Consider the following 72089-nt stretch of genomic DNA (forward strand, 5'->3'; position numbering starts at 1 on the left):
ATGGACGTATATGGGATTATGTAATCCAGGAGATAAGGCATATTGACCGCCTACCCCCAGCCACAGACAATCGCTCACTAGACGACCTGTCAATCAAAGTGCAGTCCCTGGTGGGGATGCTGGGAGCTCAACGGGAGAAGGGCATGCATGAGCTGTACGCCAACTCTAACGTTGAGAGGATTTTGGAGAAGCTGCCACCCGCAAGACAGGAGCGCTTTCGGCGGCAGAGGGACTACCGAGATCCCGACGGCCCCGAGCCATCCCTCCTTGATCTGGCCGACTTCCTGGCGAGAGAGGTCAGCAGCTTACGACTGGACACCTTCGGGCGGAGCACGCCAAGCTCCAGAGAGGGACCCAGGAGAATAAGTGATGGAAGAAGATCGGTGACTGTCATGCACCAATCAGAGTCAGTACCGAGCAGTAAGAGTCACAGCACCCCCTCGAGAAAGGAGAAGTGGAAGATAGCGTGTCCCTACTGTGAGAAAGAACACTGGCTGTCACAATGTGACTCATTCACAAAGATGAATGCAGAAGAAGTGAGCCAATGGATAAAGTCCAACCGGCGCTGTTATCGATGTGCGCGGCCCCACATGGCAGCCGAATGCCGCCTAAAGAAAAGGTGCAGCCGGTGCGATGGAGCCCATCTAGATATACTACACGATAGTAACGGAAGACGGCCTATACCTGCACCACGGAGCGGCACCAAGGCAAGTGTCATGTACATTGACCCCGCCAGCAGCAACGGAGCTCAAGTGCTCTTAAAGGTAGTCCGTGTGACATTGAGCTACCAGGATAAAGTCATGGACACTTACGCCGTCCTTGATGACGGGTCAGAGAAGACCCTTCTGCTCGCCTCCGCTGCGACTCAGCTGGGACTGCGGGGGAGCAAGAACGAAATGACGATTCGGACAATAAGAAGAGATTTAAAGACGATAAAGGGCGAGAATGTCTCCTTCACTATCGCAGCCAACGGGCAGCCAGAGCGACGGTACAAGATCACAAATGCTTTCACCAGCCAAGAAATAGGACTATCGCAGTACACCTACCCCGTCACCAAGTTGATGGATAAATATGTGCACCTGCGCCAATTACCTATCCCGCTCATAGACGGCGCTACCCCGACCCTGTTGATAGGCTCCGACCATGCAGAACTCATAGTCCCGATTGACCGGGTCCATACAGGCCCCCGAGGCTGTCCTGCAGCAGTCGAGACCCGCCTAGGATGGACATTACAAGGCCCCCTCGCTAAATCTCTCAACCGAACAGCAGCCACTAGCTGCTTCCACTCCAGAGCGACAGAAGAAGACACCACTCTCCTGCAGCATGTCGAGAGGCTATGGACCCTAGAGACAATGCCCTTTAAGAACGAAAAGAAAGACATTCGCTCTAAAGAAGACATTTACGCCATCAACCTACTCGAGCAGGGGACAAAGAGAGTCACAGTCGGCGGAGTGATAAGATACGCAACTCCACTCCTGAGGCGAGAGGGAATGCCCACCTTTCACGCAAAGAAAGACGCCACGGAGCGCTATCTACTGAACACAGAGCGGCGCCTAGCCAAAGACCCCGTTCAAGAGAGTGTGTACCGAGCTGAGATTGAGAAGCTAATCACAGCGGGACACGTAACAAAGATTGACATTAAAGAGGCCGATCAGACGACCGAATCATGGTACGTGCCGCATCACAAGGTCCATCACAATGGCAAGGATCGCATTGTGTTTAACTGCAGCTACCAGATCGGATCCCAAAATCTGAATGAAGAGCTCTTGCCCGGCCCCACACTCGGCCCCTCCCTACTAGGCGTGCTACTGCGCTTCCGCCAGGACAAGGTGGCTATAAGCGGGAATATCAAAGGGATGTTCTTGCAGGTGAGACTAGTAGAGGAGGACAAGCCTCTGCTACGGTTCCTATGGAGAGAGAAGATCGGAGATGAGAACCCATCTATCTACCAGTGGGAAGTACTCCCCTTCGGAACCACATGCAGCCCGTGCTGTGCTACATTTGCACTACAGAAACACGTCACAGAGGACCCAGCAGCAGATGAAGAGGTCCAACACAGTGTGAAGAACAGTTTCTACGTGGACAACTGTTTACAAAGCGTCTCGACTCAAGAAGAAGCCGAGGCTCTCCTAATCAAGTTACGCGCCTCCCTAATCAAAGGCGGCTTTGATCTCAGGCAGTGGGCCAGCAGTGACCCGCAAGTATTGCGCAGCCTCTCCTCCGCGGACAAGGCTGCCAGCAGCGAGACCTGGATGGCGACAATCCCAGGAGAAGCCCAAGAAATGACACTAGGATTAGTCTGGCGCTTCAAAACAGACTCGCTCCACTATAGACACAAACCCTTGGCTCCAGAGCAAGGAAGGTCGGCGGCGATACCGACCACCAGACGGAGTGTGTACAGAACACTCGCCAGACAATATGACCCGTTGGGATGTATTCTACCTTACACCACCAGGGCAAAGATGATTGTACGAGCACTATGGGACAAGGACCAGGGCTGGGACGACCCAATACCTTGCCTCAACATGGAGAGAGTGGGAGACGGAACTCCGCTCACTCCCAGGTGTCAATATACGCCGCAGCTACTTCCCATCCACAGTGAGGCCAGAGACATGCGAGATTGAGCTACACGTCTTCAGCGACGCCTCCGAAGTAGCCTACGGATCGGTGGCCTATTTGCTTGCCCAAGAGATGGGAGGAAAGATACACACTGCTTTCATACTGGCCCGCTCAAGAATATACCCACGTAAGCAACAATCTATCCCACGTCTAGAGCTCTGCGCAGCCCTCGCAAGAGCGCATCTAGCCACGTTAATCCAACGTGAACTCACCATTCCGGTGCATAGAACAATCTTGTGGTCAGATTCCACGACAGTACTCACATGGATTAAGTCTGATTCATGCAGATACAAAGTCTTCGTGGGAGTCAGAGTCACCGAGATTCAAGAATTAACAGAAGAAGCAAGCTGGAGGTATGTGGACACCAAACACAACCCAGCCGACGTCATCACCCGGGGAATGTCCCTGGATGACCTAACCCGTCGCAACATCTACAGTGACGGACCAGCATTCCTCAAGCTCCCGGAAGGAGATTGGCCTACGCCCACCCCGAGGGAAGCAAGTAACGAGGAGGCTGAGAACAAGAAGCCTATGTTCTGTGGACTGAGCACTGTCGCCTCCACAGACCCCAACATAGATGATTGCATTACCCTAGAGAGTGCGCAACAAAGAACATTCCTGCGGCACCACCCAGAGATTCAGTCCACCACTGACATGTCAGCAGCTGACTACGAAGAAGCAGAACTTCTTCTACTACAGCGAGCCCAGAGAGACTCGTTCCCCGATGAGCTAGACTGTCTACAGGGAGGAAACCCCGTCCCATCAGACAGCAGACTGATTCACCTGGCACCAGAGAGTGACGCACATAATCTCATCAGAGTGGGTGGTCGCCTGCGGAGAGCCCCCGATCTACCAGATGACATTAAGCACCCGATCGTCCTGAACAGCCGACACAAGACCACCAGAGCGATACATATCGAGCTCCTTCCGACCATGAGCACAGACTCATTCCTTATGGCCTTCCGGAGATTCACATCACGGAAAGGAAAACCGTCTACATTGTTGTCTGATCACGGGACCAACTTCAAAGGCGGAGAAAGGGAGCTGAGAGAGAGCTTCCAAGCTATGGGCCCAGAACTTAAGACCCACCTCGCTCCAGCCCAGATTGACTTCCAGTTTAACCCCCCGAACGCACCCCACTTCGGTGGAACCTGGGAACGAGAAGTACGTTCTATAAAGACAGCCCTGTATGCCGTACTCGGAGCCCAGACTGTGGCAGAGGAAGTCCTAATGACAGTCCTCACGGAGATCGAGGGAGTATTGAACTCAAAGCCCCTCGGTTACGTCTCCAGTGATGTAGAAGATGTCGACCCAGTCACCCCCAACACACTCCTAATGGGGCGGCTGGACCCCGCGCTACCCCAGACAATGTACAGGCCTGAAGAAGCGAACGGCCGAAGAATGTGGAGGTACAGCCAAGTACTAGCTGACAAGTTTTGGAGCAGCTTCCTACTTCACTACCTACCGTCTCTACAGACCCGCCAGAAGTGGGTAAAAGAGAGAGACAATTTGACAGAAGGAACAGTCGTCATGATAATTGACCAGTCACTACCCAGAGCTATGTGGCCGGCTGGCCGCGTAAGCAAAGTGATCACCGGTGCCGATGGCAAGGTCCGAGCAGCTGAAGTACTCGTCCAAGGGCGCACCTACACACGTCCCGTGGCGAGGCTCATAGAACTGCCCCGACTCCCAGATACTATCGATGATGACCATGACCCTATGACTTTGTGAGTTGACTGACCCTTACAGCGGACCTTGAGTGGTAGACAGTGCGGTTAATCTGTCTCTGCTTAGCTAATTAGGTGGGACTAATTAGGGGGCGGCTGTTGTGAAGGATCAGATTAAACCGAATATGTATATTTATTTATATATATTTAATTGTATTTGTATATCGTTTGATATCCCCTGTATATTCCTTGTACAATATGCATTGAATATCCCCGTTTCTACTAAACAGCCCATAATAGTTTCATTCTACCATTGGACGAGAACCTGGCGCCAGGTTGCCATACCCCTAGGTCCAAGTTCAATCGTGCCGCCTAACATGTCGAGGCAACCCCCGGTTCCGCGCAGTAATATGCCGGGCGAAATACGAATGGTACTATTTGTTCATAGCGCATATATATATGGCGCTCGTAAAGTAGAACTTTCTTTTAGTCCAGTTCTTTACCCTCCAACAGAGTGACAGACGCAAAAGCCTCCCCACGACGCACGTGCGGTGTAGTAAGGCCTACTTGGCCCAGAATAGGCATTGAGATATCGTGTAGATTAATAGTTGAATGGTCATAGTTTGGCACCATACCGTCGAGTTGGACGTATTCTATTAAGCTAATAATAGTCTATTTATGTATGGTGCATCGTTCGGTTAGAGTTCTACAGTTATCAGTACCCCCATCGTTCCTGACGTTATCTGGACGCTTAACCAGGCTGGTCAGACCCCTAGTGGTGATTGCATCCGAGGAGCTCCGGACCAAGAGCGACTAGACCTGTATATTGGATTACTCTACCCAGACGACGGCGAGCCTTCCACGGCTTGGATTATGCTTTGTGTGCTTTGATTATTCCATGGATAAAGGCCAACACTGCCGAGTGTTGGAATTACCCCCCGGAGAGGACTCCAGGTGAGACGGCGCTCTACACGTGAGGTCGCCTCACGTCTCTCCGTTGTGGACCGGCAGATACCGTTCCACAGAGGGTCCAGCTGTATTCGTCTGCGGCCCGAGGTTCTGTGGGCACCGTGTCCAAGACTTTGGATTCTCCCAAGACACCGTCGGCCAGATGGGATACCGCCAGCGGCTTCTCTAACCCCCCCTCCTACTGTCTTACAACCAGCGGGACCCCCCCCCCCCCTTAGTGTATCCAGCTATAATCATTTAAGTACCATCGCTATCGTTTCCTAAATATTCCAGGTTGTATACTTACTCCCTGCGCAACCAGAGATTGGACATTCAATGTTGATTTACCTACGAATACTCATTTGCCATAAAAGTGCATATTCCATATTTCAAATCATAAATGTAATTAAGTGATCGTTGTATACACCCTTTGCTGTATTAAACTTTCAATTTGGTACATTTGTGTTGGTTCGTTTCATCAGGTGGGAAAGTGTTCATCATACTTATATCTTGTACTGGGTGGCCAGAAGTTAAAGTACATGAGGTAGTGGTATTAAATATCATATCTAACAATACAGTCAGGGAATTGTACCCCTCAGTTACAGTCAGTGTGTAGTGTTGGTGAGTGTGTAGTGTTGGTGAGTGTGTAGTGTTGGTCAGTGTGTAGTGTTGGTGAGTGTGTAGTGTTGGTCAGTGTGTAGTGTTGGTCAGTGTGTAGTGTTGGTCAGTGTGTAGTGTTGGTGAGTGTGTAGTGTTGGTGAGTGTGTAGTGTTGGTCAGTGTGTAGTGTTGGTGAGTGTGTAGTGTTGGTCAGTGTGTAGTGTTGGTCAGTGTGTAGTGTTGGTGAGTGTGTAGTGTTGGTCAGTGTGTAGTGTTGGTGAGTGTGTAGTGTTGGTGAGTGTGTAGTGTTGGTCAGTGTGTAATGTTGGTGAGTGTGTAGTGTTGGTCAGTGTGTAGTGTTGGTGAGTGTGTAGTGTTGGTCAGTGTGTAATGTTGGTCAGTGTGTAATGTTGGTCAGTGTGTAGTGTTGGTCAGTGTGTAATGTTGGTCAGTGTGTAGTGTTGGTGAGTGTGTAGTGTTGGTCAGTGTGTAGTGTTGGTGAGTGTGTAGTGTTGGTCAGTGTGTAGTGTTGGTGAGTGTGTAGTGGTGGTCAGTGTGTAGTGTTGGTCAGTGTGTAGTGTTGGTCAGTGTGTAGTGTTGGTGAGTGTGTAGGGTTGGTCAGTGTGTAGTGTTGGTCAGTGTGTAGTGTTGGTCAGTGTGTAGTGTTGGTCAGTGTGTAGTGTTGGTCAGTGTGTAGTGTTGGTGAGTGTTCAGCTGGTCAGTGTGTAGTGTTGGTGAGTGTGTAGTGTTGGTCAGTGTGTAGTGTTGGTCAGTGTGTAGTGTTGGTGAGTGTGTAGTGTTGGTGAGTGTGTAGTGGTGGTCAGTGTGTAGTGTTGGACAGTGTGTAGTGTTGGTCAGTGTGTAGTGTTGGTCAGTGTGTAGTGTTGGTCAGTGTGTAGTGTTGGTCAGTGTGTAGTGTTGGTGAGTGTTCAGCTGGTCAGTGTGTAGTGTTGGTCAGTGTGTAGTGTTGGTCAGTGTGTAGTGTTGGTCAGTGTGTAGTGTTGGTCAGTGTGTAGTATTGGTCAGTGTGTAGTGTTGGTGAGTGTGAAGTGTTGGTCAGTGTGTAGTGTTGGTGAGTGTGTAGTGTTGGTCAGTGTGTAGTGTTGGTCAGTGTGTAGTGTTGGTCAGTGTGTAGTGTTGGTGAGTGTGTAGTGTTGGTGAGTGTGTAGTGTTGGTCAGTGTGTAGTGTTGGTGAGTGTGTAGTGTTGGTCAGTGTGTAGTGTTGGTCAGTGTGTAGTGTTGGTGAGTGTGTAGTGTTGGTCAGTGTGTAGTGTTGGTGAGTGTGTAGTGTTGGTCAGTGTGTAGTGTTGGTGAGTGTGTAGTGTTGGTGAGTGTGTAGTGTTGGTCAGTGTGTAGTGTTGGTGAGTGTGTAGTGTTGGTCAGTGTGTAGTGTTGGTGAGTGTGTAGTGTTGGTGAGTGTGTAGTGTTGGTCAGTGTGTAGTGTTGGTGAGTGTGTAGTGTTGGTCAGTGTGTAGTGTTGGTCAGTGTGTAGTGTTGGTCAGTGTGTAGTGTTGGTGAGTGTGTAGTGTTGGTCAGTGTGTAGTGTTGGTCAGTGTGTAGTGTTGGTGAGTGTGTAGTGTTGGTCAGTGTGTAGTGTTGGTCAGTGTGTAGTGTTGGTCAGTGTGTAGTGTTGGTGAGTGTGTAGTGTTGGTGAGTGTGTAGTGTTGGTCAGTGTGTAGTGTTGGTCAGTGTGTAGTTTTGGTGAGTGTGTAGTGTTGGTCAGTGTGTAGTGTTGGTCAGTGTGTAGTGTTGGTCAGTGTGTAGTGTTGGTGAGTGTGTAGTGTTGGTCAGTGTGTAGTGTTGGTCAGTGTGTAGTGTTGGTCAGTGTGTAGTGTTGGTGAGTGTGTAGTGTTGGTCAGTGTGTAGTGTTGGTCAGTGTGTAGTGTTGGTGAGTGTGTAGTGTTGGTCAGTGTGTAGTGTTGGTGAGTGTGTAGTGTTGGTCAGTGTGTAGTGTTGGTCAGTGTGTAGTGTTGGTGAGTGTGTAGTGTTGGTCAGTGTGTAGTGTTGGTCAGTGTGTAGTGTTGGTGAGTGTGTAGTGTTGGTCAGTGTGTAGTGTTGGTGAGTGTGTAGTGTTGGTCAGTGTGTAGTGTTGGTGAGTGTGTAGTGTTGGTGAGTGTGTAGTGTTGGTCAGTGTGTAGTGTTGGTCAGTGTGTAGTGTTGGTCAGTGTGTAGTGTTGGTGAGTGTGTAGTGTTGGTCAGTGTGTAGTGTTGGTCAGTGTGTAGTGTTGGTCAGTGTGTAGTGTTGGTCAGTGTGTAGTGTTGGTGAGTGTTCAGCTGGTCAGTGTGTAGTGTTGGTCAGTGTGTAGTGTTGGTCAGTGTGTAGTGTTGGTGAGTGTGTAGTGTTGGTCAGTGTGTAGTGTTGGTGAGTGTGTAGTGTTGGTCAGTGTGTAGTGTTGGTGAGTGTGTAGTGTTGGTCAGTGTGTAGTGTTGGTCAGTGTGTAGTGTTGGTGAGTGTGTAGTGTTGGTCAGTGTGTAGTGTTGGTCAGTGTGTAGTGTTGGTGAGTGTGTAGTGTTGGTGAGTGTGTAGTGTTGGTCAGTGTGTAGTGTTGGTCAGTGTGTAGTGTTGGTCAGTGTGTAGTGTTGGTCAGTGTGTAGTGTTGGTGAGTGTGTAGTGTTGGTCAGTGTGTAGTGTTGGTGAGTGTGTAGTGTTGGTCAGTGTGTAGTGTTGGTGAGTGTGTAGTGTTGGTCAGTGTGTAGTGTTGGTCAGTGTGTAGTGTTGGTCAGTGTGTAGTGTTGGTCAGTGTGTAGTATTGGTCAGTGTGTAGTGTTGGTCAGTGTGTAGTGTGTAGTGTTGGTCAGTGTGTAGTGTTGGTCAGTGTGTAGTGTTGGTCAGTGTGTAGTGTTGGTGAGTGTGTAGTGTTGGTCAGTGTGTAGTGTTGGTGAGTGTGTAGTGTTGGTCAGTGTGTAGTGTTGGTGAGTGTGTAGTGTTGGTGAGTGTGTAGTGTTGGTCAGTGTGTAGTGTTGGTCAGTGTGTAGTGTTGGTCAGTGTGTAGTGTTGGTCAGTGTGTAGTGTTGGTCAGTGTGTAGTGTTGGTCAGTGTGTAGTGTTGGTGAGTGTGTAGTGTTGGTCAGTGTGTAGTGTTGGTGAGTGTGTAGTGTTGGTCAGTGTGTAGTGTTGGTGAGTGTGTAGTGTTGGTGAGTGTGTAGTGTTGGTCAGTGTGTAGTGTTGGTCAGTGTTCAGCTGGTCAGTGTGTAGTGTTGGTGAGTGTGTAGTGTTGGTGAGTGTTCAGCTGGTCAGTGTGTAGTGTTGGTGAGTGTGTAGTGTTGGTCAGTGTGTAGTGTTGGTCAGTGTGTAGTGTTGGTGAGTGTGTAGTGTTGGTGAGTGTTCAGCTGGTCAGTGTGTAGTGTTGGTCAGTGTGTAGTGTTGGTGAGTGTGTAGTGTTGGTGAGTGTGTAGTGTTGGTCAGTGTGTAGTGTTGGTCAGTGTGTAGTGTTGGTGAGTGTGTAGTGTTGGTCAGTGTGTAGTGTTGGTCAGTGTGTAGTGTTGGTGAGTGTGTAGTGTTGGTCAGTGTGTAGTGTTGGTCAGTGTGTAGTGTTGGTCAGTGTGTAGTGTTGGTCAGTGTGTAGTGTTGGTCAGTGTGTAGTGTTGGTCAGTGTGTAGTGTTGGTCAGTGTGTAGTGTTGGTCAGTGTGTAGTGTTGGTGAGTGTGTAGTGTTGGTGAGTGTGTAGTGTTGGTCAGTGTGTAGTGTTGGTCAGTGTGTAGTGTTGGTGAGTGTGTAGTGTTGGTGAGTGTGTAGTGTTGGTCAGTGTGTAGTGTTGGTCAGTGTGTAGTGTTGGTGAGTGTTCAGCTGGTCAGTGTGTAGTGTTGGTCAGTGTGTAGTGTTGGTGAGTGTGTAGTGTTGGTCAGTGTGTAGTATTGGTGAGTGTGTAGTGTTGGTGAGTGTGTAGTGTTGGTCAGTGTTCAGCTGGTCAGTGTGTAGTGTTGGTCAGTGTGTAGTGTTGGTCAGTGTTCAGCTGGTCAGTGTGTAGTGTTGGTCAGTGTGTAGTGTTGGTCAGTGTGTAGTGTTGGTGAGTGTGTAGTGTTGGTGAGTGTTCAGCTGGTCAGTGTGTAGTGTTGGTCAGTGTGTAGTGTTGGTGAGTGTGTAGTGTTGGTCAGTGTGTAGTGTTGGTCAGTGTGTAGTGTTGGTGAGTGTGTAGTGTTGGTCAGTGTGTAGTGTTGGTGAGTGTTCAGCTGGTCAGTGTGTAGTGTTGGTCAGTGTGTAGTGTTGGTGAGTGTGTAGTGTTGGTCAGTGTGTAGTGTTGGTCAGTGTGTAGTGTTGGTCAGTGTGTAGTGTTGGTGAGTGTTCAGGCTGTGTGCCTGTTGTCACCTATTTCATTAACCCTTTCACTGCCACACTACAGAAGATTAAAACCCTTTACTATCACACTACCGACGGTAGTTTTATTTGTCACGCCACACACACACACACACACACACACAAGTGTGTGTGTGTGTGTGTGTGTGTGTGTGTGTGTGTGTGTGCCGTGACAAATAAAACTCTTGACTGAGCTCCCCCATCAATACACTCCCTCCCACTCAAAAGCTTTAAAGGGATAGTTCAGATATTTGCAACCATAGCCCTACTACAGTATAGTAATGATCTGCATCACATCACAATTTACAACTCAAAGCCACGCCCCTTGTTTGGGGGACAGGTGCAGTTTCCTCCCATAAGAAACCATTTTAAAATCAATATATAGTAAAAAAAACTTAACATTTTGTAAGTTGATGGATGCACTTTGAATTAGAGGAACAATTGCTTAGAATTAGGGATGGCCGATATTATCGGCCGACCGATATTATCGGCCGATATCGGCAGTAAAATGTGATATCGGAAAATATCGGTATGGGTAAAAAGATAAAAAAAAACAATAACAATATTGCATCCAGTGAAATTATTAGTTACCTGAAATTATTCCGTTTTTTTGGGGAGGAAACCCTGCAAGTATCGGTTGATATCGGTATCAGAAATTAAGAGTTGGACAATATCGGAATATCGGTATCGGTAAAAAAGCCAATATCGAGCAACCCTACTTAGAATAGCTTAACTTTGGAGAAAAATCTACCCCCTTTGCCAGTAAGCTAGCATGACATGGCTGGTACATTGGGATTCCTCAAGATCTTTAGTTTCATAACATATATAGACGTTTCTAATGGCAACAATAACATTCTAAAATTACCACGTTTATTTTCCTGTTGCAATGCAATCTATCTATCTAGGTCGTCCTCGGACGGGCCCTCCATCGGTGCTTCCAGTCATCCCGATCCTCCATGCATCTGGCTAGCTCGCCGGTGCTTTCTGTTCCCGCATCTCTCCTGAGTACGTCCACGTAGGTTAATGTGGGACGTCCTTGTGATCGATGCCCGTGTGTTGGTTCCCACAGCACAAGTTTGCTGGTTCGCATCTCATGGTGTCTCTGGCAGTGACCTGCCAGCCTCATTCTCCTGACTGCCACTTTATCGCACACCTTTAGCACCCACCCATACAAGTTTGCATTAGTGACATGCTCATCCCTGTTGATGTTAAGCACCACACGCATCATTCTGGTGTAGCACCCATCCAAGGACTTCTGCAGGGTGGGCTTCAAGGTCCAGCATTCACTGCCATACAAAAGGACAATGCAATGCAATAGTTGACAGGAAATACATTTGGGTCCAAACTGTCCCCTAGTAACAGAACTCAGAACAGGCTTAGCCTGCTAGAGCCCTTTAAAGATGGCTAATCAAACAGCCGTTTGGGGTGGTCTAATCCTGGTCCGCCTTCAAGTGAATCCTGGAGCGGTTGTTTGAGGAAAGCAGGAAAAGACCCAAGACATCACCCGCCAACACTCCCAACAGCGCCGCAATCCTGGTCCACTCCCTTGTCACTCCCGCTTGGATTATTGCAACTCCCTTCTCTCAGGTCTCCCCCACAAACTCCTCCATAAGCTCCAACTGGTCCAGAATGCTGCTGCCCGTATAATAACCAGAACCCCTGTCATCAGTCACATCACCCCCGTCCTATGCCAACTACACTGGCTTCCCATTAAACACTGCATATATTACAATATCCTCCTCCATACATTCAAGGCCATCCACAACCTCGCCCCTCCATACCTGTCCGACCTCCTCCACATCAATATTCCCACCCGGTCCCTCAGGTCTGCCTCCTCCATCAACCTGACCATCCCCCCAGCCCGTCTGTCCACCATGAGGTCAAGAGCCTTCAGCTGCTCTGCCCCCCACCTCTGGAACTCCCTCCCCCCCGACATCAGGAACATTGACTCCATCATCCCATTTAAAACCCACCTCAAAACCCACCTGTTTAGGCAGGCGTATGTCTGATTTTATTTTTTAAATAGATCGTGATTGTTAATGAACTGTTTTTAAATTGTTGTACGGCGACCTTGAGTGTCTTGAAAGGCGCCTTATAAATAAAATGCATTATTATTATTATTATTATTATCACACATGTAATGAAGCTGATTGAAGGTTTTGTTGGCATTTCCAAATGTGTGATCATAACGTTATTATTGGGCAGCAGTGGCCTAAAGGTTAGAGAAGGAGGTATAGCGGTCGTCTAATGATCGGAAGGTTCCTGGTTCGATTCCAGCTCCTCCCGAGCAGCGTGTCGATGTGTCCTTGAGTGAATGAATGAATGAACGAAAACTTTATTTAACAGATTGCAGAATGGGTACAATACGCTCGGTTTGGTGTAGACAGTGGCGCTGCTGGCTCTCCGGCTAGTGACGTCACTGGCGCGCCGGCTGTTGTGGAGGGGGGGGGGGCAACCGCGAGGGGGGGGGGACGCTCTCTCGTTGTCGGAACACAGTGTGAGAAGAGCATTTATGCAGGTGAACACCAGGAAGGCTGCTGGCCCAGATGGCATAACAGGACGTATACTCAAGACCTGTGCCAACCAGCTGGCCCCTGTGTTCACCGCCATATTTAATCAATCACTGGCGGAGTCAGTGGTCCCTGCCTGCTTCAAGATGTCTACCATCATCCCTGTGCCGAAGAAACCCTCCCCAGCATGTCCAAATGACTACAGACCGGTGGCACTCACCTCTGTGGTCATGAAATGTTTCGAGAGGCTGGTCAAGGACCACATTTGTGCCTCCCTCCCCAGTGATATGGACCCTATGCAATTTGCATACAGGACAAACAGGTCCACCGACGACGCGGTCTCCCAGGTACTGCACAGCACCCTCTCGCACCTTGACCGTCAGAAGGGGGGCTATGTGAGACTGTTGTTCATTGACTACAGCTCAGCGTTCAACACCATAGTCCCCACCAGACTGGTGGACAAGCTGATCGAGCTAGGTCTGAGCTCCGCCCTGAGCGCCTGGGTACTGGACTTTCTGAGCGAAAGACCCCAGGCGGTCAGGGTGGGGGGTCAGACCTCCAACACCATCACCCTGAGCATCGGGTCCCCCCAGGGCTGTGTTCTGAGCCCCCTGCTGTACTCACTCTACACACACGACTGTGTGGCCAAGTTCAGCTCCAACTCCATAGTGAAGTTCGCAGATGACACGGTGGTGGTGGGGCTGATCTCGGACAACGACGAGAAGGCCTACCGGGAGGAGGTTGAGGTACTGGAACGCTGGTGCCAGGACAACAGCCTGCTCCTGAACATTGGCAAAACCAAGGAGCTGATCGTGGATTATAGGAGAGGACAGCAGGAGACACACACACCACTGATGATAAACGGGGCTACCGTGGACAGGGTGAGCAGCTTCAAGTACCTGGGGGTCCACATCTCAGAGGACCTGACATGGTCAACACACATAGAAACAGTAGTAAAGAAGGCGAAACAGCGTCTCTACCACCTGAGACAGTTAAGGAAGTTCAGAGTATCGGGGAAGATACTCCAGTCCTTCTACTCAGGAGCTGTAGAGAGCATCCTGACCGGAAACATCACTGCCTGGTATGGAAACAGCACGGCACAGGACAAGAAGGCCCTACAGAGAGTGGTGCGCTCAGCCGAGCGTACCACGGGTATTGCACTACCCCCCCTGCAGGTTCTATACAACAAGAGGTGCAAATCCAGAGCCTGCAGGATAATGAAAGACCCTCACCACCCCAATAACAGCCTGTTTCAGCTGCTGAGGTCAGGCAGACGCCTGCGAACCCCAGCTACTAGGACAGAGCGGCTTAGGCTCAGCTTCTTCCCCCAGGCCATCAGAGCCATGAACAATGAACATTGAGTGCTCAGAACATTGAACTGTCCACACACAAGCACACATGAACACACACACGACACGCACACTGTGCACGCTCACACACGAGCAGCCACTTAACACTTTAACATGAGCGGGCACACACTCATGTCGCACACACGCACACTTATGGCCAAAGGAAAGGACACTTTAAATTAGAATAACAGGAACAGTGTATTGCACTACCAAAGCTAACTAGCATGTCCCACATGCTCTGTAAATAACTATGTACAGATACCGAGATGTCACTCCATGTTACCTGCTACCTGTTACTGCACAATGTTGTTTTCTTCTTTTGATTCTATTATATGTACCACTGTATTGCACATCGTTGCGGGCAAGACCACCTGCATTTCATTGTATACCTGTATGCCGTGACAATTAAAACTCTTGACTTGACTTGACTTGATACAGTACGGCTCAATACATACAATTGTTAAGGGGATGCAGACCTGAGAAAGACGTTTGTCTTGTTTCCATCAGGGTCCCCCATGAGCGAGACACTTAACCCCTAATTGCTCCAGATGAGCAGGTTGGCACCTTGCATGGTTGCCTCCGCCGTCGGTGTGTGAATGTGTAAAACTGTAATTGAATGGGTGAATGTGAGGAACAGAATTGTAAAGCGATTTGGATAAAAGCTGTTATATAAATGCACTATTTATCATTTGGAGAAGGAAGGTCACCGGTTCGATCCCCCAGACTGAATAACTGAATAATAAAGTGAATGAATAACTCTCAATACCAACCACTGAATTACCCTTGAGCAAGGCACTTAACCCCCAAATGCTCAAGTGGAGTTGCTCAGTGGCCAACAGTGTCAGACTGTGGTTGTACTGGGCAGCTCCTAGTGGTCAACAGTGTCGACTGTGGTTGTACTGGGCAGCTCCTAGTGGTCAACAGTGTCAGACTGTGGTTGTACTGGGCAGCTCCTAGTGGTCAACAGTGTCAGACTGGTTGTACTGGGCAGCTCCTAGTGGTCAACAGTGTCAGACTGTGGTTGTACTGGGCAGCTCCTAGTGGTCAACAGTGTCAGACTGTGGTTGTACTGGGCAGCTCCTAGTGGTCAACAGTGTCAGACTGTGGTGGGCAGGTCCTAGTGGTCAACAGTGTCAGACTGTGGTTGTACTGGGCAGCTCCCAGGTGTTGAATTGAACTGTGTGAATGTGAAGCAGGGCGTTGCTGAAAAACAGCATTCATGCTCAGATAACCTACCCTGGTAAATGAAGGTAAAAACAGAACCGACCCTGGTAAATAAAGGTAAAAACAGAACCTACATGTAAATAAAGGTAAAAACAGAACCTACCCTGGTAAAGAAAGGTAAAAACAGAACCTACCCTAGTAAATAAAGGTAAAAACAGAACCTACCCTGGTAAATAAAGGTTAAAAACAGAACCTACCCTGGTAAATAAAGGTAAAAATAGAACCTACCCTGGTAAAAACAGAACCTAAACAGAATAAAGGTAAAAACAGAACCTAAACAGAACCTACCCTGGTAAATAAAGGTAAAAACAGAACCTACCCTGGTTAATAAAGGTAAAAGCAGAACCTATCCTGGTAAATAAAGCTAAAAACAGAACCTACCCTGGTAAATAAAGGTAAAAACAGAACCTACCCTGGTAAATAAAGGTTATAAACAGAACCTACCCTGGTAAAGAAAGGTTCAAAACAGAACCTACCCTGATAAATAAAGGTAAAAACAGAACCTACCCTGGTAAATAGAATAGAATAGAATAGAAATACTTTTATTATCCTGTGGGAAATTTGACATCGCAAATCGCTCAACATTTAAACAGAACATGTCACAAATTAGAATAATAAAACAAATCAAATCAAGTTGCCTAGGATAAGAGTAGAGTCAAATAGAATAAAAATGGAATAAAATATACAGTAAATAAATACAGTAAAAATATACTGAGAGGCATCATAGCAGCATGGGGGAAGGGGGGGGTACAGGTAGTAAAAACAACACAAGCAGTGTAAACAAATAGGTCAATATAATTTACTATCTAACTAACTGAAATATATATTCACAGTATTCACAGTGTCACATAAGGTGCAGTATGCATCAGGTAGTGTTATAATTTACTATCTAACTAACTGAAATATACATTATTCACAGTATCACAGTATCCACATAAGGTGCAGTATGCCTAAGGTAGTGTTATTGTCCTCCTTGGGTTCCTATTAGTCCTAGGTCAATGTCTGGCAGCAGTCGCCCCCTGTTGTGGAGCCTGGAGGCCGCTAAATAAATAAAGGTAAAAACAGAACCTACCCTGGTAAATAAAGGTTATAAACAGAACCTACCCTGGTAAATAAAGGTAAAAACAGAACCTAAACAGAACCTACCCTGGTAAATAAAGGTAAAAACAGAACATACCCTGGTAAATAAAGGGTCAAAACAGAACCTACCCTGGTAAATAAATGATATATATTTGCAGCTGGTATTGTTAAAAATAGCCAAATAATGTTGTGATTATGTTGTGGCAAATAATAATTCAGGTGACAGTAGCCTAGACAGTGGTGAATAATTAATTACTGACAGTGAATTGGAAAAAGTCTAGTATTTCCTAACATTTGTGCAACAAGGCATGATGGAGATCACATGAAGACAAATCCCAATCAACAGTGTTGAAATGGCAATAAAGTTTCGATCTTGTTTTGTTCAGAGAAATAATTTGTCCCTCAATTTAAAAAAAAAAAAAAAATGCTAAATCGACATGTTGTCCTGCATTTATATCATAACGATTTGGTCACCCTACCACCCTAGCGCAAATCACCAGGCAGCATGCTCGACACACAGACAGGCAAACACACAAATCACCAGACAGCATGCCAAACACACAGGCAAACACACAAATCACCAGACAGCATGCCAAACACACAGACAGACACACACACAAATCACCAGACAGCATGCCAAACACACAGACAGACACACACACAAATCACCAGACAGCATGCCAAACACACAGACAGACACACACACAAATCACCAGACAGCATGCCAAACACACAGACAGACACACACACAAATCACCAGACAGCATGCCAAACACACAGACAGACACACACACAAATCACCAGACAGCATGCCAAACACACAGACAGACACACACACAAATCACCAGACAGCATGCCAAACACACAGACAGACACACACACAAATCACCAGGCAGCATGCCGGACAACACAAATCACCAGGCAGCATGCCGGACACACAATTAATGAATAGGGTCTGTATTAATCGATTTATGATAAAAACACCTTATAAGGGGACCCTACAGCTCAACCTCTTCCGCCTGTGCGGTCCGGCACCGGACCGCAAATGACATCATGTCATAAATCAGTCTCTCTAGACTGTCTGACATAATTTTTTTTCAAACGTTTTCAAGAGTAAACATCCTAACCATGTCACAACAGCAGTTCTATGTCGTTATGGCTTGCTCAGCACCTGTCTGCACTGTACTTCACTTCGTGCACGAGCACTGAATAAAAAATTCCACCATGTACCTTTACATCCCAACATCCGTCTGACCACACCCCCTTCCGCTTACCTTCATAAGCAGGTGTGTAGTCACCTACTCGCCTCCTTCTTCACTTTCACCACAAGGAAGTGCCTTCGGTAGATCCCCACTTGACGAGGTTGTTAGCTGAAGAAAGGTGAGACGTGTTTACATTGTGCTTATTTTTTTCTTCTCTCATAAATATTCGATAGAAAAATCTAAGTCATAATGTCTACTTCGGAGAGTCGCAGAGCCACTCTCCACCAGCGGTTCTCCATTTCCGCCTCTGTCGTGCGTTCTGGTGCAGGGCTGTTGCCTCTCTCATGGTTGACAGCCACGCCCGGTAGGCGTCCGATGGGTAGTTTGCAGTGATGGGCAAGCTACTTGGAAAATGTAGCAAGCTACACTACAAGTTACTCTCGATTAAATATAGCTCAACTACAATGGAAGCTATCCCCAGAGAAATGTAGCAAGCTACACTACAAGAACATGTAAAAAATAGCTAGCTACATCGGCACTACTTTTTTTTTTTTACTTCGTGACCAAGTTTCCACCAAACAAATAGGCAGGAAAAAAAATTCTCAGTTTGATTATTTATTATAAAACTGAAACAAGCCCTCGGTCTGGCTTTTTGTGTCATCCTTTTAACATGAACTTGTATTACACACTTCTTCAATATCTGAATTGTTTTACTTCATTTTACTAGTATTATGCTACCATGTATATACTACTACCAACTATGCTAATATGTATATACTACTACAGTATGTACTCAGAGTATAACACTCAAGCTTGACACTGACAAACAATACTACTTATCCTTGGCCGCTAGATATGTACCACTACTGACTTGTTGTACACAATCTGTAAGTTGCTTTGAATGAAAGTGTCAGCTAAATGACCAAATGTATTTAAATATGTAACTCACAAAACATTCCATGGCCCCAAAATCATGTGGGGACCGCCCCTGGGGGTCCTGTCCCACAGGTTGAGAACCACTGCTTTTCCCTCTTTTTTTCTTTTCTCCACCCCAATATTGTTCATTTTCTGCCTACAGTGAAACATCATGATAGCAGCTATCTTAGTTAAAGCTGTTGCCAAAGTGTACTGACTTGTGTGCTGTTTGGGAACAATTGATTTTCATCAGCTCACCTGAATGACGTGTCTTCAAGTTAGTGCTGGAGTCGGACGTGTTGAGAGAGCAGCATATGTTTTAGCCGTTTTTTCAGTCAAACTCATAAATGTGTCCCAGATAGGGCCATGGAGAGTCATTGTTGTTATTGACATCATCATCTTCATCAATGCCATCGAACACCTCTGCCATTTTGCGCAGACTGGTTCTTGTTCATGTAATCAGTTAAATTGCATTCATTCAATACGTCTGTGTTTTGATTTTCACTTCCTGCTTTGCGGCTGGAGTCCCGCCCTATCCTGCCTCTGATTGGCCTACCCATAACGTTTTGGCCTACCATACCCAATCGTGAGTCGTCACTCATATCTAAACAAACCAACCAATCATAGTGGGTTTTTTACGGGGAGTTTTTTTTCTCCTCGCAGATATTCTAGTCTAGACTGTTTCTCTCGAAAGTAGCGTGTAACGTTTCTCGTCGCTACGTTACTACTTCGTTCTATAAATAGCTCCGCTACAGAGACCGCTACCCTGGTTAAAAAGTAGCGAGCTACCAGCACGCTACTGAGAATTGTAGTTAAGCTATGTAGCTTCGCTACTTGTAGCAAGCTACTGCCCATCACTGGTAGTTTGCCTCTCCAAGGAGCTGGTGCACCGGTGCCGTCGCCTCTGCGATGGCCTGGTCCTGGCTCTGGTTCCTCTGCTTCCGGGGAATCGTCCGCTGTTGAGCGGCCGGTTCCTTTGGTTCCAGAGGATTTGAGACGCAAACTTTTTGCGTCTGCTCGCTCCCGTCGCAAGATGGTGGCTTGCAGACGCGAACGGCCTGGGTTTGGTGAGTTGCTGGAGCCCAGTGAGGATGCGTCGGTCTCTACCTGCCCGATGGAAACAGAGGATTACATGGTAGAGGCGGACAGGTTCTTATTTGAAGGCCCGGTGGAGACATGTATCCCGCCCGTCCAGGTAACACTGGAGGGGGGTGAAATGTCTCCTTGGGGCGCCTTGTTTGAAGATGTCGGGGAAGACCCTCTGACTCGTCGGCAGGATGCCCTACTATCAGCCACATCGGAGTGTGGCTCCTTGACTAGTCGAAGACTGCTGTATGTGAGGGATGCGGGCTCGGTGGAGGAAAGTCTGCAGGGGGAACTGCAGGCTTTGTTTCCCGAGCTTATGACGGTGGCGGCCGTTGCAAACGGCGTGCCGCTGCCGCAGCCACTGCCTGTTCCTGTCCCTGATGATCTAATAGGTCATCTCTGGCAGTGTCGCCTGGTGAGAGGGGTGGACGTTGTCTACCCATTTTTCCCCTCAATGGGGGCCTATGTTCGTCGGGGCCAGGTGGTGTCCCACATCATTGGCCTCACCCCCGCCTACGTACAAGTTACGCGGGTGGCGGGTTTGGTCGAAGGTATGAGAGAGGGCGTGCCACGGCTTGATAGGCAGATGGCCGCGCTCCTCTGTCCGGAGGTGGTGTGGGAGCCGTTACGCAAGCCGGTTCCTCAAGGGAAATTGGCGAGGCGGTTGGCTTACTGGAGCGACCAGTCATTTATCTCCGGAATACAATCTCTGGCTGCCGCGTCTAACATCGCGCAGCTGGCAAGATTCATGTCCGGGATATTGACGGGCGGCATGGAGCTGAGTGATGTACAACATGACCAGCTCACCCAGTCGGCAGGAGCTATCCTGCATCTGACGCAGCCGCAGGCCATAGCCGCTGGGAAAGTGCGAGCCCTGGCAACTCTAACCCAGCGCCACCTTTGGCTGGAGCAGGCCCGTGTACCGGAGAAGAAGAGGATTCCTCTTCTGACGGCACCCCTCTCCGATGCTGGACTGTTCGGGAAGGCCCTGCAGTTGATGACCTCGACGTGCAGAGAAATGCAAGAGGAGCACTCCGTGCTCCAACCTCATTTTCCCCCTCCCGACATTGCCGGTGGAGTCAGACGGCTGCCACGTCGTCGAGCTTCCTCGCCGTGGCTGCTGCTGCTACCACCGCCACTGCTGGCCCTTCGAAGAAGGCCAGGAGGAGAGAGGGCGCCGCCACTGCAGCCGGCCCATCTGCGCCTGGAGGAGACGGTAGGGGTCGCCGTGACCAGCCGCCGATTGTCTACCGTCCCTCCGGGGCTCCCCGGGGTGGCAAATCCCGAGCGGCTCGAGGCGGCAGGCGCCGCTAGGCCCAGTGACTTTTCTCCCCTGTGGTCCCCTCTGTTTACCCCTCCCCGGCCCTCTCATATAATTTTGTTCGAATATAAAAAGTCCCCTCTAAAGGGGGACTGTATTCTTTGTTAACAAACTGTGTGTTTCTTCACCAAAACATATGATGAGGTTGCAAAGTGTGAATCTTCACTTGTATGCATTGATAGGAGGGTTACGTTCGTGTTATGAGCTTAAGACAAGGTCTGCAGCCTACACTCGGTTATAGAAAGGTTTTCTACCTCGGCCTGAGACTCCACATGCAGGTAGAGGCTAGTTGTATGGTCTGTTGCTTACACAAGTAATGTTGAGCTACAACACTGTTGTGTTAGTTGCAGTAATGCTCGTATGAACACTTACCACGGCCCAGCCGTTTCGCTCTCTCTATCAGTGTTTTTCTATGTACAACATAGGATGCGGGTGTAGGATTCACACACACGCGACTTGGTTTTGTTGTAAACCCTGTTCACAGTTATCTGTGGGTAGCGTGCATTGTATTAGCTTGCGCTATTTCATTAGCATTCTACCAAAGGTATCATATGCTAAAGTTGTTATTGTGTGCAGGGGGAAGGGCTTGTGAGGGGGTACCGAATAAACCCCTCCTTCCCTCTTCTGATTGGTCAGGGGGGTTTACTCATCTCCTGTTAGGCCAGTCGGGGCCAAGCCGTTAGGCGACTTGGCAGGGAGAGGGGGGGGGGGGGGGGGGAAAGGGTTGCCCTGACTCTGCTCCTATGAACTACACTTCCCAAAGGCTTCTAGCTCGCTTCAAACAAATTACTTGCTTATTAATATTTTTTTATTCTCTTATTACTCGGGATTATATACCACAAAACTGAACGTTATTGGCATATATTGGAGGCAAGTTAGTTTGTCTCCCCTATTTTGAGCATTTAGCAACCATCCTATTTTAAATCAGTTCCAAAATGTACATACAGTAGATTTCATTCTCTGTTCTTCATGCACGCCTGGTGATACTAAATCCAAATTGAACTCTGCCATTTGAAAGAGGAGATTTGGCCCGATCCAGAGTGTGCAAGTTGGCTATAATAAGGTCATTTATAGGCCTAATATTCTATATTCTATAATAATATTTCAAATTGCATGGGTTCGGATGGCAGAATTAAGTACTGTATCTACAAAACCTTCTGTTTAATCATCTTCCCTTTATTAATTTCCTTATATTATTTGTACATGTGATCTCAAGAAGGTACTGAACGAGCTCAGTGGCAGTTTCTTATGTCTGGTCATTTTTAGCATGGTGTTATTCACTGTCAAAGATGCAAAGAAAAATCATAATTCATATTCTCTTTTGTTTCATCACAATTTAAGCAAGCCTAGTAATAGACACAATATTTCTGACACTGGGAATACATTCAATGAGGTCCATAGATGTCCCTAGATACCAAGAACATGCACATGGGCCTTGTAGAACTGGAACAATCTTCCATTAACTTAGGTATGTATTTTAGGTGGATTTTCAGAAAATAGGGCTCCAGCTTAAGAGGTTAACATATTCATTGGCAATGCAATTGACCTGTCTCAAACCCTGCCCCTTTTCTTGATCCTCCAATCACAACTGTCGCTTACCTCGGACAAACCAAGTTTGTCCGAGGTAAGCGACAGTTGTGATTGGAGGATCAAGAAAAGGGGCAGGGTTTGAGACAGGTCCATTGTTTTTCCTTCAAAGCATCACATTGATTTACCATCTGGTCCTGCTGCCTCCCTGGTGTTCACTCACTCAACCTCACTTCTCACATCCTGCTCAGAAAGGGGGACATGTCTTCCCTTCCACTCAACCACTTGCCACAAAGTGTGCAGAAAAGAGCATTATCTCTGCCTGCTGGAAATACAAATAACATAAAAATATCTTGGCCTATTCTAAGCATTAAAGGGGAACAACACTCAACGACAGTGGCTCAGGAGGTAGAGCAGTCGACTGGTAATCCGGAGGTTCCTGGTTTGATTCCCGCTCCTCCCGGGCAGCGTGTCGAAGTGTCCTTGAGCAAGACACTTAACCCCTAACTGCTCCCAATGAGCAGGTAGGCACCATGGTTCAGTGTGTGAATGGGTAAAATGTGAGGAACAAATTGTAAGTAATTAAGTAAGTAAACTTTATTTGTATAGCACCTTTCACAGATAAAATCACAAAGTGCTTCACAGAAGTAAAGCATAGCAACATAGAGGTGAACGCACTACACATAAAACAATTCTGACAAGCATAGGCATAACATAAGAAAATTAAATAACTAAATATGAGTGCACCATAAATGTCAGTCCTAAAAACAAAACAACAATTATAAATAAATAAACAAAGTATACAATCAGGAATTAATTAAAAGCCTGTCTGAATAAAAACGTTTTCAACTGTTCCTTAAAAGTGGATAGGGAGTCAAGTGAACGCATTCAGATTCAGATTCAGATTCCTTTATTGAGCCATTTGTGTAAAACACATTGGTAATTTTTGCAGCAATACAGTGTATGCATTTTCTATCTTTTTTCACAGCATAGAAAGGGGGGGGGGTGTTCCAAAGGGGAGGGGCCATAAATTGGAAGGACCGGTCACCTTTTGTTATTAACCGGGTCCGTGGGACAACCAGGATATGTTGGTGGGAGGACCTAAGTGCACGACTGGGGGAGTAGGGGCGCAGTAAATAAAAAATGTACACAGGGGATCTACCTTGGAGGGCTTTAAAAGTTAAAACAATAATTTTAAAATGGACACGATAATTAATGGGGAGCCAATGTAGAGTGGATAAAATGGGGGTGATGTGGGCACGCCTACTTGTCCCAGTTAAAAGCCTTTGCCGCTGCATTTTGAATGATTTGCAAGCGGTTTAGCACAGATTTATCCAGACAGGTAAAAATGTAATTGCAATAGTCCAGGCGTGTTGAAATAAAAGCATGGATGATCATTTCCATTTCAGCTCTAGAAACAACTAATCTTAATTCGGCAATGTTTCTGAGCTGATAAAAACATGACAGTGTGAGCTGGTTGACATGGCTGTTAAAAGACAGAGAAAAATTACACCTAAGTTCCTCCCATGAGGTTTGACATACTGACCTAAAGTAAGTAAGTAAGTAAGTAAGTAAGTAAGTAAGTAAGTAAGTATTTATAAAGCACCTTTCATACATGTCATGTAGCTCAAAGTGCTGTACACAATTATAGGCATATATAACGATAAAAGCAATAAAGTCATAGTGATCAGTTAAGATCAATGTTTAAAAAAATAATAATAATAATAATAATAATAATAGTAACGTAAAAATGAAAATAACGTAAAAACAGTCATTTGCTTACCAGTTTGGGAGAACAGGTCCGCACAAACATTTCCGCTCAGTGGCAACCGGAAGTGCACTAAACCAATGCACTTGTATGGTAGGTAGCAATGTTTAGGTCTTATAATGCTAGTGTAGTTACGTTTTTATCAGTGGTCATAGTTGGGTCCATAGTGCTTTACCAAGTCCCACGGATCCATCAGTGGCCGTGTATTGTGTGCGTATGTACCCGTTCGCTCATGTGGTCAGTGGCCAGAGTTGGGTCCACAGGACTTATCCAAGTCCCATGGACCCATCAGTGGCCGCGTCTTGTGGTAGAAAGAAAGAAAAAGAAAAACGTATAAAGAAAACAGTCTAAAGTTTGAAAGTTTGGGAGGTCCGCAAAAACACGCCTTCAGCTCAGAAGCTGAGGCGTGTCAAAAACTTTTGAAAAACTGGAGGCGTGTCTCCTATTGTACCCATTCCTTCATCTAAGAAGTTTGAAAGTTTGGGAGGTCCGCAAAAACACGCCTTCAGCTCAGAAGCTGAGGCGTGTCAAAAACTTTTGAAAAACTGGAGGCGTGTCTCCTATTGTACCCATTCCTTCATCTAAAAAGTTTGAAAGTTTGGGAGGTCCGCAAAAACACGCCTTCAGCTCAGAAGCTGAGGCGTGTCAAAAACGTTTGAAAAACTGGAGGCGTGTCTCCTATTGTACCCATTCCTTCATCTAAAAAGTTTGAAAGTTTGGGAGGTCCGCAAAAACACGCCTTCAGCTCAGAAGCTGAGGCGTGTCAAAAACTTTTGAAAAACTGGAGGCGTGTCTCCTATGTACCCGTTCCTTCATCTAAAAAGTTGGGTCCACAAGGCTTATCCTAGCCTCATGGATCCATCAGGTTTTTCCAAGCCATAACTATTTGTAAGCTAGACTGTATAGGTACGTTTTTAATTTTCCTTTAAAAATGTGTATAGAGCTGGCGTTTCTGATGTGTGTTGGTAGTGTGTTCCATAGTTTTGGGGCATAGTTGGCAAATGCCATACTTCCTATCCTTTTTTGGTTTCTGGGCGTGTCTAGTAAACCTGTAGTGGATGACCGTAGCGTTCTTGAGGGCAGATAACTAACTAGGGAATTTGCTATGTATTTTGGGCCTTGCTCATTAAGAGCTTTATATGTTAGGAAAAGGACCTTAAAATCAATTCTATGAGTTATTGGAAGCCAGTGCAGAGTGGCCAGGACTGGAGTGATATGTTCTCTTCTCCTTGTATGAGTTAGTAATCGAGCTGCAGAGTTTTGGATAAGCTGAAGCTTCCCAATGGTTGCTTTGGGAAGACCAGTGAACAGTGCATTACAATAGTCAAGCCGACTTGATACAAAAGCATGAATAAGTTTCTCTGCATCCTTTTTATTTACGAAAGGTCTTACTTTCGCTATGTTTCTTAGGTGGAAGAATGACGTTTTCATGGCCTTATTTATATGAGACTTAAAGGTCAGGTCTGAGTCCAAGATGACACCTAGGCTTGTAACCTCAGTCTTTACATAGGATGACAGACTCCCCAGGTTTTTACAAAGCACTTCCCTTTTCGCTTTTGGGCCGATCAATAGGATTTCGGTCTTGCTTTCGTTTAATTTTAGGAAGTTATTGTTCATCCACTTGTTTATTGCTAACAGACAATTTGTAATGGACTGTATGGCTGTAGTGTTATTTGGTTCTGCGGAGATATATAGTTGTGTATCATCAGCATAACTATGGAAGCATACATTGTGGTCTCGAATGATGTCCCCAAGGGGCAGCATATATAGTGAGAAGAGTAATGGACCAAGGCAGCTTCCTTGTGCGACTCCAAAATTGCTGTTATGTTCCTCGGATACATTGTCTCCAAGCTTAACATAGAACCTTCTCCCCTTAATGTATGTTATGAGCCAATTTAGTACATGATCGGAAAAGCCAACCAGTCTTTCTAGACGACTGATCAAGATATTATGGTCAATCGTATCGAACGCTGCACTAAGGTCCAATAGGACAAGAATTGAGACTTTGCCAGCATCGGAGTTTAGCCTGAGGTCGCTAACTATTTTGGTAAGGGCAGTTTCAGTGCTGTGATTTGTTCTGAAACCTGATTGTAGTTCATCCATGATGTTATTATCTTTGAGAAAGGAGTTTATTTGTACTGAGACTATCTTTTCTAATATCTTGCTGATAAATGGAAGGTTCGATATTGGCCTATAGCTTTTTAGTTCGTTTACATCTAAGTTTGTTTTCTTTAGTAGTGGTTTTACTACAGCTGTTTTAAATGCATCTGGAAAAGTGCCTGTTTGAAGAGACATATTTATGATTTCAAGGACATGATTTGAGACACTATCAAACACCCGCTTGAGAAATGCTGTTGGTATAGGATCGAGGCAGGAGGTGGCGGAATTACACTCAGAGACAATCTTACAGAGGTCAGGTAATGTAATACATGTGAATTCCCCCATAGTTATCTCAGGTGGGGTTTCACTCATAGCCAGATCCATATCAGCGGTAATGCTTGCTCTAATCAATGATATTTTTTCATTAAAGAAAACTGCGAACTCTTCACATTTTGTGGCTGATTGCTGCGGTATATGGGGGGGTGGTATGTTAATCAGCCGGTCAATGGTGGAAAAAAGTACCCTCGAGTTACCCATATTTTCTGAGATCATTTTGGAAAAATATTCCTTTCTCGCAAGTTGTATTGCCTTATTGTATGCGCCCATGGCGTCTTTGTATAAATTAAAGTGAGCTGTGAGTTTGAGTTTCCTCCATTTTCGCTCGGCTATCCTACATTTTCTCTTGTTATCTTTAACATTGGTTTTATTTAGCCATGGAGAGATTCTATCAGTTTTTACCTTTTTAACCTTTAGAGGGGCAACAGTATCTAACACAGTTGACAAGGTGCTGTGGAAGTTTTGCACTTGCTGATTTAAGGAGGATTCACTGCATTGGTCGTATGATTTCATCATACTAGAGAATTTTGCTTCAGCTCTAGCGTCCAGAAGCCTTCTGTGAACTAGGAATTCGCTTCTGGTCTTATGTAATATTAGGCTTGTACCATAGAACACACAATAATGGTCAGAAATTGGAATTTGTTTTACTGATATATTCTCAATGTTTAGCCCTGTTGTTATTAGTAGGTCCAGAGTGTTGCCATGTTGGTGGGTGGCCTCGTGAACATGTTGCATTAGTCCAAAACTGTCCAGTAGGTTCAGAAACTCACAACCCCTGGGGTCATCCTTTTTGTTGATATGAATATTTAGATCTCCATTAAGAATGATTCTATCATACCTGGTAATGCAGATCGATATGAGTTCTGAAAATTCCTGTATGAAGAGTGGCGAGTACCTTGGTGGTCGATACAATGTCACACATATTACTGGCATTTCTGTTTTTAATACAATAGCAAGGTATTCAAATGATAAAAATGTTCCCAGGTCAATATCATTGCACACAAATTGAGTGGAGATGATTGCTGCTATTCCTCCTCCCCTCCCACTCTGTCTGTTTGATTGATAGAATTTAAAATTGGAAGGGCAGGTCTCAATCAGTGTTGCTACACCAGTGATATTGTCTAGCCATGTCTCTACTAAAAACATACAATGTACACCATGTTTTACTATGAGTTCATTTATCAGAAATGATTTTTGTTTCAGCGCTCTAACGTTGAACAGTGCTAGTTTTAGCTGTACGGGTTCTGTAGTGGGGTGTGAGATAGTCTGTGGTTGAACACTGATATTGATAAGGTTAGATTTACATATGGGACGTGATAATGAGTAATTGATTAGTCTTTTGGTGATCAGAATCGGGATGACACTCAACGTGTTTTTTTGTAGTTTAGGCTGCTTCTGTATATAGTCTACAGAGCTAGATATGGTTGGTTGTCAGGCCAGTGATGCTATACTTTGTATGACGTTATGTATTAGCACATTTACCCCTGATATGTTTGGATGGATGCCATCGGGTCTGTAATGGTCTTTCCTGGACCAGAGCAGATCAAAGTTATTTATATAGCAAAGTCCTATAGTAGTACAGTGGGTCTGTAGCCATTTGTGCAACCAGAACAGACGGCTAAATCGCTCAGATCCACGACCTATGGATGGAATGGGGCCAGACACAATGCATATTTTACCCAGGCTTTCAATAGTGAGTATTAGTGATTCAAAGTCAGATTGGAGTTTAACGGATTGTCTAGCCATTACGTCATTTGCTCCGATATGAATAATAACGGTGTGGGCGGACGGATATCTCTCGATGATTTCGGGAGTACACTCCAGTAAGTCAGTAACTTTTAAACCGGAAAAACAATACGTAATGCCGTGTGGTATTTGCAAAAACCTGGTGATGGAATCTCCGATGAGTAGGATCTCTGGCTGTTCCTGGATGCATTCCCCGTCGTAGATGGCCAGGTTTCTATGGTGAAAAGCCGCAGGAGTAGCGTCTGCATTGCTGGCGGAGTTAGACGGTTGGTCGGGCAGCAGCGCCGTGAGGAGGGGCTCATTCACAGCGGCATTTCCATCGATGACACTCGCCGTTTGAATGATCATCCTGGTATGGGCTGCAGAGCACCGCAGACGAGGGCGTTTAAACTTTGGGGAGTCGGACCCATCGCGTGAGTCTGGGGAACTTGGCGATGCGAGAGCAAACAGGGCAGAGCGCTTTCTGCTCCGGGGCGCAGATATACTTCCATGGTTGAGTTGTGAGCTGGAGAGGGCCGCCGTCCTGGTAGCTTCGCTTGGAGCCTGGCTAGTAGCTAGGCTAGTAGCTATCATCGGATAGTCTTTGAGCAAAGCTACACTACTAGCAGCAGGAGACGGAAGCGAAGGAGAGCCAAGGAGGCTGGAATCACTACAAAGAGGATTGAATCGGTTTGATAGTTGAGGTGATTCAAAGGGATCATATAGAGGAAGGGAGAGCTTCCGTCGGCCCCTCACCACTGTCGCCCAGGAGGGACTACCGGTGCGGCCTGCGTCCGCTTTTTCCATGCTAGCCAGCTTGGACATTAGCTCCGTTTGACGCTTGAGAAGATCCACTACTAGTATCTCGATGTTCTTCAGTTCCGTTCGCATCTCTGCGACATCTGATGTTGGAGCCATTTCCTCGGGGGAGCTCAGCACTGTGAGTACTGTAGCGTGTAGCTGTAGCTATGGCAACAACAAGCGCCAATAAAGGTCCAATATAATTTTTTATAATGGGGATGATGTGGTCGGGAGCAATAATGAGGGCTTCTGTCTTACTTGCATTAAGCTGAAGGAAATGATCAGCCATCCAGCTCTTGATGGCATCAATGCATTCATTAATAATGCAAAAACGATTACACTCACTGGGCTTAAAAGAACAATACAATTGGATGTCATCCGCATAAAATGTATAAAATATTCCATTAAAACGTTTAATAATCTGGTTTAGGGGAAACATATATAGGGAGAACAGCATTGGCCCTAGCACAGAACCCTGCGGAACCCCACAGGACAATGGGGTAGAGTCCGACATGAACTGACCCACTGACACAGAAAAGCTTCTTCAGCTAGGTAAGATGAGAACCATCTCAGTGCTGACCCAGAGATCCCAAACACATCATTGAGCCTACGCACCATAACCACATGATCAACCATGTCAAAGGCTGCGCTGAGGTCCAATAAAACGAATAGTGTGTGTTTGCCATCATCTGCAGCCATTACAATGTCATTGGTAACCTTAAGAAGGGCTGTTTCGGTGGAATGAAATTTCCTAAAGCCTTATTGGAATGGGTCATGCAGATTATGGGTTTCTAGAACCATGAGAAGCTGCTCAGCCACAATTTTCTCCAGCACCTTGGACAGCAGAGGTAATTTGGAGATTGGTCTATAATTCTCAGGAAGAGAGGGGTCTAGGTTAGCCTTTTTTAAAAGAGGTTGAACTATGGCATGTTTAAAAAGGCTAGGGACAGAACCTGATGCCAGAGAGCGGTTAATTATTGACAGAATTGTGGGACCAATTGAGTCAAGGACCTCTAAAATCAGGATGATGGAACTCATACATATAACTCAGACATATAACTCATACATATAAGTCAGGCATATAACTCAGACATATAACTCAGACATATAACTCATACATATAACTCATACATATAACTCATACATATAACTCATACACAGGGCCGCCTCAGGGGGTGTGCGAGCAGTGCGGTCGCACAGGGCCTCGCGGGAAGGGGGGCCTCACAAAAAAAAAAAAAAAAAAAAAAAGGTATTATATATATATATTTTTTTTTTCGAAGCCCCCCTTCCCGCGAGGCCCCTTTTCATCACAGACCTAAAATCTAGTTTTGCTTATATGCTTATATATTTCACATTAGACACGTTTGTAGAATGTGTCTGACAATTGTTCCTGGCTCTGCGGCTCTGCAGCAGACATACTCACTATTGGAGCTCTGGGGCTCTGCAGCAGACATACTATTGGTTTCAACGAAGGGAGGGGTTACAACTTACATGTGTACAGTCGGCCGGCATGCGTCAGCTGCGTTTGACTATTTTGCGCGTGCAGCATTGGAGGTTATTATGCTTATGCCAGCCAAGACGAAGAGGACGGTCATTCGGCAGATGGACTGAAGATGAAAGTTGTTGCATGTTAGACAGTTCAGTCAGGCTAGCCATGTCGGCTTAGCTAAAGGCAGGGACAGCTAGTTAGCTTTAGCTACGTTATAATATCGAGTGCTAACGTGTGGTTCAGACAGTCGGGATAGCCATGTCGGCTAGTAGCTAGCTCAGCTAAAGGCTAACTAGCGTTAGCTAACCTAGAGAGAGCACGTGCAGCATTGTTATGCCAAGATGAAGAGGACGGTCATTCGGCAGATGAACTTCGTCAACTACACGCAGTTGTCTCCATCCTCTTGGACGTTTGGTGAGTTTTTAATGCACTCTATTCTATTCCCGCCGTGAATATATCTCTCTCTCTCTCGGGCCGGCTAGCTATCGTGGCTAAGGCTAACGTTATGTTGGCTAACGTTATGTTGAGCCAGACATGCTCTCTCTCTCTAAACACACAAACACACATGCTCTCTCTCTCTCTCTCTCTCTCTCTCTCTCTCTCTCTCTCTCTCTCTCTCTCTCTCTCTCTCTCTCTCTCTCTCTCTCTCTCCTCTCTCTCTCTCTCTCTCTCTCTCTCTCTCTTGCTAACACACACAGACATGCTCTATATCTCTCTCTAACACACAAAATGACTTGCTCTCTCTCTATATGTCTCTCTCTTTCTAACACACATAAATGCTCTCTCTCTAACACACACACACATGCTCTCTCTCTCTCTCTCTCTCTCTCTCTCTCTCTCTCTCTCTCTCTCTCTCTCTCTCTCTCATCTCTCTCTCTCTCTCTCTCTCTCTCTCTCTCTCTCTTTCTAACACACACAGACATGCTCTATATCTCTCTCTAACACACAAAATGACATGCTCTCTCTCTATATTTCTCTCTCTTTCTAACACACATATACATGCTCTCTCTCTAACACACACACACAAACAGACATGCTCTCTCTCTATCTCTCTCTTTCTAACACACACAGACATGCTCTATCTATCTCTCTCTCTTCAATTCAAATGGGCTTTATTTCACATTCTTGTATTTCTCCCAGTAGGTATGGGAGTTTTGAGTTATTGTCCATGTTTTCAAAGTCTCTTTGGGTGTTTGCAATTTGTGGGAAGTATGTCTTGGTATAGTGGGCAGGTTGTTAAGAAGTGGAGCTCGGTTTCCACCTCATCTTGTGTGCAGTGGGTCTGTCTTCGCTTGGGAGCCAGGTCTGCCTATGACGGCCTTTCTCGATGGCTAGGCTGTGCTCGCTGTGTCTGTACCTAGTCAAGGATCTTCTTAGTATTGGGTCAGTCACAGTGCTCAGGTATTCTGCCACTGTGTACTCTCTGTTTAGGGCCAAATAGCATTTCAATTTGCTCTGGTTTTGGGTTGTTTCTTTCCAATGTGTCTCTCTCTCTCTCTCTCTCTCTCTCTCTCTCTCTCTCTCTCTCTCTCTCTCTCTCTCTCTCTCTCTCTCTCTCTGGCCTTGCTCTGGTCAGGGTCAGGGTCAGGGGCATTGCCGGGTCTGTGCCGGGTCTGTGCAGCGATAACACTGTATATTGACTGTAGAACGGGAGCTCTCTCTCGCTCTCTCGCTCTCTCTCTCTTGCTATATGTTGACTGTATCATGCCCAGCCTCGGGCAGCGCTATTATTTAAAAATATGTTGACTGTATATAAAAAAAAAAAAAAAAAAAAAAAATTACCGTTTAGTGGGGGGGGGGGGGGGGGCTCGCGTTTAGATCTCACACAGGGCCTCGCATTTCTCCCAGGCGGCCCTGCTCATACATATAACTCATACATATACATATAACTCAGGCATATAACTCAGACATATAACTCATACATATAACTCATACATATAACTCAGACATATAACTCATACATATAACTCAGACATATTTATTCTTACCCTGCCTACTCTTTTACACTGCCTATCAAATTCATGTGTCGGTTATTGCACTTTTTACTTCTTACTGATGACTATTTTTAAACTGAATCATTTTAAACTATTCTTATTTATTGCTAGATCCAAATGTGAAACACTGCGGGTTGTGACGCACACACACACAGTCACACACACACAGTCACACACACACACACACACACAATCACACACAAACACACACACACACCGACATACACACATACACACACACACACACACAGACACACACACCGACATACACACACACACACACACACACACACACACAGTCACACACAGACACACACACACCGAGTTGTAGTAGCGTTGTAGTTGTAGATCTACAGTAGGTTAACTGTGTCCTGGTAGATCTAGGTTAACTGTGTCCTGGGGTAGAGTAGTAGTAGATCTAGGTTAACTGTGTCCTGGAGTGGTAGTTGTAGAGTAGATCTAGGTTAACTGTGTCCTGGAGTAGAGTAGTAGTAGTTGTAGCGTTGTAGTTGTAGATCTAGGTTAACTGTGTCCTGGTAGATCTAGGTTAACTGTGTCCTGGAGTAGTAGTTGTAGAGTAGTAGTAGATCTAGGTTAACTGTGTCCTGGAGTGGTAGTTGTAGAGTAGCGTTGTAGTTGTAGATCTAGGTTAACTGTGTCCTGGAGTGGTAGTTGTAGAGTAGTAGTAGCTGAAGTACAACCACACACACACACACACAACACAATAAACACACATACACACTAAACAACGATGCATACAGGATTATTTATGACTATTTTTAAACTGAATCATTTTATTCTTATTATTTGCTAGATCCAAATGTGAAACACTGTGATTATTTGTTCATGAACTACAGGAGTATTACTGAATAGAGAGCCTATTAGGATGCTAGATCCTAATGTGAAACACTGTGATTTGCCATATCTTGCTATGCTCGCTCATGCCTGTATTTTTTATGTCCGTTCTATTTTATAATTTTTTGACTATTTTTAAACTGAATCATTTTAAACTATTTTTACTATTTGTGTTACTGAAAACTGTAAGCGGAGAGCCTATTGGGATGCTAGATCCTAATGTGAAACACTGTGATTCTACCCGTCCATCTTTTTATGCTCGCTTATGCCTGTATTTTTTACTGTTGTGAAGCACTTTGAACTGCAACCTCTGTATGAAAAGTGCTATACAAATAAAGTTATTATTATTATTATTATATAACTCAGGCATATAACTCAGACATATACCTCAGACATCAATACATGTCCAACCATGAGCTCTATGAGCCTTTTCAATCCGGCTTCAGAACTCAACACAGCACAGAGACCGCCCTCATCAAAATTACCAACGACCTCCTCCTTGCAGCTGACTCTGGCCACATAAGCATCCTCATCCTCCTTGACCTTTCTGCAGCATTCGACACAGTCTCCCACTCCATCCTCCTCAACCGCCTATCCAACAACCTCGGCATCACTGGCTCAGCACTCTCCTGGTTTCAATCCTACCTCACCACCCGGACACAGTTCATCACCATCGGCGACTCCAGTTCCACCCCGGCCCCAGTCAACCAAGGCGTCCCACAAGGCTCCGTACTTGGCCCAATCCTATTCACCATCTACATGCTCCCCCTTGGTCAGATCATCCGCCGCCACGGCCTCAACTTCCACTCCTATGCCGACGACACTCAACTATACCTCTCCACCAAACCATCCACCCATCTCCCCCCACACTCCCTTATCAACTGCCTGCACGAAATAAAAACCTGGATGTCATCAAATTTCCTCAAGCTCAACAACAATAAAACCGAGCTCATGGTTGTGGCACCCAAGGCCCTGCTCCGGAAGGTTGGGGATCTCACCCTCAACATTGACGGCTGCTCCATCTCCCCATCCCCTAAGGTCCGCAACCTGGGCGTTATCCTGGACTCCACCCTTTCCTATCAATCCCATGTAAATTCCCTCACCAAATCCGCCTTTTTTCACCTCCGAAACATTTCCAGACTCCGACCATCACTTTCCGACACCACAGCTGAGACCCTCATCCACGCCTTCGTCACCTCCCGCCTGGACTACTGCAACGGGGTCCTGTCCGGGGTCCCAAGCAAAACCCTGGACAGGCTCCAGTATGTTCAAAATTCAGCTGCCAGGGTTCTAACCCGCACCAAACCCTGGCAGCACATCACCCCCATCCTCATCCAGCTCCACTGGCTCCCCATCAAATCCCGCATCACCTACAAAACCCTCCTGCTCACCTACAAATCCCTTCACGCCCTGGCACCTCAGTACCTCACTGACCTCCTCCACCCCTACACTCAGTCACGGTCCCTGCGATCCACGGACACTGGTCAGCTCTCCATCCCCCGAACCAGACTGCGGACGTTCGGGGACAGAGCTTTCAGTGTGGCAGCTCCCACCCTCTGGAACTCCCTCCCCGCAGAACTCCGCACCACCCCAACTCTGGACTCATTTAAAAAACTGCTCAAAACCCACCTCTTCAACCTGGCCTTCAACCCCTAACTTTCTCACTTTATATGTATGTGTTGTGTCTGTCCACTATGTTTGTTGACTTGTTATCTCCCCCCCCCCCCCCCCCCCTTATGTAAAGCGACCTTGGGTCCTTTGAAAGGCGCTATATAAAACGAAGTATTATTATTATTATTATTATATAACTCAGGCATATAACTCAGACATATAACTCAGGCATATAACTCAGGCATATAACTCAGGCATATACCTCATACCTTGAAACACATTGGGGGATAGAGTGCTAGTGCATTATCCATTTAAGAACTTAAGAGCTTGTGGAACAAATGGAAACCTGGATCTGTATTTAATAAATGGAGAGGGTATCGTCGCCCAGATGACAACAATTCAAATGAGGAGACAAGGGGCCTCTGGTCGCCCACCATGTTGTTTGCCTTATTCAATGTTCTGTCTCTGTAGATGCATTTCATACTTGGAAACATAATCCATAACAGTTTACTGGCTGTTGTTACAGTTTTAATTGTCCTGTGCCTCAGTAGCATTGTGCCAAAGCAGCAGACGGTGGAGAAGGTTAAGACACTTTCAATTAAAGAACAGTAAAACCTTTGGAGCGTTTTGTTGTGGACATTAAAGGATAGACTTTAAAAAGTAGATTATTTGTTGTGTCTTTAGTGCTCATGAGGTCAGTCCACAGGTTCCATTTCAGTTTATGGTCGAGCATAATGCCAAGGTACTTGTGATCTGTTACATACTGTAATGACTCCGGCATAATGCCAAGGTACTTGTGATCTGTTACATACTGTAATGACTCTGGCATAATGCCAAGGTACTTGTGATCTGTTACAGATTATATTGACTCCAGCATAATGCCAAGGTACTTGTGATCTGTTACAGGCTTAATTGACTCCAGCATAATGCCAAGGTACTTGTGATCTGTTACAGGCTTTATTGACTCAAGCATAATGCCAAGGTACTTGTGATCTGTTACAGGCTTAATTGACTCCAGCATAATGCCAAGGTACTTGTGATCTGTTACAGATTATATTGACTCAAGCATAATGCCAAGGTACTTGTGATCTGTTACAGATTATATTGACTCCAGCATAATGCCAAGGTACTTGTGATCTGTTACAGATTATATTGACTCCAGCATAATGCCAAGGTACTTGTGATCTGTTACAGATTATATTGACTCCAGCATAATGCCAAGGTACTTGTGATCTGTTACAGATTATATTGACTCCAGCATAATGCCAAGGTACTTGTGATCTGTTACAGATTATATTGACTCCAGCATAATGCCAAGGTACTTGTGATCTGTTACACTCTGTATTGACTCCCTATTGATAAATGTAGGAGGATGAGAGGATTGCAGCTTTCTTTGTTTAGGAGAAGGTTTGGTTTAGGAAGTAGTCTAAGACTGATGGCTCCACCTCCCCATCAGTTCGGAGGCTCATCAAGGGAGTATCATCTGCAAACATAATAAAGTGCCTGTCAGGGAAAATGCTAGTGCAAGAGTTGGTGAATATAATAAACAGTAAAGATGATAAAACATCCCTTTAAGACCACAGGCGGCCAATACAGTATACAGAGATAGTGGACTACGTCAGGAGGTAGGAAAATATATGTATTAAATATGTATTAACACTGATGTCAGAGACATGTCATACTGTTGCAAGTATATCCTATTTAATTTAATGTGGGCCAAACTGTCAAATTAATCAAGCTTAAATGGATATTTCACCTTCGTAGAACTTGTCAAAATTCAGCAGTCCTACCTCTATCTACTAGTAAGCTATATCACTGCTGTCCCTGTTATCTGCTGTCAACACCACCATTCCTCCCAGGTGTCAGGCTCCCCATTCATCCCTATTTATTTTGAAGACCAAGTCTAAATATTATATTTCTGAACAATACAGCAATATTATTCTGTGTAATATATTTTTCGGAATCAAAAGGTAGGCATTATTGTTTCTTTTTATATCTAATGTTGCCATTTTTTAATGATCAGTATAGAAACTATTTCTCACTTGAGGTGTAGTTTGACCAACTGCCAACTTTTCACAGAATATTTTGAATATTTCTTCCAGCAAGGCAGCAGGTAACCATGGTAACCACTCCCCCCCAATAAGATATGCAAAGATACACGGCACACTCAAACCTACAACAAATTGATCTACTTTTATTTGTCAAAGGATTTAAATCTATAAATAGACATCAAATGCCAAACCATGTACCTTTGACTCAGAATTGTCTATGTATTGAAATCTGCACAGCAGTAGTTTGTTTATAGTTCAGAAGTATGATATTTAGATAATATCCCCAACATGAATGGAAGTAAATGAGGAGTTGCTATTGCTCATACTAAGAAAAGAAACCCCACATTTTTGTAAAGGATAGCCTTTGTTTGTGGTCCATACCGATTCAAAACCAGGGGATCTCTCTGGTCAAAGTGAGAGTTATTGAGTCCACTATCTCTACCTGTAGACATTTTAAGCCTTTCAGGCACACAATCTCACATATAAGATTCTCATTTTAAGAACTGAAAACTCTAATGATGATGTCAAAATGGCCTCTGGCGGTTTCAACTTAAAAAGAAATGTAAACATTCTTAACTGACTATGTTTCATTTGCAGTCCGTTGTTGATATCAGCAAAACACTGCAATTGCAGTCCAAGCTTTTCCCTAACAATGCAATCCAAACTGTTCCAGAGCATCTCTGTTTCAAGCAACACAGTCCAAGCTCTTCCCTAGCAACACAGTCCAAGCTCTTCCCTAGCAACACAATACAAGCTCTTCCCTAGCAACACAGTCCAAGCTCTTCCCTAGCAACACAATACAAGCTCTTCCCTAGCAACACAATACAAGCTCTTCCTAGCAACACAGTCCAAGCTCTTCCCTAGCAACACAGTCCAAGCTCTTCCCTAGCAACACAGTCCAAGCTCTTCCCTAGCAACACAATCTAAGCTGTCCCCATAGCAACACAGTCCAAGCTCTTCCTAGCAACACAGTCCAAGCTCTTCCCTAGCAACACAGTCCAAGCTCTTCCCTAGCAACACAGTCCAAGCTCTTCCTAGCAACACAGTCCAAGCTCTTCCCTAGCAACACAGTCCAAGCTCTTCCCTAGCAACACAGTCCAAGCTGTTCCCTAGCAACACAGTCCAAGCTCTTCCTAGCAACACAGTCCAAGCTCTTCCCTAGCAACACAGTCCAAGCTCTTCCCTAGCAACACAGTCCAAGCTCTTCCCTAGCAACACAGTCCAAGCTCTTCCCTAGCAACACAGTCCAAGCTCTTCCCTAGCAACACAGTCCAAGCTCTTCCCTAGCAACACAGTCCAAGCTCTTCCCTAGCAACACAGTCCAAGCTCTTCCCTAGCAACACAGTCCAAGCTCTTCCCTAGCAACACAGTCCAAGCTCTTCCTAGCAACACAATACAATCTGTTCCCCAAGCAACACAATCCAAGCTGTCCCCATAGCAACACAATCCAAGCTGTCCCCATAGCAATGCAATCCAAGCTGTCCCCATAGCAACACAATCCAAGCTGTCCCCATAGCAATGCAATCCAAGCTGTCCCCATAGCAATGCAATCCAAGCTGTTCCCATATCAGCGCAATCCAAGCTGTTCCCATAGCAACACAATCCAAGCTCTTCCCTAGCAACACAGTCCAAGCTCTTCCCTAGCAACACAATACAAGCTCTTCCCTAGCAACACAGTCCAAGCTCTTCCCTAGCAACACAATACAAGCTCTTCCCTAGCAACACAATACAAGCTCTTCCTAGCAACACAGTCCAAGCTCTTCCCTAGCAACACAGTCCAAGCTCTTCCCTAGCAACACAGTCCAAGCTCTTCCCTAGCAACACAATCTAAGCTGTCCCCATAGCAACACAGTCCAAGCTCTTCCTAGCAACACAGTCCAAGCTCTTCCCTAGCAACACAGTCCAAGCTCTTCCCTAGCAACACAGTCCAAGCTCTTCCTAGCAACACAGTCCAAGCTCTTCCCTAGCAACACAGTCCAAGCTCTTCCCTAGCAACACAGTCCAAGCTGTTCCCTAGCAACACAGTCCAAGCTCTTCCTAGCAACACAGTCCAAGCTCTTCCCTAGCAACACAGTCCAAGCTCTTCCCTAGCAACACAGTCCAAGCTCTTCCCTAGCAACACAGTCCAAGCTCTTCCCTAGCAACACAGTCCAAGCTCTTCCCTAGCAACACAGTCCAAGCTCTTCCCTAGCAACACAGTCCAAGCTCTTCCCTAGCAACACAGTCCAAGCTCTTCCCTAGCAACACAGTCCAAGCTCTTCCCTAGCAACACAGTCCAAGCTCTTCCTAGCAACACAATACAATCTGTTCCCCAAGCAACACAATCCAAGCTGTCCCCATAGCAACACAATCCAAGCTGTCCCCATAGCAATGCAATCCAAGCTGTCCCCATAGCAACACAATCCAAGCTGTCCCCATAGCAATGCAATCCAAGCTGTCCCCATAGCAATGCAATCCAAGCTGTTCCCATATCAGCGCAATCCAAGCTGTTCCCATAGCAACACAATCCAAGCTCTTTCATAGCAACACAATTCATCTGCAACCATCTAAAGAGTGGTAGAAGTCTAGGATGGAATTCTGAGAAAACATTCCAAAAGTCGTACAGCTGAAAGTGATACCTGAGCCCTGCAGGTTGGAGGGATGCTGCTGAACGCTATATGCTGAATGCTAGCAGTGCTGTTCTTTGCTGTGATGGCTCAACACAGCATAAGGGAAACTATGGTTAGCATGGCCGCCTAGTTATAGTTGAAAGTGGGGGTGCAATTTTATTTTTTATTTTTTTATATTTTTTTTGTTATTATTAATTATTTTTTTTGTTATTATTATTTTTTGACAGGCAAGGGGTGGTTTGGAGGGGGTCCGGCATGACCCCCTCCTTGGCAGATATTTTTTTCATTTAATGAACCTGTACGTGCAATTTCCTGCAATATAGAGCCTTCAATCTTGACTAATAAAGCTGCTCTTTTCACTATAAAACTCAGTTTATATTGCAGTATGATAGCCAATTACTATAATAATAATAATATATTAATATATATATATATACTGTATATATACTGTATATTGATTTTTCGCTCTTTTATTTTTATTAAATCAATCTCCTTTCAAATAGGCCAAGTTTTTAATAAGAAAGAGAGAAAAAATACCAACAAGGAACAATAACAGGGTCTGCTGTAAATATAGCCTATTTTGTGTCTTAATTTGTTATGTTATCCTACACTTTAAGCTGTCTGATATTTCCATTACCTGTAACTCTTGGGTCTCTTTCTCTCCTTCTCTGCCTCCTCCCTGAGTCTGCACAGTCACCATATCATTCTACATTAAGGAGAGCAATACACTTATGAATACACTGAACCGGTTTGAATACACAATCTTTATGCTACTCTGTAAAGAAAGGGAGAGAGGGGGGGATATATAATCCAAGTATTTGTGTCTTAATTTGTTATGTTATCCTACACTTTAAGCTGACTGTCTGATATTTCCATTACCTGTAACCCTTGGGTCTCTTTCTCTCCTTCCTGAGTCTGTACAGTCACCATATCATTCTACATTAAGGAGAGCAATACACTTATGAATACACTGAACATCATTATGAAACATTTCTATTGCACCCTTAATTACAATTCATTATGAATTGAAAATGGGGAACCCTGATGTAAACAAGACGAAAGTCTTTCTCTGGTCTGGATCCCCTTAACAATTGTGTGTATTGAGCCGTACTGTATTGTACCCATTCTGCAATCTGTTATTGATTGATAAAAAATGTTATTAACATATTGCAGAATGGGTACAATATAGTACGGCTCAATACACACAATTGTTAAGGGGATGCAGACCAGAGAAAGACTTTTGTTTTGTTTACATCAGGGTCCCCCATTTACAATTCACAATGAATTGTAAGTAAGGGTGCAATTAACACCGTGCAATCCATTATTTGTGGAGCCCGCCCTTTAAGTCTTTGAGCTATTAGGCTACCAGGGTTCTTACTTTGCGTTTTGGTGTACTGAAAAATGCTCCGATGTCTGTATTCTTTCTTTTTTCTGCCATGTTACCTGGTTGGCTGGACACACACACACACACATTTTCATTTCAGGTATTGTACCTTAAGATAATTGAACATCTTGATTTACCGTAAATCCTCAAATATAGGATGGGTCTTCTGTTTACCTCAGCTGCAAAGAGCACCAGGCCTTTATTAGAGAGGTTTATATAAGAGGCAGGCCTTAATTTCTAAAAATGACACTCATGGACATAATCCCTTCATTTTCAGACTTTTATTGCATTATTATTATTATATAAAAAAAAAAAAAGGTAAATTTTTTTTTGGGCCCTCGTCACTATAGGCCCACGGGCCGCGGCCGTCGTTAATCCGGCCCTGCTCGTCTGCCATAGCGAACGTTAAAATTTGCAAACGAAGTCAACGTTATCCAGCTGACGACACCACATATCTAGATATATGACAACGTTAGCTAGCGGCTAGCACTAAAGCTAACACCAACCAGAGGGAAACTTTGTTATTATTATTATTATTATTATTATTATTATTATTATTATTATTATTATTATTATTATTGGTATGAGTTGTATTGCGTGGTAGAAGTTATACCACTCAATAGTAAAGATGATGTCTAACATAATAGTTTGTTCGAACAACTGAACTTACTTAGTGGAAGATCCTGCTGTTGTGACAAAGTGTTCACGCTGCTTGCCTGCATACCAGTTTACACCTGGAGGCTGCCTGCAGCGCTGTGAGACTGGAGTGTGCCGGCCGGGCTCCGCTATATCTGCTGGGGGCTGGATCAAACCATATCGGGCAGGGGGTGTCGCAATCTTTGGAAACTTAAAAACTTGCTATTAAGTGTCATTGCGTATTATTAATTTGATTGAAATTACGTAGTTAGGTTAGATAATATTTATATATTGGGGGGGGATATATCATATGATCAAAAAGTGAGGGAGCAAAGAGACAAGTTTGCTCCCCCAAGTTCAATACTGGTAGAGCACCCGCTTCGCCTGCTCCATTACGTAGGTGCCTATGATGGTTAGTATGGGTGTTGAACAGTCAGTGTGGGTGTTGAACAGTCAGTGTGGGTGTTGAACAGTCAGTGTGGGTGTTGTACAGTCAGTGTGGGTGTTGAACAGTCAGTGTGGGTGTTGAACAGTCAGTGTGGGTGTTGAACAGTCAGTGTGGGTGTTGTACAGTCAGTGTGGGTGTTGAACAGTCAGTGTGGGTGTTGAACAGTCAGTGTGGGTGTTGAACAGTCAGTGTGGGTGTTGAACAGTCAGTGTGGGTGTTGAACAGTCAGTGTGGGTGTTGTACAGTCAGTGTGGGTGTTGAACAGTCAGTGTGGGTGTTGAACAGTCAGTGTTGGTGTTGAACAGTCAGTGTGGGTGTTGAACAGTCAGTGTGGGTGTTGAACAGTCAGTGTGGGTGTTGAACAGTCAGTGTGGGTGTTGAACAGTCAGTGTGGATGTTGTACAGTCAGTGTGGGTGTTGTACAGTCAGTGTGGGTGTTGAACAGTCAGTGTGGGTGTTGAACAGTCAGTGTGGGTGTTGAACAGTCAGTGTGGGTGTTGAACAGTCAGTGTGGGTGTTGAACAGTCAGTGTGGGTGTTGAACAGTCAGTGTGGGTGTTGAACAGTCAGTGTGGGTGTTGAACAGTCAGTGTGGATGTTGTACAGTCAGTGTGGGTGTTGTACAGTCAGTGTGGGTGTTGAACAGTCAGTGTGGGTGTTGAACAGTCAGTGTGGGTGTTGAACAGTCAGTGTGGGTGTTGAACAGTAAGTGTGGGTGTTGAACAGTCAGTATGGGTGTTGAACAGTCAGTGTGGGTGTTGAACAGTCAGTGTGGGTGTTGTACAGTCAGTGTGGGTGTTGTACAGTCAGTGTGGGTGTTGTGTTGTACAGTCAGTGTGGGTGTTGTAGAGTCAGTGTGGGTGTTGAACAGTCAGTGTGGGTGTTGTACAGTCAGTGTGGGTGTTGTACAGTCAGTGTGGGTGTTGTACAGTCAGTGTGGGTGTTGTACAGTCAGTGTCGGTGTTGAACAGTCAGTGTGGGTGTTGTACAGTCAGTGTGGGTGTTGTACAGTCAGTGTGGGTGTTGTACAGTCAGTGTGGGTATTGAACAGTCAGTGTGGGTGTTGTACAGTCAGTGTGGGTGTTGTACAGTCAGTGTGGGTGTTGTACAGTCAGTGTGGGTGTTGAACAGTCAGTGTGGGTGTTGTACAGTCAGTGTGGGTGTTGAACAGTCAGTGTGGGTGTTGAACAGTCAGTGTTGGTGTTGAACAGTCAGTGTGGTTGTTGTACAGTCAGTGTGGGTGTTGTACAGTCAGTGTGGGTGTTGTACAGTCAGTGTGGGTGTTGTACAGTCAGTGTGGGTGTTGTACAGTCAGTGTGGGTGTTGTACAGTCAGTGTGGGTGTTGTACAGTCAGTGTGGGTGTTGTACAGTCAGTGTGGGTGTTGTACAGTCAGTGTGGGTGTTGTACAGTCAGTGTGGGTGTTGTAGAGTCAGTGTGGGTGTTGAACAGTCAGTGTGGGTGTTGTACAGTCAGTGTGGGTGTTGAACAGTGATGCCAGTAACGCGTTACTGTAATCTGATAACTTTTTTCCGTAAATAGTAATCTAACGCGTTAATCTTTACAAGCCATTAATCTGATTGCAGTTACTTGTCCAAGTGGCTGTGCGTTACTATTTTGTTACCATCTCATAATGCAGGCGGAATGCAGTATTTTATTTAGTTTTCGACAATCAAAAATATATTTTAGCTGTTTTTCTTACATTGGGATTTGGGAGTGATGTCACATGTCACATGTCACGTTTTCAAAGCGCGTCTGAGAACGCAACCTCACTTGTTGTACCATGCTGGTGGGCGGTGCCGGTGGCTTTTATTATCAGGCTTACCAAAACATAGCGAGCTAGCCTACCACTACAATGGTGCAAGCTGGTAACGCTTTCTTGCACTGGAAGTTCAGTCACTACTTCACGTTTGTGTCAGCTGAGCCGGGTGAAAAAAACATTCATGTGCGTTGCACACTATGCGGAGGAAACAAAATACTGTCTACCGCTAAAAACAGCACATCCAATTTAAGAAAGCATCTGGAATCACAGCACAGCACGACCAAACTGATAGAAAAAAAAACCGAAGCCGAGGCTTCGACTTCTACAGGACTCGGAGGTCCACCAGCCAAACAGCAAAAGCTGGATTTCAATAAAAAACCACCCGTAAGTGAGCGAGAGCTGAAGAGAATGGTCGGGAGATATGTTGTAGAAGAAATGTTACCTCTGAACACTGTTGACTCGCCCTCTTTCCGTGCCATAACAGATAAGATCCCTTGTAGTGCTAGTGCTGAGCTGCCCCGAAGAACGTCATTCTCCTCTTACTTGGATACGGAATATGCGGAGATGGAGAAGAACCTGAAGGCCGCGCTAGACGAGGTTGACCATGTATCAACCACAGCCAATATTTGGACTGCTAATAACCGTAGTTATATGGGGGTGACCTGTCACTGGATCAGCAGAGCAACACTACAGCGCAACAAGGCAGCATTGGCATGTCGGAGAATCCGTGGTAGACACACATTTGATATTATTGGTGCAGAAATTGAAAATATCCATGCATCATATGGACTAACAAATAAAGTTGTAGCAACAGTGACTGATAATGGTTCCAATTTCGTGAAGGCATTTAAAGTCTATCAGCCTGTCACTGTCACAGAATCCGATGATGAGACGGAGGAGTCCATTCCCACTGATGATGCCACTTTTTTAGACGTGGCTGGAATCCTCTCAGCAGAGAATGAAAGTGATGGCCAGGAGGTGACTCTCGCCCCGCACTACAGGTGTGCCTCTCATACCATCAACATCATTTCTACAAATGAGGTGGAGAAATACTTGTTATCCAAAGCAGAGAGCAAAGCTGTGTATAGGAGTAGCACGGCTAAAGCACAGCCCTGTGGACCAAAGCAAGTAGGTCTACCATTGCTTCAGAGACAGTGGAGGAAGTAAATAAAAGGAAGCGCCTTGTACCTACATCCACTCGGTGGAATTCTTTTTACGATGCCATAAAGAGAATCGTAGAAATCCCCATGAAAGAGCTGAATACACTGTGCACCAAGGTGGGAGTCAATTGCTTCAAAGATAAAGAATACCAGTTCCTGCATGAGCCTCTGACTGTAGCACTGGACATTTTACAAGGTGACTGTCCTTATGGAACTTTACTACCCACACTTGAAGTGCTGATGCAGAAGACCCTCGCTCTGAAGGACACCCTCTCCAAGACGACAGGTATGTTCCACCTTTGAGTTAAACATCTTTTGCATTGCACTATTCATGAACATGGAACACCATACTGCAGTATGTAGGTTGTCCGTAGCACACAATAATAATAAATAATAATAATAGCATAGGAGGAGCAGTACCGTTTAATAGACTAGTCGACTAGTCTCACACATCCCTAAATAACAATATCAAAATATATTTCTCAGGCTATCCAGACTCGTTTTGCCCCAGTGCTGGACAACAAAGATGCCCTTCTCGCAGCTGTCAGTTGTCCAAAGTTTAAACTCCGGTGGCTGAGAGACGAAGGTAGGAAGGAGCAAGTGAAGGAGCTCCTGACAGAAGAGTGTCGCTCATACAATGCTGGAGCACAGAGGCCTGCCAGTGTAGCGTGATCCGCTCTGCGTTGTGTCTGGTGGTGGTTGGAAGTAGACTCCGACAACGATATACTCAAGTTGCATCCAGTTTTATTTGTGATCTGCTCTCTCCTCTCAGCCCTTGCAACCTCCTTTGACAAGCTATGTCCCCTCGTTGAGAAACCTGCCCGCCGTTCCCCACCCAGTCCATGGCTGACGGATGCAGTGAGAGAACAAAGACAGGTCCTGAGAGCGGCTGAGAGGAAGTATAGAAAGTCACGCCTCACTGCTGACATCGACACATATCACAACCTCTTGTTAACATTCTCCAAAACCATTACTAATGCCAAAGCTTCTTTCTTTCACCATAGGATCGAGGCCTCTGCCAAGAATCTTCGCAAACTGCATGCTACCATGTCCTCCCTCCTCACTCCCCCCCCCACCCCCTCCTCCCTCATCTTTTTCTGCCGAAGACTTTGCGATCTTCTTTGAGGAAAAAGTGGAGAACATCCGCAGCTCCTTCTCCCAACCCCCACCCATTCCAAACGCTGAATCGAGAACCTCATCCTTCACTCTGTCATCTTTCTCTCCCATTACAGAAGCCGAGACCCTGACACTGGTAACGTCGAACCGTCCGACTACATGCCAGCTGGACCAGCTACCCTCCCCACTCCTCCAGACCATAGCACCGGACATCCTCCCATTCCTAACTGCAACCATCAACTCCTCACTCAACTCGGGGGTGGTCCCCACCTCCCTAAAACAAGCCAGAGTCAAGCCCCTCATAAAAAAACCAACCCTGAACCCCACCGTCATAGCCAATCATCCTGTCTCTCTTCTCTCCTTTCTTTCTAAAACACTTGAACGTGCTGTATCCAACCAACTTACTGCTTATCTCTTACAGAATGACCTCCTAGACCCCAATCAGTCTGGCTTCCGGACTGGCCACTCGACAGAAACGGCCCTCATTGCGGTCACAGAGGCACTTCACTTAGCAAAAGCGAAGGGCCTCTCCTCTGTCCTGATTCTCCTAGATCTATCTGCAGCCTTCGACACAGTCAACCATCAGATCCTCCTCGCGGCCCTCGCAGGAATGGGAGTGGCTGGATCTGCGCTGACATGGCTGACATCATACCTCAACGACCGCTCCTACCAAGTGTCATGGAGAGGGACTCTGTCGGCCACCCGCCCCCTCCGGACGGGTGTCCCCCAGGGCTTGGTCCTAGGACCCCTTCTCTTCTCCCTCTACACTAAATCACTGGGTAACATTATCACGTCTCATGGCTTCTCATATCATTGTTATGCCGATGATACTCAACTCTTCCTCTCCTTCCCTCCCTCAGATATCCACGTCTCTGAGCGGATCTCGGCCTGTCTGTCCGACATCTCCGCCTGGATGACGACCAACCACCTCAAACTGAACCTAAGCAAAACAGAATTGCTCCACCTGCCGGCCAAATCCTCCCCCCTGACCGACCTCTCCATCACAGTCGAGAATGCATCTGTGACCGCGTCCCCGACCGCCAAGAACCTTGGTGTTGTCATCGACGACCAGTTGAACTTCTCTGCTCACATCGCAGCAACAACCAGAACCTGCAGATTCCTCCTGAGCAACGTCAGAAGGATACGCCCCTTCCTGACAAAAGAAGCCACCCAACTCCTCGTCCAATCAACAGTCATCTCCCGCCTCGACTACTGCAACGCACTGCTAGCTGGCCTCCCGGCCACTGCCACCAAGCCTCTTCAACTCATTCAAAACGCAGCGGCCCGCCTGATCTCAAACCTACCAAAGTCGGCCCATGTCACCCCACTTCTTAGGGACCTGCACTGGCTCCCCATTGCTGCACGTATCCGCTTCAAGGCCCTCGACCTAGCATACCGTGCGGCAAAGGGAACCGCTCCCGCCTACCTCCGGTCAATGATCTCTAACTACACACCCTCAAGACCCCTACGCTCTGCATCTTCTGGCCGCCTCAGACCTACTCCTATCCAAGCTCCCGGAGGGTCATCAAAGAGAAGCCGCCTATTCTCAGTCCTTGCCCCACAATGGTGGAATGAACTACCCATCCCAGTTAGGACAGCCGAATCCCGTCCAATCTTTCGCCGTCGACTAAAGACTCACTTCTTCAACCATTATCTGTAATGATTAAAAAAAAATAAAAAAAAAACCTAACCCTGACTAACCTTACTGTCATGCACTTGTCCTAATAAACTAACCTACACTGTAACACGCAACACTTTGATGAACATTGTTACTCAGCTGATAGAGTTGTACCCTTCTTGCTGTCTTGTCGTACAGAACTTGTAAGTCGCTTTGGATAAAAGCGTCAGCTAAATGACTAAATGTAAATGTAAATGTAAATCTGCTGTTATCAAACCAAACACAGCACACAAGATGGCGTGAGCTACCGTCGTACCCAGGTGTAGTCCACCTCTGCTCTCCTCTCGTCACAGTCAAAGAGCGCACGCAAAACAGCGTGCCATCCACATTAACAGCAAATGTTGGGTACTAACAACATATACATTTAACTCAATACAATTTAACTACAGAAAACATATGAAATAATATGAAATGAAAGACCGTGTGTAATCATCAATTAAACCGAAATACAAAACAACGGTTCATACCTGTTATCAAACCAAACACAGCACACAAAATGGCGTGAGCTACCATCGTACCCAGGTGTAGTCCACCTGCCATTGTTAACAGAATACGAGTTATTACACGACGGTACTTTTGCTGTTTGACACAGGACGAATTAATGTCATCACACACATGACAATTTCAGCACCAAAACCAAAACATAAATCACAATTACAATGTATACATAGCAATTCAACCAATTATTAGTCCACCAAAAGTCCGTACCTCTGCTCTCCTCTCGTCACAGTCAAAGAGGCAGCTCACTTCCTTCGTGGTTTCTCCTACCGTCGAACCGGTCAAACCATTATGTACATTGTTTATTATTTATTGTTATTCGCACTTACAAATATACATTCTGGAATAAAATAAGTAAAAAGAAGAACAGTTAAAATGTGCAGGAAAGGTCAAAAAACCCAAGGGCTTTTAAGCGACCTCCCCTCTTAAACCTATATAGGATAACTACACAAAAACAATCCCTCCCGTCCCCCCCGTCCCCACATTATGCACAAACACATGTGCATATCCCTCTCTCATACACACAGATACATACAATACAGCATTATATATTATATTATAATGTTGGGTAAAAGATTTTAAAATACTTTACACAAATACACATGGATACTATAGACTACAGGATCTGTAGTTCTTTTTTAAGCTTACTTTTAAATATATTTAAAGTGGAACATGTTTCTATTAGATTTTCTATATCATTCCACATCACTGCACCTTGATAAACAAATGAGAATTTGGCAACGCAGTACATTATTTAAAGTACACCAAATACCCAACTAAAAAGATGTTGGGTATAAACTCTAAACCCATTATTAAAGACCAAATGGGATCTCGTTTGGAGAATCAGTAACTCAATATAAGGAAATTAATATAATCTGATAACCAAGACACCCCCCTAAAACATTAAAGTGAGCTCGGTCCACTTTGCTCCTTCAAAATAAGAGTGTATCCGTTTTAACCTACTCATTTGAGATGAAAATAAAAGTTTCTGTCTATAATCTAGCATAACAACCTCACTCTGCTACACCAGCGTCCCCAACCCCAACACATCTGCCAGCGAAGGTGAGCTGGACTTTTTCTCCTTTGAGACCGAGCCAGAGGAGAAGACCTACGTGGCAGAAAAGGAGGTGATGGACTACCTAAGGTCAGAGCATGAGCTTCAGATACTGGATAGGTATTCAAAGAACATTTTCTTGAAGTATAACACTCCAACCCCATCAAGTGCTCCTGTGGAGCGTCTTTTTAGTCTGGGAGGGTTGGTGCTCACCCCTCTCCCCTGTTTCACTAGGAACATTAGAACCATATCTGAATAGGATAGGCCTCAAAGGTAGGGTACATATCAGTATATGTGGTGTTATTGACCATTTATCTTTTGTGAAATCTATAGATCTATAGATATGCCTACCTGCCCTATTAGTACATTTGACTCAAACTGAGTACATTTGACTCAAACTGAGTAAGATTTTACTCAGTTTGAGTAAAATGTACTCAGTTTGAGTAAAATTTACTCTGCAAAATGTACTATGTACTCGTTGCTGCTAAACAGTCAGGAGAGATTGTTGCTTTCCCTTTTGATTCATATGATGGTGGCAGAGCAAAAGCTCTTATTTGCCAAATGCTGTTCATTTACAGGTTAAAGACAAGAGACTGATTGAATGTTCATAGAGAATTGTTTTGCCTACATGTGGTGTTATTCACCGTTTTTGTTTTGTGAAACCACTCGTTGCTGCTCAACAGTCAGGAGAGATTGTGTTATGGTTTGTAACCGACCCCAATCGCACAACACAAGACAGGTATGAGAGTAAGCCAAAACAGGGCATTTATTTCTTACATAACAAAAAGCGGCACAGTCCCTTTAAGGGAGAACAAAAAAAACACTAGAGTCAAAGAAATATGGAAAATGCGGCACTGTGCCTTTAAGAGGCGAACAGGCTAAGGGACTAAGGCTAAGGGACAGGGCCAGGGCAAAATGTCAAGGACCAGGACCAGGGGCACTGGAGAGGGGGACAGGGACAGAGGCCCGGAGAGGCGGGCTGGAGACAGGGACAGAGAACAGGGTTAAGGCCTTGGACAGGGCGAGGGCCAGAGCTGCTTACAGGGATGAGGACAGGGTTCCGACGGCGGAGGCCTGGCACGGGAACAGGGGCCCAACGGCGGAGGCCTGGCACGGGGACAGGGGCCCGACGGCGGAGGCCTGGCACTGGGATCCTCCTCTTCGGATGCTGCAGACGGGCAGCGCAGAACAAAGGGGGTCGCAGGGGACCGGGATGGGAACACGCCGTCCTCCCGTGGAATACTAGGGAGCGACGACGAGCCTCACCCCAGGAACGAGGATCACGAAGAGACGCTTTCCTCCCGTGGAATCGGGAGCGATGGCGAGCCGGCTTGACGTGGGAACACTGGAAAACCTCCGGTAGAGAATTAGAGAGCGAAGACGGTGTCCCACTCCAGGCAAACGGCGACAGGTGGTGATGCCTGGGCCGTCGTCTCACGCCGGAGACGCGGCAGGTGATGGTGACGTACAGAATGGTAACGTCCAGAACTCCATGAACACTGAACACAGATACAGATACAGATTCAGAACACAGAGTCCAGAACACAGAGTCCAGAACACAGAACGACCCGACAAGGACTGGAGGGGAGTTTGCAACCTATGTACTCTCCCGAGGTGATTGCAAACTCCCAACAGGTGCGTGAAGGTAGAGGATCAAGGATGTCCAAGGGTGGGGGCTGGTGAAGAGTAGAGGAGAGTAAATCATCGCAAGGGTGGGGGCTGGTGAGGTGAGGAGACAGGGAAAAAAGGTCCAGGGAACAGGCGAATCCTCACAGTACCTCCCGCTCCACGGGAGCCACCGGGCGACCCAAAAAATCAGACAGCGGGGCAGGGGACATGACAAAGCAACAAAAAAAAAAAAACTGGGCCATGCTAGCAGGGGAAGCTACACCTAAAGTGGGGCTAGCAGAGGGACTGGGTAGCTGCCAGAGCATTGCTAGCTACAGGGCCTATGCTAGCTGTACTGCTACATTAGCATAGAGGCTGCGCAAGCTGCCGGAGCTAGGCTAGCAGACAGGGCTGGACTAGCAAAGGAGAACAAGCTAGCTGGAAGGACAGCCCTAGCTGTGGGGCACAGGGTAGCTAACAGGGGAGATAACGAGGCTAACAGGGGAGTCAACAGGGGAACTAACTGGGGAACTAACAGGGGAACTAGAGGGAGCTAGAGGGAGCTAGAGTGGGTTAGAGGGAACTAGAGGGAACTAACAGGGGCTAACTCACATACACTGTCTGTGCTGGCTTGGGTCGCCGACGGGTCGGGTCGTACTGTTATGGTTTGTAACCGACCCCAATCGCACAACACAAGACAGGTATGAGAGTAAGACAAAACAGGGCATTTATTTCTTACATAACAAAAAGCGGCACAGTCCCTTTAAGGGAGAACAAAAAAACACTAGAGTCAAAGAAATATGGAAAATGCGGCACTGTGCCTTTAAGAGGCGAACAGGCTAAGGGACTAAGGCTAAGGGACAGGGCCAGGGCAAAATGTCAAGGACCAGGACCAGGGGCACTGGAGAGGGGGACAGGGACAGAGGCCCGGAGAAGCGGGCTGGAGACAGGGACAGAGAACAGAGTTAAGGCCTTGGACAGGGCGAGGGCCAGAGCTGCTTACAGGGATGAGGACAGGGTTCCGACGGCGGAGGCCTGGCACGGGAACAGGGGCCCAACGGCGGAGGCCTGGCACGGGGACAGGGGCCCGACGGCGGAGGCCTGGCACTGGGATCCTCCTCCTCCTCTTCGGATGCTGCAGACGGGCAGCGCAGAACAAAGGGGGTCCCAGGGGACCGGGATGGGAACACGCCGTCCTCCCGTGGAATACTAGGGAGCGACGACGAGCCTCACCCCAGGAACGAGGATCACGAAGAGACGCTTTCCTCCCGTGGAATCGGGAGCGATGGCGAGCCGCCTTGACGTCTGGAGTGGGAACACTGGAAAACCTCCGGTAGAGAATTAGAGAGCGAAGACGGTGTCCCACTCCAGGCAAACGGCGACAGGTGGTGATGGCTGGGCCGTCGTCTCACGCCGGAGACGCGGCAGGTGATGGTGACGTACAGAATGGTAACGTCCAGAACTCCATGAACACTGAACACAGATACAGATACAGATTCAGAACACAGAGTCCAGAACACAGAGTCCAGAACACAGAATCCAGAACACAGAGTCCAGAACACAGAGTCCAGAACACAGAACGACCCGACAAGGACTGGAGGGGAGTCTGCAACCTATGTACTCTCCCGAGGTGATTGCAAACTCCCAACAGGTGCGTGAAGGTAGAGGATCAAGGATGTCCAAGGGTGGGGGCTGGTGAAGAGTAGAGGAGAGTAAATCATCGCAAGGGTGGGGGCTGGTGAGGTGAGGAGACAGGGAAAAAAGGTCCAGGGAACAGGCGAATCCTCACAGTACCTCCCCCTCCACGGGAGCTACCGGGCGACCCAAAAAATCAGACAGCGGGGCAGGGGACATGACAAAGCAACAAACAAAAAAAAAACTGGGCCATGCTAGCAGGGGAAGCTACACCTAAAGTGGGGCTAGCAGAGGGACTGGGTAGCTGCCAGAGCATTGCTAGCTACAGGGCCTATGCTAGCTGTACTGCTACATTAGCATAGAGGCTGCGCAAGCTGCCGGAGCTAGGCTAGCAGACAGGGCTGGACTAGCAAAGGAGAACAAGCTAGCTGGAAGGACAGTCCTAGCTGTGGGGCACAGGGTAGCTAACAGGGGAGATAACGAGGCTAACAGGGGAGTCAACAGGGGAACTAACAGGGGAACTAACAGGGGAACTAGAGGGAGCTAGAGGGAGCTAGAGTGGGTTAGAGGGAACTAGAGGGAACTAACAGGGGCTAACTCACATACACTGTCTGTGCTGGCTTGGGTCGCCGACGGGTCGGGTCGTACTGTTATGGTTTGTAACCGACCCCAATCGCACAACACAAGACAGGTATGAGAGTAAGACAAAACAGGGCATTTATTTCTTACATAACAAAAAGCGGCACAGTCCCTTTAAGGGAGAACAAAAAAACACTAGAGTCAAAGAAATATGGAAAATGCGGCACTGTGCCTTTAAGAGGTGAACAGGCTAAGGGACTAAGGCTAAGGGACAGGGCCAGGGCAAAATGTCAAGGACCAGGACCAGGGGCACTGGAGAGGGAGACAGGGACAGAGGCCCGGAGAGGCGGGCTGGAGACAGGGACAGAGAACAGGGTTAAGGCCTTGGACAGGGCGAGGGCCAGAGCTGCTTACAGGGATGAGGACAGGGTTCCGACGGCGGAGGCCTGGCACGGGAACAGGGGCCCAACGGCGGAGGCCTGGCACGGGGACAGGGGCCCGACGGCGGAGGCCTGGCACTGGGATCCTCCTCCTCCTCTTCGGATGCTGCAGACGGGCAGCGCAGAACAAAGGGGGTCCCAGGGGACCGGGATGGGAACACGCCGTCCTCCTGTGGAATACTAGGGAGCGACGACGAGCCTCACCCCAGGAACGAGGATCACGAAGAGACGCTTTCCTCCCGTGGAATCGGGAGCGATGGCGAGCCGCCTTGACGTCTGGAGTGGGAACACTGGAAAACCTCCGGTAGAGAATTAGAGAGCGAAGACGGTGTCCCACTCCAGGCAAACGGCGACAGGTGGTGATGGCTGGCACGTCGTCTCACGCCGGAGACGCGGCAGGTGATGGTAACGTACAGGATGGTAACGTACAGAACTCCATGAACACTGAACACAGATACAGATACAGATTCAGAACACAGAGTCCAGAACACAGAGTCCAGAACACAGAACGACCCGACAAGGACTGGAGGGGAGTCTGCAACCTATGTACTCTCCCGAGGTGATTGCAAACTCCCAACAGGTGCGTGAAGGTAGAGGATCAAGGATGTCCAAGGGTGGTGGCTGGTGAAGAGTAGAGGAGAGTAAATCATCGCAAGGGTGGGGGCTGGTGAGGTGAGGAGACAGGGAAAAAAGGTCCAGGGAACAGGCGAATCCTCACAGATTGTTGCTTTCCCTTTTGATTAATGTATATTTGATGGTGGCAGAGTAAAAGCTCTTATTTTCCAGATTTACAGTTAATTTACATGTTAAAGAGAGACTGATTGTATGTTTATAGAAAGACATTTATAAAAATAATTGAATAGTTACAGTTGATATAATTGAATAGTTTTTATTTGCCTGTATTTGTTAGGTGTTATACACTGGTTTTGTAAAACCACTGTCTGGCTGCTCTAATGCTGTGAGCATCAGAGACTGTTGCTTTACCATACTTGATGGTACAGAAGCTGAAGCACTAGTTTAACAATTTACGTTATGTGCAGAGAAACAAGTTAAAAACAATTTATGCACTTTCAATAATGCGTTAAAGAAAACTGTTGTCATTCTTATGTTGTGGCAGCAGCAGGGGGGACGACGACGACTTCGTAACCTAGTTACTTTCAAAGTAACTAAGTTACTCTGATAATCAAGTAATCAGTAAAGTAACTAGATTACTTTTTAAAGGAGTAATCAGTAATCAGATTACTTTTACAAGTAATCTGTGGCATCACTGGTGTTGTACAGTCAGTGTGGGTGTTGTACAGTCAGTGTGGGTGTTGTACAGTCAGTGTGGGTGTTGTACAGTCAGTGTGGGTGTTGTACAGTCAGTGTGGGTGTTGTACAGTCAGTGTGGGTGTTGAACAGTCAGTGTTGGTGTTGAACAGTCAGTGTGGGTGTTGAACAGACAGTGTGATTGTTTTACAGACAGTGTGGGTGTTGAACAGTCAGTGTGGGTATTGAACAGACAGTGTGATTGTTTTACAGTCAGTGTGGGTGTTGAACAGTCAGTGTGGGTGTTGAACAGTCAGTGTGGGTGTTGAACATACAGTGTGGGTGTTGAACAGTCAGTGTGGGTGTTGTACAGTCAGTGTGGGTGTTGTACAGTCAGTGTGGGTGTTGTAGAGTCAGTGTGGGTGTTGAACAGTCAGTGTGGGTGTTGAACAGACAGTGTGGGTGTTGAACAGTCAGTGTGGGTGTTGAACAGTCAGTGTGGGTGTTGTACAGTCAGTGTGGGTGTTGTACAGTCAGTGTTGGTGTTGAACAGTCAGTGTGGGTGTTGAACAGTCAGTGTGGGTGTTGAACAGTCAGTGTGGGTGTTGAACAGTCAGTGTGGGTGTTGAACAGTCAGTATCGGTGTTGAACAGTCAGTGTTGTTGTTGAACAGTCAGTGTGGGTGTTGTACAGTCAGTGTGGGTGTTGTAGAGTCAGTGTGGGTGTTGAACAGTCAGTGTGGGTGTTGAACAGACAGTGTGGGTGTTGAACAGTCAGTGTGGGTGTTGAACAGTCAGTGTGGGTGTTGTACAGTCAGTGTGGGTGTTGTACAGTCAGTGTTGGTGTTGAACAGTCAGTGTGGGTGTTGAACAGTCAGTGTGGGTGTTGAACAGTCAGTGTGGGTGTTGAACAGTCAGTGTGGGTGTTGAACAGTCAGTATCGGTGTTGAACAGTCAGTGTTGTTGTTGAACAGTCAGTATCGGTGTTGAACAGTCAGTGTGGGTGTTGTACAGTCAGTGTGGGTGTTGTACAGTCAGTGTTGGTGTTGAACAGTCAGTGTGGGTGTTGAACAGTCAGTGTGGGTGTTGAACAGTCAGTGTGGGTGTTGAACAGTCAGTGTGGGTGTTGAACAGTCAGTGTTGGTGTTGAACAGTCAGTGTGGGTGTTGAACAGTCAGTATCGGTGTTGAACAGACAGTGTGATTGTTTTACAGACAGTGTGGGTGTTGAACAGTCAGTGTGGGTGTTGAACAGACAGTGTGGATGTTGTACAGTCAGTGTGGGTGTTGAACAGTCAGTGTGGGTGTTGTACAGTCAGTGTGGGTGTTGTACAGTCAGTGTGGGTGTTGTACAGTCAGTGTGCGTGTTGAACAGTCAGTGTGGGTGTTGTAGAGTCAGTGTGGGTGTTGAACAGACAGTGTGGGTGTTGAACAGTCAGTGTGGGTGTTGTACAGTCAGTGTGGGTGTTGAACAGTCAGTGTGGGTGTTGAACAGTCAGTATCGGTGTTGTACAGACAGTGTGGGTGTTGAACAGTCAGTATCGGTGTTGTACAGTCAGTGTGGGTGTTGTACAGACAGTGTGATTGTTGAACAGTCAGTGTGGATGTTGAACAGTCAGTATGGGTGTTGAACAGTCAGTATCGGTGTTGTACAGTCAGTGTGGGTGTTGTACAGTCAGTGTGGGTGTTGAGGGGCGTAGCTGGGGGGGGGGGGGTAGCTTAGGATGATTCCAAGGGCCCAGCACTGGGGGGGGGCCCCAAATTTTTTTTTTTTTTCTTTTTTACTAGACATCACTCAGGTGTATTATTGATGCTCACATTGATACTATGTTTGTTTCTGAAGTGTGTGTGTGTGTGGGTGTGTGTGACTGTGTGTGTGTGTGTGTGTGTGTGTGTGTGTGTGTGCGTGCGTGCGTGCGTGCGTGCGTGCGTGTGTGTGTGCGTGTGTGTGTGTGTGTGTGTGTGTGTGTGTGTGTGTGTGTGTGTGTGTGTGTGTGTGTGAGATATATATAGAGAGAGGGGGGGCTTTGGTAGACTATTGCATTGGTCCATTCATTGAAGATGAACGCAATGCGACATCCTTTACTAGGCTCACCCACCAAAAGTGCAGGTGCTGAACTGCTGATCCGAATGTATAGGTAAAAACCATAATATGCGGTTTCATCAATAAAAAAATTGCAAAAAAACGCGCGCTCGCATTCACTGGGGGCCTACATTCTTTCATGGGGCCCAGAATCTGGAGCTACACCCCTGGGTGTTGTACAGACAGTGTGGGTGTTGTACAGTCAGTGTGGGTGTTGTACAGTCAGTATCGGTGTTGTACAGCCAGTGTGGGTGTTGTACAGACAGTGTGGGTGTTGTACAGTCAGTGTGGGTGTTGTACAGACAGTGTGGGTGTTGTACAGTCAGTATCGGTGTTGTACAGTCAGTGTGGGTGTTGTACAGTCAGTATCGGTGTTGTACAGACAGTGTGGGTGTTGTACAGACAGTGTGGGTGTTGTACAGACAGTGTGGGTGTTGTACAGTCAGTATCGGTGTTGTACAGTCAGTGTGGGTGTTGTACAGTCAGTATCGGTGTTGTACAGACAGTGTGGGTGTTGTACAGACAGTGTGGGTGTTGTACAGTCAGTGTGGGTGTTGTACAGTCAGTGTAGGTTAAGTCCAGTTATTATCCATGTTGACCCATGGCACTGTTTCTATTACACCAATGGATTCCAACCAACCAATCTTGTCAGTTGGACTCGAGGACTAGAATGTCTCTCAGAAGGTCTGAATGTCTGAACAAAGGTAACAATGAAAACACCCAGTGATTATATATTGTGTTTTCAGTTAGTGAACACCTTGAACACCAGACATCCATCAAATCTCCCCCCCTACGCTCATCATAGTCCTGTTCCTCGACAGGGTCAGAGAGAAGAGACGGACTGCCCTCCTGGTGGCTCTGGGCAGACATTATACAACACGGTACAGCGACCTAATGCATTTATTGTCTGGGATGCCATGGTCGATTCCCCTGTTCAAAGGGGCAATCAGACCGGGAGGAGGGGAGACAGTGCAGATGTCCATTCTCAGAGAGCCACTATGAGTCTGGCCCTGAGAGTAGACTTGGACTGCTGGCTAATGTTATTCATACAATACAATACGCTAGAGCCCAATCCACATCAGAAATGAAAAGAAAACACAAAGTTGTGATGTTTTTGAAAAGATGGCTGTGTTGTCATAGCACTTAGAAAGAACTACATTTGTGTCGGAGGGGTGTGGTTAAATACTCAGGTCTCAAGTGTGGAGATGGAGGGAGACACGCAGAAATTACAGCTCATTTCCTTTTCGAGACAACAAACCCAGTTGGCTACTTTCTTGGCGGTGTGAAACATTAATATCTTTGGAACCGTTTGTGTTCAATTGTATCTGAATCAGGCATACACGCCTGGCAGCAGTGTGCATACTGTAGATTAAGTCCAGTGTGCGCTCCTCAAGTCAGACTGAATGGCACATAACAGAATCTCTCTCTCTCTCTCTCTCTCTCTCTCTCTCTCTCTCTCTCTCTCTCTCTCTCTCTCTCTCTCCCTCTCTCTCTCTCTCTCTCTATCTCTCTCTCTATCTCTCTCTCTCTCTCTCTCTCTCTCTCTCTCTCTCCCTCTCCCTCTCCCTCTCCCTCTCAAGTAGCCAAACTATAAAAACGAACTGGATAGTTGATTTAAGTTGAAATTCTGAATACGACTACATCTCCATTTGGAGGAAACCTCTTTCCACATACGCAGCTGGTTTTGAGTAAATTAATACCAAGGATCAGTCCTGCTCTGAATGGGGTGTAAGCCCAGATAGCAAAAGGTGTTAATTCAATGTTGATTTATGGTCAAAATGCTTGATTTTTGGTTAAGGTCGACGATTGATGGTGAATCACCCATTAACCGATGAAGCAATTGACTAATGTTGAATCAATATTGTTTTGTGGTTGCATTTTAATGATTGAAATGCCAAGATCTAATAAATGTTGAATCAACGTATGCTGCTCAACGTATGCTGTCGTCATTGTCTCATCACCCAGACTGCACTGCACTTGTGCTGCCCCGCCTCCCAGAATGCACCTGTGCGGCAGCTTCCTGGCTGCTACCTCATGTCTCTCTGCATGGTGAGTACTGCATGGCAATAATGTCGATTATGTTGTATGTTGTATGTTGTATGTATGCTTTCGATTGCAAAAGCCAGCGGAGTAGTGCCGTGTTCGTTTTTACATGGTAGAGAATATTATATTAACCGTTATTCATGCCTGCTAGCTGAAGCTAATTTAGCTAGTAGCGTTAGCAGTTAGCTATGATGAATGTTTCTTGATTTTGGTGTTTAGTGATATCCACCTGTTGTATATACTGTTATACATTTTATGTAGGCTAACGTCAGTAACGTTTCAAAATGTGGCTTATGATGTATTCTTTAACAGGATACACTGGCACAATCAGTTAGCTTAGCATTGCTGCTACCTTGCTTGCTAAAAAGTCATGGTAAACCAACAACATGGCAGGGTGCAGGCATACAGGCCGGGCCTGTCTCTCTCCCTCCCTCCCTAATGTGTTTGTGCTTAAAACAGTGAATGATGACCGCATGTTCTCAGAGCATTTTCAGAGCACTGTTAAACTGTTAAATTTTAAAACTAATATAAGAAATTAATGTATATAGTGGTATATTTATGAGGGGAAAAAAATATTTGCAACAACTTTTAACATTTATACAGGTAGGTTATTGATAACTAATTCTGCTATGAGTGTCATATTACAGTGACATTCATACAGTATCCTTTGATTTCACATAATTTTATTATTATTTCACAATAAAATACTGTAATCAAAATCCTCTGTAATATCACATCAGATTTTGTAATCTCACAATAACATAGCAATATTTCACATTTAATTATTATTTCACAATAATAGTAATCAAAATCGAAAGGTCCATTTGCATATTATTGGTATCTAGGGACATCTATGGACCTCAGGGAATGTATTCACATTGTCAGAAATATTGTGTCTATTACTAGGCTTGCTTAAATTGTGATGAAACAAATGAGAATATGAATTATGATGTTTCTTTGCATCTTTGACAGTGAATAACACCATGCTAATAATGACCAAACATTAAAAACTGCCACTGATCTCGTTCAGTCCCCTCTTGAGGTCATGTGTAAAAAAAAATCGAAGGAAATTAATAAAGGGAAGATGATTAAACCGAAGGTTCTGTAGATGCAGTACTGAATTCTCCCATCCGGACCAATGCAATTTGAAATATTATTATAGAATATGATGCTTATAAATGACCTTATTATAGCCAATTCGCACATTTATATATATATTATCTTTCAAATGCCTGAGTTCAATTTGGATTTAGTATCACCAGGCATGCATAAGAACAGATAATAATCTACTGTAATCTACTGTACTTTTAAATTTTCCCCACAGTGCAACCGTTTTGAAACTAATTTCAGATCTAATTGTTTCTCCCACTTTGGCCTCCTGACAGACACCGATGCCCTTCAAAAGATCCAAGATGCCCTGGGTCAGAGAGGACGGACCATCCTGCAGTTCTGCCAGAAACTGGACAACCCGGAGATCAGGGAAGTTCTGGCCAGATATGATCCAGAGGCTTCGAAGAACACTCCTTATGGTGTACTTCAAGGAGCCTACGGAGAAACTGCTGCTCGGAGTTGATGTAAGTTTTATTTATTTAAATATTAAAATATTTGAAATGCTAAACGAGTGATTACAAACCCTACAAACACTGTGATAGACCCTCTAAACACTGTGATAGACCCGACAAACACTGTAAACACTGTGATAGATCTATCACAGTGTTTAGAGGGTCTATCACAGTGTTTAGAGGGTCTATCAGTGTTTAGAGGGTCTATCACAGTGTTTGTAGGGTCTATCACAGTGTTTGTACGGTCTATTACAGTGTTTAGAGGGTCTATCACACCCTCTAAACACTGATAGACCCTCTAAACACTGGGACAGACCCTCTAAACACTGTGACAGACCCTCTAAACACTGATAGACCCTCTAAACACTATGATAGACCCTCTAAACACTGTGATAGACCCTCTAAACACTGTGATAGACCCTCTAAACACTGTGACAGACCCTCTAAACACTGTAACAGACCCTCTAAACACTGTGACAGACCCTTTAAACACTGTGACAGACCCTCTAAACACTGTGATAGACCCGACAAACACTGTGATAGACCCGACAAACACTGTGATAGACCCTCTAAACACTGTGATAGACCCTCTAAACACTGTGATAGATCTATCACAGTGTTTGTCGGGTCTATCACAGTGTTTTGAGGGTCTATCAGTGTTTAGAGGGTCTATCACAGTGTTTAGAGGGTCTATCACAGTGTTTGTCGGGTCTATCACAGTCTTTAGAGGGTCTATCAGTGTTTAGAGGGTCTGTCACAGTGTTTAGAGGGTCTATCACAGTGTTTAGAGGGTCTATCAGTGTTTAGAGGGTCTATCACAGTGTTTAGAGGGTCTATCACACCCTCTAAACACTGATAGACACTCTAAACACTGTATCAGACCCTCTAAACACTGTATCAGACCCTCTAAACACTGTGACAGACCCTCTAAACACTGTGATAGACCCTCTAAACACTGATAGACCCTCTAAACACTGTGACAGACCCTCTAAACACTGTGATAGACCCGACAAACACTGTGATAGACCCTCTAAACACTGTGATAGATCTATCACAGTGTTTGTCGGGTCTATCACAGTGTTTTGAGGGTCTATCAGTGTTTAGAGGGTCTATCACAGTATTTAGAGGGTCTATCACAGTGTTTGTCGGGTCTATCACAGTCTTTAGAGGGTCTATCAGTGTTTAGAGGGTCTGTCACAGTGTTTAGAGGGTCTATCACAGTGTTTAGAGGGTCTATCACACCCTCTAAACACTGATAGACCCTCTAAACACTGTGACAGACCCTCTAAACACTGTATCAGACCCTCTAAACACTGTGACAGACCCTCTAAACACTGTGATAGACCCTCTAAACACTGATAGACCCTCTAAACACTGTGACAGACCCTCTAAACACTGTGATAGACCCGACAAACACTGTGATAGACCCTCTAAACACTGTGATAGATCTATCACAGTGTTTGTCGGGTCTATCACAGTGTTTTGAGGGTCTATCAGTGTTTAGAGGGTCTATCACAGTATTTAGAGGGTCTATCACAGTGTTTGTCGGGTCTATCACAGTCTTTAGAGGGTCTATCAGTGTTTAGAGGGTCTGTCACAGTGTTTAGAGGGTCTATCACAGTGTTTAGAGGGTCTATCACAGTGTTTAGAGGGTCTATCACACCCTCTAAACACTGATAGACCCTCTAAACACTGTGACAGACCCTCTAAACACTGTATCAGACCCTCTAAACACTGTGACAGACCCTCTAAACACTGTGATAGACCCTCTAAACACTGATAGACCCTCTAAAGACTGTGATAGACCCTCTAAACACTGACAGACCCTCTAAACACTGATAGACCCTCTAAACACTGTGACAGACCCTGTAAACACTGTGATAGATCTATCACAGTGTTTGTCGGGTCTATCACAGTGTTTTGAGGGTCTATCAGTGTTTAGAGGGTCTATCACAGTGTTTAGAGGGTCTATCACAGTGTTTGTCGGGTCTATCACAGTCTTTAGAGGGTCTATCAGTGTTTAGAGGGTCTGTCACAGTGTTTAGAGGGTCTAGCAGTGTTTAGAGGGTGTGATAGACCCTCTAAACACTGTGATAGATCTAGAAGTGCATGGATACACATTGTATTGCCTAGATGGTGTCAGGCTAGGCGATTGCTTAATTCTCTTTCCTGTCCAGTCTAACTGGATGCTGACTGTAGCTTGTTACTGTAGACCTACAGAGTGAGTAATTGAGTGATTAAAAAAAATCGCACTCGTGTGAAGTGAGGGGTGCTCTTATCATCGTACATCATCTCACCCACCTCTCTTCCTCACTTTTTTATTTTTGTGTCTATCAGCTGCTGCTCGACAGTTTGACCCCAAGCTGACCGACCAGGACTACAGCGAAACTGTCAAGAAGTGGCTTCGTTATGCGCCAGACCGGGAGGGAGGCATCTCAAGGAACCGAAGTGACCCAAACTTAAGTCAAGCGAACCAGAGTCAAACTTAGGGTACCCCAGCACAGCACAGCACACACTGTTTCCCTGGTTCATACAGTACAAGGAATTACCCTCCATGGACACTGTTCTTCCATGGACGGCATCTACTTGAATGACTTATGCTGCTTCAGCCTGTTCTTGGAACCGAAGTGACCCAAACTTAATTGTCAAGCGAACCAGAGTCAAACTTGGGGTACCCCAGCACACTGTTTCCCTGGTTCATACAGTACAAGGAATTACCCTGGACACTGTTCTTCCATGGACGGCATCTACTTGAATGACTTATGCTGCTTCAGCCTGTTCTTGCAGTGTTTATTTTTTTTATTTTTTATTTTAACCTTTATTTACCCAGGGTAGGTTCGCTGAGCACAGATGCTCTTTTTCAGCTACGCCCTGCTTCACATTCACAGAGTTCCATTCACACCTGGGAGCTGCCCAGGCCTAACAAAATTATTAGTTGGTTTCAGGTTGCCGACCGACCCTGCCGATTTAGGTGCGACCCAATATATTTTATGAGTTTTTAGAAAAAATTATAAAAGCATTGCTTTTCATTTATCTATTTATTTAACTGTATTAAACAATATAAAACGAATTGGCCATAATTGACTGAGCAAACTAATGCTTACTGCTGTAACCTACTAATAACACTTAAGTAAATCTGAAGATTATTATATAGCAGATGCCTTGGAGGATAAGTCGTGGACAACTGTAGATCATCTAAGCTCCACTGTGTTTAAATTCAAATCCTATGCCATTGTTATTTAACCCTTGTGTCTGAAAACTAAAGTATTATACTCTTATTAGGGAACTAAATTGAAAAACTCCATAAAAAGATTATGTTGAAATAATTTCCCACTTTCTTTTCCATAAATATTTTATTCAACTTCAGCCCTGATCATAACCATTTTTTATATTATTTTTGTAATGAAATACTCCCACTTTTCTGAAAAGAGTTGTTAAATATGACAAAAAAAAGAATATGTGGTGGTTATGATCGGGCTGAAGTGGAATAAACAATTTATGAAGAGTAAAAAAAAAATACAAGATAATTAAAAGATTATGCCACATATTATGTTGGCTCATCACTGCAAAGTTATCAAACAAATACGAATCTGATCAGACACAAGGGTTAAGTTGTTGTTCCCTTTCTAATTGCCTCAAACATCTAGTCTAGTTAATGTGATCAATATTATTTGACAATTGATGCTTTTTGTAACTGAGGGGTACAATTCCCTGACTGTATTACTAGATATGATACTTACTACCACTACCTTTGTACTTAATATTCGGCCACCCAGTACACGGCATAAATATATTATCATGAACACTCTCACGTAGATGAAACGGATCCAACACAAATGTACGAATTAGAAACAGGTCTTTATTTCTACACAGCGATGGTGTGTAGAATAAGCACTTAATCACTTAATTACATTTATGAATTGAAATAGTATGCACTTTTATGGCAAGGAGTATTCGTCGGTATATCAATAGAGAATGTCCAATCTCTGAAGGCGCAGGTGGTAAATATACGACCTGGAATAGTTAAGGAATAACAGCAATGATACTTTAATGATTATACTAGATACACTAGAGGGGGTTAATCCGGTCGCTTGTAAGCCGACAGGAGTAGGAGGGGGGGGGGGGTAGAATCCGGCTGCCTCGTCCGGCCAAGGGTATCCCAGGTGAACCCACTGTAGTGCCGTTCAATGCGCCGGCGATCCTTGGACCACAGATGAAAGCAGGTGGACTCTTTGTGGGCCGGCTCTCTCCGGTCCACGGGGGAGAGACGTGAAGCGACCTCGTCTTGCAGAGCGTCTCCTCACCTTGCGTCCTCTCCAGGGGGGGGGGTTCCAACACACGGCAGTGTCGGGGGTCTTTATCCATGGAATAATCAAAGTATCCAAAGCGTAATCCGTGCCTGGGAAGGCGGGCTGTCGTCGGTAGAATAATCCGGTATACAGGTCCACTCGCTCGTCGGCTCTGGGGCTCCTCGGGTGCAGCTTCACATAGGGTCAACCACCCTGGGTAAGCAGCCAATTCTCTGCCCGAAACGATGGGGTACTGACCACGGTAGTATTCTCACCGCACGAAGCACTATATATTAACAGACTATTATTAGCTTAATAGACTACGTCCAACTCGACGATATAGTGCCAAATATGACTATTCAAATATTAATATACACGATGTCTCAATACCGATGGTAGGCGAACTTGGCCTTACTCCCACACGTGGCGTCGCGGGGAGGCTTTACGTCTGTGACTCTATTGGAGGGTAAGAAACTGGACTGAAAAGAAAGTCCTACTTTAGTAGCGCAGTATATATACGCACTATGAACAAATAGTCCCATTAGTGGTGCGGTAGCCAAATTCCTACGCGGAACTAGGACTTGTTCGTACATGTCGAGCGGTACGTTTGAACTGGGTCTGAGGGGTATGGCAGCCTGGCACCAAGGTCTCGACCAATAGTAGAATGGAGACTATTATGGGATGTTCAGTAGGCTAGAATGGATATTCAATGCATATTGTACAAGGAATATACAAGGGATATCAGGGAATATTAGAGAATATACAAATACAATTAAATATATATATATAAATAAATATATATATTCGGTTTAATCTGGCCCTTCACAACACTTTTTGTTGGACATTTCAGTCAGTAGTGAGCTCATACTTTGAGCTCATAAATTTATAGTTAAAATGATTGAGACAACGCAATCTTGTCTTCGTTGTGCATGAATGCGTGTGCTCACCACACACAATATGTGTGTCACTATTCTGGCAGTGGCTATATATGTATTGTTAATGAAAGCCTGTTATAAGGTCTGTTATTTTTTTTTTGTAAAACGTTTTGGTCACTGGAAGTTATGATACCCTAGAAAAAAATAAATGTTCATATTAAAGCCATGTTGTCATTTTTGTTCACACATTTTTGGAAATATGGTCATATAAGAATTTTATTATTATTTATTGTGTGTTTAACAGCAGGAAAAAAACATGTAATGTTATGATGTATACATATCAGCAGCAATATTTTAATGTAAAATGTACATTAATCAGTATTGATTCCTTAACTTTACAAGTTACAAGTAGATGTACAAGTTACAAATGTACAAGTAGAGTACCATTTAGATTATGGTTGAATAAACATTGATGTCTAACATTGATTCAATATAAAATCAACTAAAATGTGCATGTAGATTACCATTTAGATTATGGTTGAATAAACATTGATGTCTAACATTGATTCCATATAAAATCAACTAAAATGTGCATGTAGATTACCATTTAGATGATGGTTGAATCAACATTGATATAGTATCAGCTATGGTTGACACCTAACGTTGATTCAACGTGTAAGTCATAGACAACGATCTGTATAATTTAGATGTCAGGCTTCAACATAGATTCAATATTTCTGCCGAACCCTATTTCAACGTTGATTCACCCTTTTTTTGCTATCTGGGAGCGCAACTTAACCGAGTATACTCATCATGTTTCGTCGCCAACGCTTGAGCGCCAAAAACGAGTTTTCTAGTTTTTGGATCCTTTGATCTTTTTCCTTTGATCCTCATTATGAACACTCGCTTGGAGCTGCCTGTGTCTCCCTGGCACAGCTGCCTACGTTGGAATTGCAATGACAATCGAATCCCGCCAGGTGGCAGTATCGCCTACCTTTTGAACTGGGGATATCAGTTGTCTTCCAGTACTGAGTTACCTCCGGCTCCTTCCGCCTCGGAGTGATTCAGGACATAGCAATCGGTCGGAGATTTGGTGGCTCAGACCTATTCCCAGTTTCACACCGCCAAAAAAGTAGCCAACTGGGTTTGTTGTCTCGGAATGGAAATTAGCTGTAATTTCTGCGTGTCTCCCTCCATCACCACACTTCCTATTCTTTCCCGTATGGTAGCCATGCCCAATATACACAAGTAATTGCGATCGCCATGGGACGACTGGGATTTATTCATTTTGGAGTACCTTCTGACTGAGGTACTGTAAGGTCTATCTTAAGTAACCTGCTGGTATTTTTTTTTCCTAAAAAATAGGGATGCACCGAATGGGAAATTCTTGGCCGAAACCGATACCGAAAATAGGAAACAGTTGGCCGAAAAAACCGAATGCCGAAAGGCAGAAAATTATTAATATAAATATATATATATAATGTATTTTTTTTTGTTCAGCTACTTATGGCAAAAGACATGATTATGGCTAAACTTAAAGGGGAACTATCTTATAAATGGCCTTTTTGAGTGTTTAGCATTGTTTCCTAGCTATGTGAACTTATATTAATATGATCTATGTCTCAAAATTCTCATATTGGCGCATTCTTCCAATTCTCCTCTCACAATATTCACCCTCACTGAACTGAGTCATTTGAAAATGTGCGCGATATGTGATGTCAGAAAGACACCGCTGCATGTTAATGTTCAGGCGAAGACGACGCTGCGCAGTGGTTTAGGAGCCCAGGCTCAAAACAGCTCGAGATCTTGAGGTAGAAAAATGCTGTTTTTGAGGACTTGATTAGAAATACAAAACAATGAATAAAAAAAATATATATATTACAGAGGTGTTCCATAGACTCACAGGAATTGTGTAAAAGTGCCCAAATAGTGAAAGAAATAGTAAAATAGTTCCCCTTTAACTTAAATAATATTAATAATCACTATTATGGGTCCATAAAACATTTATTCAGCACTTTTGAATGCATACATTAATTCCAGACTGACTGCTGAAAGATTGTACAATTTAAACATTTTCTCTTTGCCAGGGACGTGCACAGGACTTTAGAGGGGCAGGTGCTCAAAGGCTGAAAAGGGCACTACACCTGTGTGTATATATTAACCGAGCACGCATAGCGCTCGAGCATGATTTTTAAGGGCCCTTTTCGGGCGGGGGGCCCACTTTCTATGCTTTTTGGGGGGTTTTGGTGATCAAATATTGAATATTGAACTATAATATTCAGTGCAGGAGCTCACTTATCCTTGAAAGACACTTTTATCACTGACTTAAAAGGCCCATACATTCAGGGGGGAGGGAATAAGTGCTTACCCTACAGACCCCAAGAAGTGCTGTATATTCTGTATTGTTTAATATAAATGCATTTTTTATTCCAATCCCGATTTGTATTTGAGATTCCCAAATCCCATCGGACTTGACTTCTTCGTGTCCCTCAATGAGTGTAATACCAGCATTCAACTGTATGCGCCACAGCGGTTTCTATCATCATCATCATCACCACCCACGCTATGCATAAAATATATAGGTCCGCGGAGGAGGCCATGCAAACTGCAATGGAATATGGGGCATCTCTCTCTGTCCCTAATATTTTGATTCTATCCTGACATTTTTCAGTTAGAAGGGCAGTCTATATGCGTAACGATATAAAAAAAATATATATATATATTTTTTTCAAAAAGGGCACTTTTTTGATGAGGCTCAAAAAGGCAGGTGCTCAGGCACCCCTTGGCCTCTATGTGTGCACGTGCCTGCTCTTTGCATACAACAACATGTGCATTAAAGTCAAGTGCATTTTCTTTTCTCTGTAGGATACCTACAACAAAGTGCATTCAGAACAAAGCCAAGGTGCTTTAAAACTGCATAAAGATCTGCATAAAGACACACACGAGAGGGAGAATAGCTTATAGCAGACTTAATGATGTTACTGTAGTGGCTACTGTCATAATTCACAGCATTCTAGCCTACATTGTATTTACTACATCTCCCGTGACTCTTAGCGGGGGATGACGTAGCTTACGAGAGACGAGTGAAAGAGGAACTGAAGCGTATAGCTTAAATTAGTCAGCAGCTAACGTTAGTTAAAAAGGTTTTTAACCGCAACAGGCATATAGTAATGGCGAGGATATAAAGCATGTTAAAGACGCATTTGGACATGTTTACATAGAAACAGCGCGACTCGCAAGAGGAGTTATCACAGGCTGCAGAACGCACAACTGAAAAGCTCACGTTACACGTTGCGCATGTAATGACTAAAGCCGCGTTTTGATTATGTCATCACAACAACACGTTAGGTTACGAACGTTACCCTGTTCTTTGACATTCTGTGATATTTTTTCTGTGCTAAAACCCTTTCAGCCGAAAGCGCCTTTTTGAACCATTTTCGTCCGATAATTTTCGGTGGCCGAATATTCGGTGCATCCCTACTAAAAAATGCTTTTGTACCGATCACAGTGTCGTATTTTACCGGACCTAAAACATGCTTTTGGTAACGATCGCAGTTTTGAGTAAAACGACCCCCCCCCCCCCCCCTTGATGATTTTGTGAAGACACATGTGTATATGGTATATACCTTTGATTTGGAAGTATTTGGAGTTTCAGGCAAGCAACCCGAATGATTTGGGCATAATGCATATAACGCGTCATATCTCGCAATCTAGGAACAGATACTGGATTATTTTGGAAAGGGGCGATGTAGCATGGAATAGCGCACAAACTGAAGTATGTAGAAATGAAGTGGTTAGTCAGTGTTGGACTATGAACAATGCCTGTCAAATGAGCCATACTATTGTCTCCATAGCTATAATACAGAAGACACGATGCGTCCGCAAACATCAATAAAATGGTCATCAATAACACTGGCGCCATTGAGTAGAGATGGGAAAACAGCGTGGTGGTCAATGAGTTAAGAGGTTAATTCCAATAATCAGTCCTGGTCTGAATGGGGTGTAATGTTGGTATTCATTCCATGCTGGATGCCATCGTTTCAAGTCTCAATTCTCAATGGGGGACCCTGATGTAAACAAGACAAAAGTCTTTCTCTGGTCTGCATCCCCTTAACAATTGTGTGTATTGTGTACTGTATTGTACCCATTCTGCAATCTGTTAAATAAAGTTTTCATCCATCCATCCATTCATCCATTCATCCATTCATTCGTTAATTCATTCATTCATTAATTCATTCATTCATTCATTCATTCATTCATTCATTCATTCATTCATTCATTCATTCATTCATTCATTCATTCATTCATTCATTCATTCATTCAAGGAATGGGATAAAGAACGTCATGGATATCAAATCAAATGTATTTGTAGAGCCCAAAATCACATGGAATTGCCCCCATGGGCTTTACAAGTCAAGAAGAAACATCACAATAGATCCAAAACAAAAAACGACTATAAAATCCACATAAGCAACACCCCCCAGACTTTGCCCAATGAAGATGAGGAATGACTCACTAAAACCTAACAATAGGAAGAAAAGCACCACAGGCGGCGTGGAGGAGAGAACCCTCAGATGGGCTGTTCAAAGGGGGATCCCCCAACAGGATGTTGTGATAGTATATCACAGTGTTGCTATGTGTAACATTCGGGAGACTATCCTCCTTAGGATAGTATCCCACTGTCTACCTGGGTCACTCCTGTTGTTATGGGTTCACCTTGTATGTCACCACTGATTGCTGTCGTCACTAATTGTCTGTCACACCTGGGTGCTGTCATTGGTTGACAGACTGCTGTCACTCATTGACAGCGTGGAATGTTAGTATGTGACCTATTTAACGTTTGCTCTATCCTTTGTCCTTTGCTAGAGCTTCACCTAAACCTACGGACAGACCTACAGCTGGAACAAGCACAGACATATTGTCTTTCTCCCTGTAATTATATAATACACTTTTCCCTGATAATAAACAGTACAGCTGTTTTGGAAGAGTAAACATTCTCCGTCTCGTTCTTCTTCTCGACAACTTGAAGTCACTTACCCGTTCGTAACAGAAGCTCTAGCCATCATGACTTCCAACGAGGAGATACGGGACGAGATGGTGAGCCTACGGGACCAGCTCAGGATAATGATGGAGCGGCAGATGGCAGTCGGTGTCGAGCTGGGTCGACTGGGAGATGTTTCCCTGGCTTCTCAGGAGACGGCGGAGACAGCGTTGGCGGCGGTAAACCAGGCCCACTCTGCAGCCGCTGGGACGACACCAACGATGAGATCTGCAGCCGGAGCATCATCGATCGGCGGGGACGGCGAGCGGGGGTATCCAGTAGATCGGGAGGACTACCGAGAGCCACGCGGCGCCGGATCGCTATGGAGGGGCTTCGACCGGCTGTCGTGAGTTCATCGCCCAGTGCTCTCTCATTTTCCAATTGCAGCCGTGTACTTTCCCCAGTGATGTGGCTCGGGTAGCGTATATTATAACTCTCCTCACGGGTCGTGCTCTCTCTTGGGCCACAGCGGAGTGGGAGAGTGGGTCTGTGGTCTGCCGCGACGCGTCGTGTATTCGATACCTCCAGGGTGATTTCCATTTACGAAGCCGGCGGTCGACTTATGTCCTGCCGGCAGGGCATTCGCGCCGTAGCAGACTACGCCATTGATTTCCGCATTGTGGCTCGAGAGGCGGACTGGCCTGAGGTTCCCTGCTGTGTCCACTTCTTGCATGGTCTCTCCACTCGCATGCAGGATGAGATGGCTACACGGGAGCTACCCGAACACCTGGATCTGTTGATCAACATGGCCATTCGGTTGGATAATCGTCACCGGGAGAGGGGACGCGAGAGGGAGGCTTCGTAACAGGTACTCTTCCGCCCCTCTCCTAGTGTTGATCGGCCAGCATACCAGCCCATGAGAGAGCACCGGGGCGATGACGAGCCCATGCAGCTGGGAGCGCTGAACCTCTCTGAAGCGGAGAAGCAGAGGCGGGTCAACGAGAAGCGCTGTTTTCATTGTGGCCGCACAGGGCATCGCTTCGCCGCCTGTCATGGCTCGGGAAACGCAGGAGCCCGCTAAACCTGGGGAAGGTGCTAGCAGGTGGGCATGTCTCTCCGGTCATAGACGTTCACGACTCACATACTTTTTTTGATGTCACTGTCAGGTGGGTGGATTCTTCTAAAACGGCCAAGGCTTTAGTGGATTCGGGGGCTGCGGGTTACTTGATTCATGTGGGGGTGGCTCTAGAATGGGGGGTTCCCTTGGAAACGCTAGAGGTGCCCATCCCTGTCCGTTCGCTAGACGGCCGACCGCTTGGCTGTGGATTTATTACC

Source organism: Notolepis coatsorum, assembly GCF_963971535.1.
Source record: "Notolepis coatsorum genome assembly, chromosome: 5".
NCBI lineage: Eukaryota > Metazoa > Chordata > Actinopteri > Aulopiformes > Paralepididae > Notolepis > Notolepis coatsorum.